The sequence below is a fragment of the Solanum verrucosum genome, unplaced genomic scaffold (assembly GCF_900185275.1).
Source record: "Solanum verrucosum unplaced genomic scaffold, falcon-dt-bn FXZP01000170.1, whole genome shotgun sequence".
Lineage (NCBI taxonomy): Eukaryota > Viridiplantae > Streptophyta > Magnoliopsida > Solanales > Solanaceae > Solanum > Solanum verrucosum.
In genome coordinates this window covers 1,348,940-1,406,479 of record NW_026020395.1, presented here as the reverse complement: position 1 = coordinate 1,406,479, position 57,540 = coordinate 1,348,940, and the positions used below count along the sequence as shown (strand labels likewise).

General features: G+C 34.2%; 5 protein-coding genes and 1 long non-coding RNA gene across 8 annotated transcripts; 2 read left to right on the top strand and 4 right to left on the bottom strand.

The window, feature by feature from the left end:
- Positions 1-2,870: 2,870 nt before the first annotated feature.
- Positions 2,871-7,621, bottom strand: LOC125839366 (60S ribosomal protein L18a-like protein). The gene is made up of 5 exons (XM_049518356.1): positions 7,231-7,621; positions 5,468-5,533; positions 4,071-4,143; positions 3,240-3,357; positions 2,871-3,046 (listed from the first exon to the last, which is right to left on the bottom strand). The coding sequence occupies exons 1-5, from the start codon at positions 7,496-7,498 to the stop codon at positions 2,984-2,986; spliced, it is 588 nt and encodes a 195-aa protein (XP_049374313.1). The 5' UTR covers positions 7,499-7,621; the 3' UTR covers positions 2,871-2,983.
- A 1,155-nt stretch (positions 7,622-8,776) lies between these two features.
- Positions 8,777-14,083, bottom strand: LOC125839319 (persulfide dioxygenase ETHE1 homolog, mitochondrial-like). Its single transcript, XM_049518312.1, has 9 exons — positions 13,712-14,083; positions 12,049-12,177; positions 11,814-11,921; positions 10,735-10,869; positions 9,809-9,850; positions 9,633-9,692; positions 9,497-9,550; positions 9,161-9,185; positions 8,777-9,080 (listed from the first exon to the last, which is right to left on the bottom strand). The coding sequence occupies exons 1-9, from the start codon at positions 13,940-13,942 to the stop codon at positions 8,989-8,991; spliced, it is 876 nt and encodes a 291-aa protein (XP_049374269.1). The 5' UTR covers positions 13,943-14,083; the 3' UTR covers positions 8,777-8,988.
- Positions 14,084-18,361: 4,278 nt separating this feature from the next.
- LOC125839302 (C2 domain-containing protein At1g53590-like) lies at positions 18,362-25,850 on the top strand. The gene is made up of 12 exons (XM_049518291.1): positions 18,362-18,905; positions 19,142-19,216; positions 19,702-19,845; positions 20,106-20,201; positions 20,303-20,434; positions 21,138-21,290; positions 21,377-21,418; positions 22,131-22,179; positions 23,765-23,857; positions 23,936-24,122; positions 24,293-24,416; positions 24,654-25,850. The coding sequence occupies exons 1-12, from the start codon at positions 18,777-18,779 to the stop codon at positions 25,638-25,640; spliced, it is 2,211 nt and encodes a 736-aa protein (XP_049374248.1). The 5' UTR covers positions 18,362-18,776; the 3' UTR covers positions 25,641-25,850.
- Positions 25,045-40,562, bottom strand: LOC125839338 (uncharacterized). The gene is made up of 2 exons (XR_007443671.1): positions 40,486-40,562; positions 25,045-25,194 (listed from the first exon to the last, which is right to left on the bottom strand). It is a non-coding gene; the product is annotated as an uncharacterized LOC125839338 (long non-coding RNA).
- Positions 37,786-39,851, top strand: LOC125839305 (acetolactate synthase 2, chloroplastic-like). Its single transcript, XM_049518295.1, has one exon. The coding sequence runs from the start codon at positions 37,825-37,827 to the stop codon at positions 39,796-39,798; it is 1,974 nt and encodes a 657-aa protein (XP_049374252.1). The 5' UTR covers positions 37,786-37,824; the 3' UTR covers positions 39,799-39,851.
- Positions 40,563-40,996: 434 nt separating the features above from the next.
- On the bottom strand, positions 40,997-53,645 carry LOC125839297 (putative callose synthase 8). Of its 3 annotated transcripts, XM_049518285.1 has the most exons (41): positions 53,280-53,645; positions 52,731-52,831; positions 52,387-52,508; positions 52,183-52,275; positions 51,996-52,092; positions 51,710-51,829; positions 51,422-51,514; positions 51,236-51,327; positions 50,992-51,118; positions 50,395-50,532; positions 50,240-50,316; positions 49,983-50,136; positions 49,064-49,189; positions 48,840-48,957; positions 48,399-48,727; positions 48,226-48,278; positions 48,075-48,135; positions 47,861-47,942; positions 47,723-47,772; positions 47,543-47,629; positions 47,336-47,476; positions 47,150-47,253; positions 46,985-47,069; positions 46,745-46,905; positions 46,427-46,550; positions 46,236-46,330; positions 46,017-46,155; positions 45,720-45,871; positions 45,483-45,592; positions 45,258-45,377; positions 45,087-45,155; positions 44,830-44,998; positions 44,617-44,728; positions 44,289-44,408; positions 44,090-44,205; positions 43,813-43,896; positions 43,187-43,299; positions 42,873-43,102; positions 41,933-42,781; positions 41,543-41,728; positions 40,997-41,433 (listed from the first exon to the last, which is right to left on the bottom strand). In XM_049518285.1, exons 1-41 carry the CDS (start codon positions 53,512-53,514, stop codon positions 41,206-41,208), a joined length of 5,862 nt encoding a protein of 1,953 aa, XP_049374242.1. In that variant the 5' UTR covers positions 53,515-53,645; the 3' UTR covers positions 40,997-41,205. The 3 variants fall into 3 exon arrangements, with proteins under 3 accessions (XP_049374242.1, XP_049374240.1, XP_049374241.1); XM_049518283.1 differs by lacking the exons at positions 51,996-52,092; positions 52,183-52,275; positions 52,387-52,508; positions 52,731-52,831; positions 53,280-53,645 and having other exon boundaries at positions 51,236-51,272; XM_049518284.1 differs by lacking the exons at positions 51,422-51,514; positions 51,710-51,829; positions 51,996-52,092; ... (2 more) ...; positions 52,731-52,831; positions 53,280-53,645 and adding an exon at positions 51,385-51,400 and having other exon boundaries at positions 51,236-51,272.
- Between the last annotated feature and the right edge of the window lie 3,895 nt (positions 53,646-57,540).

Below are 57,540 nucleotides of genomic sequence, written 5' to 3'. Positions count from 1 at the left end.
AGTTTAGATCTGCTGGTTGTTGAGAGGCATTACAAATGATTTTACAATTATTTTAATAAGTTGACTTGTTATGAATTAAATCTCGTTGCACACACTGTATTATGCTTGTTATTCTCTGTTGTTATACTGTCAGATCATTTAAAAAATAATTATACATATAATTTATAACGCTACTTAAAATAAGTCAAAATACATGACTAATTAAATCTTAGAAAATTATCCAATGAGGAGAAGAGACTATTGAAGAACAGAAAGGCCGATTTTACAATAAGAATGGGATCCCCTACTCATGAGTCATGTCATTTTTATTAGGTTGACTTTCTTTTATATGGGTTCACCATGTGGTCTCTTGTGACATTTATATGGCCCTTCGAGGGATGAACGGTCTTTTTAATATGATATGTGTAGTCTTTATTTTTTGAGATAGTTTTTAGGATTGAGTTAAGCATAAGTGATATATCTTTATATGGTGTCAGAGCTCTTATTCGTGATATTGAAACCCACCCCACCCCCCACCCACCCCCCCGGTATTACGTTGCTCGCGCACCATATGTCAAGCCTTGAGCATGAGGGGCTTGTGAAGAGTCGCACACATCGACCCTTGAAGAGATCTGACAGGTGATCTCTTTAATATAGTCTTGACATTTCTCACTTCTTGAACTAGATTTTGAGATTGAGTTAGACTCATGTGTCCATATCTTTACATGGTATCAAAGTCGGACTCATTTCAATTCTCATTTTTTATGTTAAGCCCATATTAAATTGTTCGCGCATCAAATGTCCAGTCCTGTGCGCGTAAAAAGTTTGTGAAGAATCTCACATCGGGTGATCTTTTTAATATAACATTGACAACCCTTACCTATTAAACTAATTTTTGAGATTGAATTACACTTAAACGTGACAAATTTTTACAATTTTACTTTTACCCCTTGATCTTGAAAAAGATAACTTCAAAATGTATAAAAAAACAAAGCTCTTGAGATAATTTCTTTCATTTTTAATTTTTCAATCACAAGTTCAATATATCAATGTGTACATTCATCAAGAAGAACTAATAATACAAAAACAAATTCATGTGTTGGACATTCGAGAGAATAAAATTTTATTTTTACATATATATTTCGATTAAATTTAAATAAACTACTTTTCATTTTCAGTTATTCATAAAAAAATAAATCGACAACAACTTATAACCACACCAACCAAAAATAAAAAAGAGAGCAAGTTAGATATCTCTTTAATGTTGTTATTTCTTCATTTTAAAGAATATATGAGTACATAACATATATTATTTCTATCTCTCTATATAGAAGTTTGTCACCTATTGATTAAACATGGAATTATTATACTCATTAATTTCTTTTAATTTTGACCATAAAATAGGGACAATGGAAATTAAAGCAAAGTAAAAAGGGATCCCTTTTTCATTTGTAAACATATAGGATATATATTATTCTTTACCTAAATTTTAACGTTTAGCATCCTATTCCTAAAAAATATATTATTACCATCGCAATTATTATTTCACAGCTATACAATTTTATTTGGAATATGCTTTCACTTAATTATCATCATGTCATACCTATAACCTATAGGTTGGGGACCATTAATTCGTATATAATTTTACTACACCTAATGTAATAAAAATTTATATATATCTAGAGTCTAGAAATTGTGGTTTTATAATAATTTGTTGAAAGAAGGTTTGAAATAACACAATTGTTATAGACTATAGTAGGGGGTTATTAGTTGGACCATAACAATGTGGAATAGCACTCCCTCATCAATGACATTTTTCTTTGTTCGAGAGTCGAGTTGATTAGTCTTTAAAATTAAATTAGATTATAATATTAAATAACTATACGGAAAGTACTACAAGTTGTAATTCTTCTCAAGTCAATATGATGATTAAAATGTATTTTTAAAATATTGATAAGAGTTTACATAGTTTGAATCTCGAAAAGTAAAAACTACCGAGGAGGATGGGTACATGATTTAAATTTATAATATAAGGTGAGGTGATCGATAATTTGATTTCTTTATTTATATATTAGTTTATGGTTTTAGAACACCACTTGATGTTTTTTTGGGTTCTAGATATATGTGCTTTTTAAGGATGCCTCCTCGTATTGAAACAATAGAAAGATTCAATGGTTATGTCTACTGTCTAGGTATCTTCTAACACATTCAATGAAGGTAATTATATAAATTACAACATTGTTTTCATGACATTTGTGCAGTGATTGAGCCAGAAATTTGATAGAGAATGTTTTAAAATTAAATTAATAATAACTAATATGTAATATCTGTACACTACATAATTTTTCGAGAAAAGATATATAATCCCTTATTGCGATTTGCGTGTGACATTCATGATATATCATATATGCACTCAAGGGTCATTTGCACTTTAATTCTCATGCTAGTTTTTATTTATTTGCCCTTCGTAATAAATAACTTTTTCGTGAAGTATAAGTTATATTTTCATATTATACTATTCTATAAGTTATGCCCCAAACAAGATGGAAAAAACCTCAGCTATTTGCTGTCATGAGTAGAATGGTAATTTAAAATCTAACAATTTGTACTAACTAGTTGGTTTTCCTTCATGTTGGAGAATGGATAGTATTTAATAACAAAGGTAACATAGACGCAAAATGGTAAATTATTTCTTGATTTTCTAAATTAGACAAGTAAAGTTGTACAACTACGTACTTTTAGGAGTATTAGACAAGTAAAGATGGACGTTGAGAGTTAATAGAAACTTTTGTGCCATGTTTAAAGGAGTCACTCTCATAAGTCATAATCAAATCTTAAGACAAACAAGAATTTATAGTTTTGAATGATTTCATCATAATACAAGAATCACATATATATCTAATTAAAACATGTAACTTTTGTTTTACAGAAATGTTCTGAATAAAATGTGCATTAATCAAGCCAACTAGCTAGAACACGAATACTCCACAGATGTTGATCACCATTATGCTGTTAATAATATCCATGTCAAGCCAAATACGATATTACCAATTACAGCAAGAACAGCCTGCAACATGCAACAGTGTTTGATGGAGCCATTAAGCTACGAAGAACATATATTTATCGCGCTATACTAGTTGAGTGCCATTTCATTAACAAAACTCTTAAATGAATCTCGAATCAAATGTGAAAACACACTTGATTTTTCGTTCTCATGCAGTTGAGAACATCACCAGAAAAGAATGAAAGAGATCACTTACAGCAATGGTGCATGCAACGTATCCTGATTTCTCTCGATGATCAATTGATCTGTTGCAAAGCGGGATAAATGCAGCTACATACCAAGGGAAGCCAGCAAGAAAGAAACCAATAATGAACCTTCAAAAAATAAAACCCCAAATCACTTCATTGTATCGAAACATCCTTTATATTCATAAGATCAAACTGCAGGATTAAATGTGCCATATGTACTACTACTGTATTAGTGGCGGAGACAGTATTTTCAATATATACATAAAAAAGTAATAATTTTCTTCCGCCTTCAGCCTCTTTGTCTTAATTTGTTTTGCTGATGAATGATGGGATTCAAGTTCGATGTTGATAAGTGAGGCTATAAAGAAAATAGACGAAAAGGAGACACCGAATGCAGAGGAGTTTGTTCAACCCTCATAGTAGCCTTTCACCACTAGATAGTTTCGAGCCACGTACAATTAGCGTGGAAGTTCAAACTGCACCTAATGCTCCCCTGAAACATGTTATTCAAGAGGGGAATATGAAAGATCAAGAAGAAAAATTGTCCAGCATTACATCTCTCAAAGAGCAAACAGAACGTTTCTTTCATTTCTTCGGCTTTTGGTTATTAACGTCATTGACTCCTCTAAAGTGGCAATACATATCTACCTACCCTGGAAACAGATAAAAAACACAACATGATAAAAATCACAGAATGAGTGGAAAAGAGATCATGTCATAGACTAAAAACTAGTGTTACCAAAAATGAATTTTGTTGAGTTTAAGCCTAAATATGTGGAAAATGGACTTGGGACACGATGGCATTAGTCTACGAGTGTAAAGGAAAATAGGGAACTTACAAGAACCAGCCAAGACCAATACCAAAAGGAAGGCGGGGCTCTGTCACAGGTCTCCTCTCATCAACCACATAACCTAAAATACAAAGAAATGAGCCAATAAATTTAAAATTGCGAACAGTTCTACAAAACGAATAGCAGTTTATGACCCAAATTTCAGAGCTCAGTGAACATCCAAACAGATCAAATACAATCCCAGAAACAAAACCTCTTTACATGTTGCACTGTAACAGTTCATCAGTAACATTTTTACCAACAGAAGATAATAAAATTAACAGTAACATAGGGAGGCAATTGTACTTAGTTATTCAGAGGCATATATAATGTAGAAACAGCTTCAACCCAACCAGCACTTTCTATGTAAGTGAAAAAATTACTTAAGTTTTAACAAATACTAAAATCTCAACCCATAAATGATAAGGTGCATTGCATATAATGGTGAGAACGTAAATTTTGAACCGATCAAGTTTAGATCCTTGATCCACCATTGTATTTACTAAATATGGAAGACAGAAAACAAATGTAAGCAAAGAATCCACAAACGTGAAGCAGTACACAAAGAGTGTCCCTAATCTTATCCAGTAGAATTCTGAAATTTGCAAGTCATAACAAATCAATAATCTTGCAACTAAATCTAAGAAAGACAGCTTACTGATTTATATAGTTAACGACATAGTTCAACTGAATGTCACAAAAGACAAGCGTTTCGACACAATTCAATGGGATGTTGCAAAAGACACAACTTTTCAATAATTCAACTGAATGTTGTAAAAGAGACAAGCTTTGCAACATAATTAAAAAGAATGTTGCAAAAGGCACAAACTTTTTGACACAATTCTACTGAATGTTACAAAAGACACAAACTTTTCAAAACAATTCAACTGAATGTTGCAAAAGGCACAAACTTTTTGACATAATTCAACTGAATGTTGAAAAAGACACAAACTGTGTAACACAATTCAACTGAATGTTGTAAAAGACACAAACTTTTCAACATAATATAACTGGATGTTGCAAAAGACTATAAACTTTTCATCACAATTCTACTGAATGTTGCAAAAGACACAAACTTTTCAACATAATTCAAACTGAATGATACAAAAGACACAAACTTTTCGACATAACTCAACTGAATGATGCAAAAGGCACAAACTTTTCAACATAATTCAGCTGAATATTGCAAACACAAATTTTTTATCATAACTCAACTTAATATTGCAAAAAACACAAACTTCTCACCATAACTCAACTTAATATTGCAAAAGACACAAACTTTTCAACACAATTCAACTAAATATTGCAAAAAGACACAAACTTTTCACCCAAAATCAAATTATTGAATCATTTCAAGAAAATTAATCAATCCAGAATGAATTCTGAGATGAGAACAAAAGGGGTACCTGGAACGGACTGATAGCCACGAGCATAGTATTCAGAAGGTTCAAGTACTGTTCCAGGTGGAGGAACTGGCAGAGGAAAATCGATTACTGGTTGAGGAGGTGGTTGAAAAGATACAAACTTTTCAACACAATATAACTAAATGTTGCAAAAGACACTAAACTTTTCAACACAATTCTACTGAATGTTGCAAAAAGACACAAACTTTTCAACATAATTCAACTGAATGATACAAAAGACACAAAATTATCGACATAACTCAACTGAATGATGGAAAAGGCACAAACTTTTCAACATAATTCAACTGTATTTTGCAAAAGACACAAACTTTCACCATAACTCAACTTAATATTGCAGAAAAACACAAACTTTTCACCATAACTCAACTTAATGTTGCAAAAGACACAAAAAATGAGTTGATCGACCGGTTACCCCCCGTAATTGACCCCTAAGCTCGGGGGAATCGGAAACTATTGTATCTTTTCTAAAATGGCACTCTCCCTTGATTTCCACAATAATGTTTGCTTATGAAACCTTTTTTCACTTGGTTCTGGTCTCTTTTCGATTGCATTACAAAGGGGAACAAAAAGAAAAGCCCTAGGATGAGTCATCGAATTTCTTAGCCTAGAGAAAGCTATCAAAAAGCAAGCCAATGAGCTAATGATGACTAGCATTTTCTGGATGTCCCAGAAATAAGGCCTCCAACTCTATGTTATAGCCTTCATACCCTCAATCTGTCGGTCCTCATTCTCCCACTTGGCAAGCTGCTACTTTGAACAACAAAGTCAAGGATGATTCCAGAAACCGTCTAGGTTCTTCCTAGGAAGATCCCTTCTTTATTTTCTGTCCTATTGAGAGGATGATCCCTGGTGTAAAGGAGTTGGGTAAATGTGTCAATGTACATTAGTGAAGATTCTATGTGAGATACTTGAAGTCAGCACCAGGACTGGGAGTTATGATGTCTTCAACTGCTAGCAATGCTTTGACAGTTTACTGTGATGCAGACTGGGGATCTTGTATTAACAGTAGAAGGTCAATTACTGGATATATGATACAACATGGAGAGTCTCCTATTTCGTGGAAATCCAAGAAACAGCCCACAGTGTCTCGAAGTTCAGCAGAAGCTGAGTATAGAGCTATGGCTTCGACTGTGGCTGAAGTGGTTAGGCTGGTTTAATTATCACTACTCACATACCTTCAGCAGATCAACCTGCTGATATTCTGACTAAGGCTCTTGGCAGCAGTCCTCATTACCATTTGATGTCCAAGCTAGGGATGAAAAATATTTTCATAGCTCCTAGCTTGATGGGGGGTGTAAAGGAGTTGGGTAAATGTGTCAATGTACATTAGTGAAGATTCTATTCATAGTTGTTATAATTAAGTATTATTGTTAGTCAGTTACACGTCACATCACAGAGTTAGTTACAACTAATTACAATTAGCTTCATAGTTAGTTAGGATCAGTTACAGTTAGTCATTGAAAATACTTGTATATATACATACGTGTATTACATACTGAGTTTCTAATCAATGAAGTAATCATTCTCTTCTCTCTGTAAACTCTCTTCTCTCTGCACATTCATTCTTCATGTTAGATTCACAGGCCATCGCCTGTGGTGTTAGATCAGAAAGGTGATCACATCTAGCTCCGATTTTCAACTAAATATTGCAAAAAGCCGCAAACTTTTTAAATTGAATCATTTCAAGAAAATTAATCAATCCAGCTATACATAATGAATTCTGAGATGAGAACAAAAGGGGTTACCTGGAACAGATTGATAGCCACGAGCATAGTATTCAGAAGGTTCAAGTACTGATCCAGGTGGAGGAACTGGCAGAGGAAAACCGATTACTGGTTGAGGAGGTGGTTGAAAAGTGCCATATTCAGGTACTACTGGTGGTGCTGTTGGTAGCCATGGTGGGGGTGGTTGGGTCTCCTCATGGTGGTGATGGTGGTGGCCATAATGGTGGTGGTGGTGGCCATAGTGGTGGCCATGGTGGTGATAATGACTGTCCTTGCCTTCTTCACTCATAATTGAAATTTGGAGTTTTCAACTAAAAATAGTTGAAATTTTTGTTACACAAGAAGCAAAAGCAAATGACTTCTATATCTTTAATTTCAATCACAAGATCCCATGGATATTTTGAAACATTTCACTCAACATTAAATCAAAAAATCAGATAAACAAATTAAAACGAAACTAATATAATATTTGCCTCCTCACTTTCATGTTTGACTAGTTTGCTAAATCATTTGAATCTCCAACAATTATTTCAATAATCAAATTTTTTTTGTCATTTTGACTAATTATCCAAGTGGTGTCTTAGCCCCTAAGATATTTTACATGCATAGACGGTTTAACAATTACTTTTACTTAGGTTGCAAGTAAATATTTTACTAATAAATATTACTAATTGATATTCATGTAAATAAAAAAAAATACAACAAGATTTATTAATAGTTTAAAAAATAATTCACATAATTAATGAATTCATCTTAATATTTTTTATATTGAGTTTAAATATGTGTAAAAAATCACTATAATTTTTGAAAATATAAAATCTAAACTCAAAATTACAATGAATTTAGTGTTAAGAATACTTAAGTTTACAAATTTAAATTTTGAATTTATCTTTGGTAATAACAGAAGTCTATGTTTTGAACTATTTTGAAGTGTTTAGTTGGATGTAAGTCACATAATAATCATACAAGAAGAAGGATAAAGTATGAAGATAGTGTTTTGATCATAGTTTTCAGTTGTAAAGTCTATAATACTAATTATAGAATCATAAATAACTGAAATGAAATAGGAGTTTGATATTTTCTAATTTCTATTTCTCATCTTTTATTGGTTCTCTACTCATTTTATAATATTATAATTTTGATTTAAAAATTTGTCCTTATTTATTTCTCACCTAATTATTGATACTTCATTGTCAAGACTCATATTCTCTATCTACAATTATTTCAGTTTTGGCATAGAACATGGGAACACTGGGACCTGTTGTTTTTTGTCCTCCAAAGTCTCCTTGACAGTGCAGTCAATGATAAGCAACAAGGGTTGCAGTAGTACTTCTTCGTCTTAATTAGAGGTCTCAATTTTGAATCCCCAAGTTCCTATGAATACGGAATCGACATGATGAAGCACTTTGCTTCCCCAAATGTGGAACTTCCCGGCGCAAATCCGTTAAGGTCGTAATTTTTCTTCTTTTTTATATGAACAAATTCTCCTTGCATTGTTCTACACAGTATAACACTCAGGCATAAACTTGGATCTGAATTGCTACTATAATTCAGAAAATGCAGCAACTGATAAATTTCACTTTCATTATTCCCATCTCAGAAATCAAGTTACATACATATATTCAAGATTCTTATCAATTAAAACTACATAGCTTCTTGAAACTATATTGTGGAATATCTTATTCAACTTCTCCAGCTAAACATTATTTCGTTAACTTTCACTTCAAACGTGTATACCTTGCTTCCCATTTACATTCGTGGTGACCATGAAAGAAGAATTTAGCATGCTTCTGATTTTGTCTCTTGTAATCCACAAACCATGTTAGCTGGAACTGCGACGTCCATCATTTTTGGATATGACAAATTCAAATCTGTTATAGAAGATGCTATCATCAGCAAGCAATGAGAAAATTACAAAAGAAAAGAAAAACAACGAGGTAGAATGGCTTACTCTGCATGATGTTTTTGAATGTTTCCTGTAAAGAATGTTTCAGAAAAAACATGAGTACTCAAACTAGTTTCAAAGGAGAGCTGAAATGATTGTAGAAAGAGGTCTTCATATGACAGCAAGATTTCTAAATTTGAACAACAAATAAGAAAAACAAAATAACTCTATACTCAAATGTGCTTTCGTCTATTACTATTCGGCAAACACAAGGAACTTTTTCGTTTCAGAGTTCAACTAAAGTAGGCTGTTGATTCAGCAAGTGTTTCCACTTTTTAACTACATAGACTAAATTTAGCCTAGTCTTGAAACTTAGGTAAAAACTTCTTGCCAGAAAAGTACCTTATCTTTTGATAGGCGTGGATTGTATAGCATCTCCTCTCCCACTGTGCTGACCTGAAAATAAAATATATACACTTGTAAACAAGCAACTGAAATATGCAAATTAATAGTGAACAACTAATGGATGTATCCTTACGGTGAACCCTTTGTAGTCGTGAGCAGGATATAACAATGTGTCTTTAGGCAATGTGAAAATCTGTTCTCACAAAAAGATGATGAATCAGAAAGAATAGAAGAAAATTCGGCATCATAGTATGCTGTTTTTTTTTTCTCTTTCGCGTTAAAAATACGTAACAGTTTTTATGTCCTTGCCTGTGAATGAACTGAATCATACAATTTGTCTGAACTTCCACCCTGTCACAAGTAAGAAAAGTATTGATATTATACAGAAAATTTTCATATCCCAGTATCCACCTCTAAGCCCAAACAAATAAAGTCATTCCTTGATAAACAAGATGATAAGTAAAATAAGAAAAGCCGATGCATCAAGACTTACTACTGTTCACAAAACCTATGACCCAATCCCTGGAAGACTTAATACTGTTTTGTCAGATAAATTTAACTTTCAAAATGTACAAGGAGAATTATTTTTAAAGAAGGATAAAAGATAAAGAGAGTGTGGACCATAGTCCATTGGAAAGAGAAAATTTGTCAACTGAAATAATCTGTTCTCAATTCAGTATCATGTATGGATGGCATCCAAGATAAGGATGCTACAAGCATGGATTGTAGCTTTCTTTGTCCCACCATCTCAGGTAGGGATATTATCAAGACCAAATATGATGTTATCAACAATGACATTTGACATTATCCTATTATTTTTATTTATTTTTGATGACAACGGAAACCCGCAGCCGCTACCCTTTGGGTGCGCACAGGGTAAAACGCTTCTATGCAATAGCTCGCAAACCACATAGGAGAGGTAACACGCACTAGGCAAGCCCGGTGCGACAAGCTCGACCCATGGAAGTCCCAAGCCCAAACCAATGGGCCACCCCGAAGGCAAGGGGTTTCGAACTTGACATTATCCTATTATTTTCTAGTTTAATCCCCTTAGTTAGCTAAAGAATAGTCTTATCTATCTAACCACATTGTTTAGCTAATGTTAGCTAGAAAAGCAATCTTAAGAGTTTAGCAGATAAATAAATGAGTTGTATGCATTATCAAACTTTTCCCTTTAGTCAAAGGTCCACTAAAAGTCAGCAAATTGCATGACACATTGCATAGAGAGGATGTACCTGAAAGTCTGTCCTTCCACATCCACGTATCAAAAGGGCATCACCAGTAAAGGCCATCCTTGGTTGAGGTTGATTGGGTCCATCTCCTGTGACATAGCTAACACACCCTAGTGTATGACCAGGAGTTGCACGAACCTGCAATGGAAGCACTATTACATTACAAAACGGCTCAAAGATATAGTTAACTTCCAGCAACTGTTCCTGCACCACAGCCTAGTTTAGTTGATTTTTCAGGCTCATATTTATCTTATACAATTCTATTTGGTGCAATATGACTAGCACGGAAACGGGGAAAAGACAATGTTGAAAGTGTTAGAGAGGTAGAAAATGACAGTTATAGAATGGTTCTAAGCTGAGATGAACTAGAAAAAAGTGCAGTTCAAAGAAAGTTTTAAGGAAATGTATTAATCATTTAATTGTGTCATTGACGTCTTTACTGAGATGACATGTCACTAAGTCAAACATTTCAGTGACTGAAGACCAAACACGATTCAACTAATAAGATCATAAACATTTCTCTCAAAGAAATTTGTACGACGAGTTGAAAATTGAAATTGAGCATCTTAATTATTTCAAAGATGAAATTAAATGAAAGATTAAATTAGCCATAATGCTCGAATTCCATGTTACCCGAATGATGTTAAACATAGATCTTTTCACAAAACCAAGAATTTAAGCAAAGGTAAAATGATCCTGAATTTGCAAGTTGTTCAAGAACCGTTAGGCACAGCCCCATAAATGTTTTTGTAGTACACACAAATGTTCAGACATTTAGAACATGGTGATTTCCTAACATTGAACTAACTTTTCCTTGCAAAGGAAATACTATAGAACCGTAATCATTGACATAATTTTCAAGAACCGTTACGCTCAACCCCATAAATGTTTTTGTAGTACATATAAATGTTCAGACATTTAGAACATGGTTCAAACATTTAGAACAAGGTGATTTTCCTAACGTTGAACTAACTTTTCCTTGCAAAAGGAAATACTATAGAACCGTAATCATTGACATAATTTTCTATCTCTAAAGCTATTTGGAAAAATCTAAAGTTAAAACACTTCAGTCGTCTGTATACCTCCAGAAAAATATCACCAAAGTAGATCTTATCACCAGGTTCAACAAAAAGATCAGCTTTTGCATTGCTTGCTTTGGATATGATTGATTTCACACCAGGGAACTTTGTCTGCGAGATCGAAAATTATAATGAACCTTTATAAAATCAGCTGGGGAAATGGAAAAGCAGTATCAAGCAAACAATCATTTACAGATAAACTAATTAGTTTTCCAAATTTAAGAAGATTAAGCCCAACCTTGATCAAGCCAGAGCCAGTGACATGATCAGCATGTACATGTGTGTTTATAGCATATATAATCTTCAAACCCAGTTCCTTAACAAGTGCAAGATCACGATCCGCTGTTTTGTCCACTGGGTCAATCAGCTGCAGTTGGATTACTTTCATGCGTCAACTTTAAATCACAATGTCTAACATAAAGCAATTAGCAGATAATGAGAAGTATTTAAAAATAATTGAACTAAATCATTATTAGTTCCTTCAATCTACAAGACATATGCAATGTTAATTAAAACTTCAACTTTCAGATATTGATGAATAATATAATTATAGAAACGATGCAGCATAATGAATTATGTGCTACAGCTTACCTGATGTTCACCCTAAAACATTGAAAAAGACTATAAATAAGCTGCACTAACTTCACTGTCTCCTTGTTTGACTTTTCAATCCATTGTTGTCTGGGATTTAAATTCCACTCCACATGCTCCTAGTTGATCAAGAAAAAAACTATCCAAAAGTATAGTTGCTACGACTGATGTACCAGAGTTGAGGTATAATAATGCACGTTTAGTTGGTCATTCCTTTCCTTTACTGGTGTTTCATGGGCTTTGGCTAGTAAGTGCATTGGTATTGAATTAACAGAAAGTATCTTCAAAGACTTATCGATTTGAAAAGGATGGGAATGTAAATTGTTTAGTCTGCTAGCATTGCCCACTTTAATCAATTGAGAAGTTCAAAGCTTTCTTCACAGAAATTCTTTTTTCTTTTTGGCGGGAATACTGCTCGTCTTCTTTCTCTGTGTCCTTCATGCCGAAAAGCTAAACATCAAATTTATTCTACTAAAACACCTTTAAATGATAAACTTGTGAGATTACAAATGTTGATCTAGTTATCCATAGGAAACAACAACATGCCCAGTGTTAATTGTTATCTCACAAGTAGGGTCTGGGGAGGGTAGGTTGTACGTAGAACTTACCCTACCTTTGTGCGGTAGAGAGGTAGTTATCCATAGGAAACATGATATAAGTTAAAGGCTGAAACAAAAAAGTTGGAGATTTTACCTTAGCATAAGTTCTTTAAATAAGTCCTCTCCTTTCCATTTCCACCTCTATGTATTTCTTTTTCCTTTTTTCTTATAATTAAGAGACTTCATCACCAATAAGAGTTATGTACATCAAACAAACAAAAACTATAGCTGGACAGATGACCCCAACAACAGTTAGCAACTCAATGACCTAACATCATAATAAACTTAAACTTAACTATAGACTACAGGTAAAACTTCAGTTTCTCCACCCCCTGTGTACTTGTATAAGAACATTATCACCTATTTTCCATTTACAATACCCCAGTGTCCTTTCACTTCAGAGAAGGACCAAAAAGCTACAAACTTTTTCATACTATTAGTAATTCACTGATGTATTTACTTTACATACTTTGACTTTTGATACGCTTTACATAATCCGAGCTTTATCAAAAACAACCCCTCTCTTTACCTTCTTGAAGTAGGGTAATACCGCGTACACACCATCCTCCACAGACCCAAGTTTGGGATTACACTACCAACAAGGGTTGTGGTGGAACTCCTTCATTCTTAACCAAGAGGTCTCGGGTACCCCAAATTGTACACACCAAAATCAAATCAAAGTAAAAGAACAAACTATGCAAATAAATTTACCAGAGCGGGCTTTTGGGGGTGCGAAGCATCAGCAAGAAGGTAAGTATAGGTAGATGATTCCTTCTCAAAGAGCTGACGGAAAACAAGTTTAGGGCTATTTTGAGCAGAAGACGACGTCGTAGAATACGAACCCATTTGAGCACAGCTGATAGAAGTGTGGGGTTTGAACGACTGAATAAAAGGGGCTTCGAACGGTGATGTGAACAATTGAATACATCGGAATCTCAGCATTCTCTTGTTTTGCTTCCGATTATCTCTATATTTGTTTCCGTATTTTACAAGTATAGAGTGACGTCAATGGAATGCAACTTTCCAATTGGCGATGGTTTTCGCAGTGTACTGGCCTCCATTGTCAGCAAGCTTAAAGCTTAATCATTGCTGAGCTCCGACTAAATTCGAATTGCGTTCTGTAGGACCCATTTGGGGTGATGGCGCTCCCAACAAGATTTTTTCCATATTCAAGCTAGAACCCGAGACTTCTAGTTAAGGATGAAACACGCACCAGTGCACCACAACTCATGTTGATAGCTTAATCATTGTTAATGAATCTGAAAATCAATTACTTTGGGATATACGCCTAATTGGGCTAATTTGGATTCGCACTCAAAAAGCTAAAAATTAATAATACTAATACTAATAAGTGAAAATTTCATATATGACATATATTACTCTAATATTTTCAAGTTATAGCACTAGAATTAAACTTTCAAGTTGTAACAGTTTCTTAAAAAAAAAAGCTTTTTAAAAATAATTGTAAAAAATTGTTTTGAAAAAAAAAAACATAAAAAAATCGTTTCTGAAAAAAAAAAGGTAAAAAAAGGGAAATTAGTGTGTTAGTTAAATTTGAATTGATTGAAGATAATTACTAATTAGCATAAATTAAGGAAATTCAAACTAATTAAAAATATTTAGTTTCCTTATTTCACTCTAATTTGTTAAAATTAATTAAAAATTCTGATTTCATCCATTTTCTTCCACGTTTCTCTCTCTTAGATTTTTTTCCAGAAATCTTGTCACTCTCATCTAATTCATATTCGTTTTTATTCAATAATCTTTATTTTATGGACGGCTTCTTATTAGTATTAATAAAACATGGTGGTAGATGGGATCCTTCAGGTTAGTGTTCTTTGCGATTTTTTATTTGTATTGTAATACAAACCAAACGTTCAAAAAAATTATGAACAATGATTCTGGAAAAAAAAATATTCAAATTTTGTTTGTGAATAATAGTTTTAATTATGGAGTTTTTGGTATGAATATTCACTTTTGAAATTACATAAAATTTGCTTGAAATTGGTATAGATTTTGTTTGAACATTCATTTTTTTGTATGTTTCTGGTTAAAAAATTACATAAAATTTATTTGAATTTGGTATATTGGTTATACCATGTTGGTACGATTTTAGAATTATATTTGAATAAATTTCGTATATTGTTTGTCTAATAAATGACAATTAATAGTTAAAAGTGGTATTATAGTGTCATGATTCTGCTGTGAAAAAGTGATGACTTATGTAATGAAATAGGTATAATTTTGGCATGAAATAGGCATGACAAATGTGCATAATAATTATATGAAATTTGTATACTGATTTCAGATTTTTTTGTTGTGAATAATAACTTGTAGGGAGACCACAAGTTGTAAATGGTTTGCTGATGTGAAATTCAAGAGGTCTAAGATTATGTGCAGTACATGTTGTCGGGAGGAACACAATAGGAAGACATGTTCAAATTACCCTTCTGAAAAAAAGACATAATTTTTTTTTTTTTGATTTAGTTGTTTTATTGTGGCAAACTCATGTTTTGATTTATTTTGTCTTTTAAGTTAATGAATTATAATTTCAAAATATTTATTATGTGTGCTAGTTAATCATTTGTGTATTCAGTGTTTTTCAAATGTATACTCAAAAAATAGGTAATGTTGGTATGCAATTGATATTGACCGGAAAAATTAAGTTAAATCTTAGTATGAAATTGGTATACATTTGGTATCCAACTGACGTCCCAGTGGTAAAATTGAAAAAAAAAACATGTAATTGAGATTTCAACTGAAATAGCCAACGTAAAACTAGCTAATATTGTATCCAATTTGTATAAATTTAGTATTGAATTGATATCCCATTGGAAAATTGAAAAATCAACTTGTGGTTGAGATTTCAATCAAATTAGACAACCTAAACAAGTTAATATTGTATTCAATTGATATCCAACAGATATCCCACTTGAAAATGAAAAAAAAAACCAAAATGTAACTGATATTTCAACCAAATTAGACAATCTAAAACAAGTTAATATTTTATCCAATTTATATACACTTGGTATCCAACTTGAAATTTTAGAACAAAGACAAAAAATAAAAATGTATAAAATTAGTATCCAACGGGTATAAATCCGAGAAGAATAAATCCGGGAAGAATGAATTTTGAGAATAATAATGTAATAAATTCTTAATTCTAAAAAAATCAGATTAAAAAAAAAAACAATATCAAAATTTAAAATAAAAAAAATATCAAGAAAAGCAAAAAAAAAAATAGATTAAAGAGAGAGAAAATTACATGTTAAAATATACGGTGATAATTTTTTTAAAAAAAAAATAATTAAAGGCCCCAATAGTCATTATAAATAAAAGTTATTTGAATAAGTTAAAAAAATCCCTTAAAAGGTGTAATAGATAATTACAAATTGATTCCCTCTCATTAATATTATTTCTCTCACCTATTAATTATATAAAAGGAACTGCAATCAATACAATTAAATAATTAATAATATAAAAATATAAAAAGATTAATCATTTAATAAAGTAAAATTTAATTGATTTTTAAATAAAGTTAAATTTAATTGATATGTTATAACCCGTAATTAAACTGTTATAAGTAAAAAAAATTTAAGAATTGCTTTAAAACTCGTAATATTGTCTCTTAAATGTGTATATGGTGTGATTTTTCCTACTAATAATCATATTCAGGGCTCTAACTTGTGCACCGGGTGAAAGTGTTTCACTATTTGTCCACTTTGAATTTATGAAATTATAATATAAATTTCATTTTAATATTTATACTAGTATTATTTGAGTTATCATATCATAATTCATATTTATGATTTGTTTTATTCCTAAAAAAATGGTGTTTTATTTCAGGGCCGACTTTTTTACTAACATGTTCTAATCCAAGAAATTGCAAGACATAAAATATCATATAGTATGGTTTTGAACTTTTATCTGGCTTAATTTATATTTTTTTTACATAATCTCAACTTTCAAAAAAATATTGAACAAATTCTTTATAAATTGTCTTTCGGATATCAATCCTAATTATATATGCGAACTTTCAATAAGTAACGTATCGTATAAATTATAATAATGCAATGTGTTGTTTATTGAACAGAACTTTCAATTGCATTAACTAACTTGATTTTTTATATAAGATACTGATTGTTTAATTATGATATAATTTAATTATTATTTAATAATAATTAACTAGTATATACTTTTCAAATGAGCAACACAAGAAATTTGACGTATGAGGTTGAAATTTGTAGCCAATTAGAGACTCACTGGGAAATCATATCAAGACAAAAAAGCTTAGCAAAGGGTTTGTTTAATTAATTAATTAATTAATTTTAAGAAAAAACGATAACGAAAGCTCAAGAGAGACGTAGGTGGAATGGAGACTCAAATCTCCAATCAACTATTTAATTTAATTTACTAAGTACTACATTAGGAATACATAAATATTGTTATCTATCTGAGTTGTGTATCCTTAATCAGAGATCAGCCTTGGGTATGAAGAAAATTTTGTTGTGAGCGACATCTCCGATTAGGTCCTATAATGTGTAATCCAAATTTAATCGAAGCTCCAATATGAACTCTAGAGTCCAGACACAAGTGGGAAAGACAATAAAATTGTTAAAGACAAAAGATTAGGTGGGATGTAATTCTTCAGCAGTTTCCTGCTATTATAAGAAATTACTATTAATTAATAATAAGATAATGAAGTTGTTTAAATAATCAATTATTAATATCAAATTATCTCACATGATTAGTTTCTACGCCGACAATAGTTTGTCCCACCAGATATTTAATCAAATGATATCAATTTCCTTGGCCTCAATCATCATTTGACTGATTCATTTTCCAATACATTTTTACTTGGATGGATTTTTTACTTCAGAAATCTTAATTTATTATAATTTTATATATATCTTAATGACCTGATGTTAGACAAAAATATTATTATATATTTATAATATGCATTATAGAAAATTAATTATGTAAGTTAAAAAAAAAAACATTGACTTCCTTTTTCAAATATGGGAGAAGGAACAAAGTGACTTTTGAGCAGAACATGCCACATAATTACAGGAATTCCATCATGTGCAGACGTGCTTTTTGTCACAAAAAAGATTACACTATTCAGTTAATTGAATATACGTTTACCTGAATAATGGCCAGACATGCAACATATTCTACCATAACTAAAAGTATATTCTTAGTTGACTAATAAAGTTATATCTTCAAAATTAATTTTACCGTAAATATAGATATTAAATATTATTAAATTAAAAGACATGTTTATATATTATGCGGGTATGTGTACGTATATTAGAAGGAACCCACAATAGGGAAATTTGTGGCAGTCAAAAAGCATGAAAAAACCAGAAGACACCAAAACACAGAGACTTTCCCAACTTGCAACTCTGATCAACTTCTCCCTTCTAACGCTCCAAAAATGAAAGTCTTTCGCCGATTTGCTTGACTACTTCGTCATCCTGAAACTTAATTACCCAATTTGAAATCTTAAACCCCATTTGAAAATCCCCAAGTCGTTTTTACGTCAGTTTCAGTACTATAGAAAGTGTACACTTCCGCGTAAAATACACTGAATGTCTTCAATACTATTGCAATTAATGGGATTCAAGTTAAATGGAGTTTTAAGTACTTAATCAGAATTTTGGGTTAAGCGTTTAGACTAGTAGCAGTGGGTCTTTGTCATTTTTTTTTATCAAGAACTGTGTATATAGAGAGAGGAAGAAGGAGTTTTGGATTTTGGGTTTGGGGGTGGATTAAAATGTCGAGTATAACGGATGCTACAATAATTCATCATGTGGGTATTGTGTTGCTTGCACTATGGTTGCTTAATTCCTTCGATTGTTGCCACCCTTTTGCGTACTTCCTATCGCTTATCTATCTCTATATGGTAAGTTGCTAAAGATTGTGTTTTTACTTCAATTTTGCACTTTTTTATGTGTTGTTTCTTTGCTGAGCTGAGGGATAAGGTTTATGTATATTCTAGACCGTCAGACGCCACTTGTGAGATTATGCGGGTGTTTTTTTTTTTTTCGTTGACTATCAAGTTTTGATGGTCTTATGCTGGTTTTTTGCTTTAATATTAAATATTTGATTTGGATTGATTATGTTCTTTAAATTTTGAAGGTTCATGAGCAGTATGTGACAAAATTAAGGAGAAAGCTACAGTTTGAGGAAAAAAGACAGTCTTGTCAGCGGCGAGTAAGCATTTTGCAGGACTTTTATTGGAACTTAGTAGTTTCATTCCCTCCTTTTTGTCTGTTGAAGTTAATATGATAGATTTGGAAACTTTGTTAGATTTGACAGGCAAAAAGAAAAGATACTGAATTGATTCTCAAAAAATGTTTTTTTTATTTGGTGATTCTCAAAAAATGTTTTTTTTTATTTGGTGATTCTCAAAGAGAAATGATACTGAGACTGCAAGAAAGCAGAAGAATATTCTAAATTTAGGAACTTTAAGATTTACCAACAGTTTTTCTGATTCTTGCAGTCACTTACAAGCTTTAAATATTGTCTATTTTTCCCTCTGTGTTCCTGTCAGACCAAAATTTTGACTTGAGTCATCATTCACTGAGATTAAGAGATAGAATAAGCAGCAATTTCCCTGCTGACTCTTTGAGTGATTTGGACTTGAGTTACTGCCTTCTTTTTTTTTTTGGTTTAAAGTGTTTTTTTTATTTTACCAGGTACTTTTAGACTCTGAATCAGTGAGATGGTTAAACTATGCGATTGAAAAGATTTGGCCTCTCTGCATGGAGGAGATTGTTTCACAGAAAATTTTGCTCGCTATCATTCCATGGTTTCTTCAGAAGTACAAACCCTGGACTGCCGTAAGTGGTTCAAAGCATGTGTACCTTCTGCTACTTAATTGCTTTCTTTCTGGATTCTATGCATCACCTTTCATTTAATGCCTCTATTTTCTATATTTTCCCTTTATTTAGTGTTCTCGAATTCTAGCAGTTCTGCTTTCATCAACATTATAGTTGTCATCCTTATGCCATAACCAGCAAATTTTTAACTTTACTCTGAAGAATTAATTTGTTTGCTGAGTTGAGTTATCAAGAGCAATTTCCCCCCCTAATGCATACAGAAAGAAGCTGTAGTTCAGCACCTCTATATGGGAAGAAGCCCACCTATGTTCACAGAAATGAGAGTTCTTCGTGAATCTACTGGAGATGATCACTTGGTATGTAGTCTTGACTCAAGAATGTTTATATATGTCAGCAGTTTGGCTTCTGCCCGCTGTGCTCTATTTGGTGAGGGTTAAATTTAAATCTATCCGTGCAGGTCCTGGAGTTGGGAATGAATTTTCGTGCTGCCGATGACATGAGTGCAATTCTTGCTGTGAAACTGAGAAAAAGGTTGGGCTTTGGGATGTGGGCGAAGTTGCATCTGTTGGGCATGCATGTTGAGGGAAAGGTGATGCACTAATGGCAATTAATATTGTGAAAATCTTCTTCTGTTGTAAAAATCTGATACTGAAAAGGGAAATGAGGTGGGGCGAGGGGGATTAGTAGTATCAGTTTAACGTTCAGTACTTATAGTTGCAGATTTTGTGAATGTCTTAACTATTAGCATCAACTCGCTCCTCTTTTAGTGAAATATTTATTGATATTATAGCTGTAGCCCTATGAGCGATCTCCCATGCTGTACTCCTCTTCTTTCAAAATTCATAACTCAGTGGCAAGTTTGTGTAGAATTAGGCATTACGCATTCAATACCACAAATATCCCATATTGTGCTCCACAGTTGGTGGGTGCATGAGTGTGCTACATGACACAAATTACCAAGTGGTTTACATTTTCTCCTGATTTCTTGCACATGAAGCACCAAATGAAATGAGCTACCCTTCTATTCCTAAATTTTCAGGTATAAGAATGTCTTCCCGTGCTGCTAGCCAAGCAAACTAGCACACTTATTTTTAGGTGTTCTAGGCGCACACATGGCATACGAAGGACTGAGGAAACTTATGACTATCATAGAGAATTCTATGTTCAGTGTTGATAGTATAGCCATTGAATATAGTTATTCTCCTCTCAATTCTATTGTTCCCTTGTATTGTTTGATGACCAGATTTTAATTCCTAAAATAATATGTTTAGAGGTATCGCTGTTCCATGTAGGTCTTGGTTGGGGTAAAGTTCTTAAGGAAGTGGCCATTTCTCGGTCGTTTGCGGGTTTGCTTTGTGGAGCCTCCTTATTTTCAGATGACTGTGAAGCCAATTTTCACACGTGGACTTGATGTAACAGAACTTCCTGGAATTGCAGGATGGATGGTTAGTTCAATGAGTATCTCTGTCTTGTCTAACATTGAATTGACATATGTACAATCTTCCTAAGATTTGCTTGTCATCTTTATCAGGATAAACTTCTTGCTGTTGCCTTTGAGCAGACACTTGTCGAGGTGCGGTTCGTTCAGATTTGAGTCCGTCTTCTGTTTAATGTTATACCCCTAATATACTTGTGGTAGAAGCATATTTTAGACTTTGATGTGCTTAAGAATGGCAACCTAAGTGGCTCGGACTCTTACTTTTGGTGCCGCACCCATGTCAACACAATGTGGATGCGGGTGGGATCCGTACCATATTTGATGAACCGATTTTGGGTACTTTGACCAAAATTGATGGAGAAATTCGGGACAAATACAATGATTTCTGAAATCTAAACAAAAACTAAGATATCATTGAATGAAATGGAGTACCATGTATATAGAAATTTCTATGTCATCTTTTCCTTATATCACCTTCTAGAAATTGCCTCTTGATCAATATTTTCACGTCGAAATATCTTTTGTATTTTCCACATAATGTCTCATATTTAGACATATAATTCTCTTTTTAGATTTTGAATTATTTTTAGCCAAATTCTGCACCCGTCTCCATACTTGGATCCGTACCCCCAAATCTTAAAATTTTGATCATGAAGGATCTGTTATCTAGATCCGCACCCGAGTCCGAGCAACTTAGATGGCAACGGAAGTTCCAAATAGAAGTTACGCTTCAATGGTTTGAATAGTTTACAATCGGGTATTGTGGACTGGTTTCCATGTGCCCAAAAGAAAATGAAAAAAAGGCCATGAAGAGCTTTTAGACTAAGTTATTCTTAATATCTTGCAGCCCAACATGCTGGTGGTGGATGTTGAGAAGTTTGTGTCACCGCAACCAGGTAATGGTCACCCTAGCTTCCTCCCTTGTCGTTTGGTTTCCAATATAATTGAGTCCAACTCATTGACAGGAAAGTTGACATGAATATTAAACATAAGAGATTATCAATATTCGAGAAACTAAAAGATTTCTCATTTTTTGAATACTTAATACTTTACTGTAATTAGTGAATGTTTCAATTAGTTGAGATGGAAATTTCACTTTCTGAAAAATCATTATAAATATTGTTGAATTTTTTTAATTTTTTTTTGTTGATGAATTTGATAATTACTAAGTTTTATTCACCAAAAAAATGAAAATGGACTTTGGGCAAGAGACAACCTGGCGAACTGGAACATCTTAGTAGTTAGAGGAAAAGAAAGCAAAAGTTATTCCCGTAGTAGCAAGCAAAACGGGAGCGGCCTAAAAGCGGCCCATTTTTTGGCTATACATACAATTTCACAAATGTACTGTCCAAGACTAATTATTTTAGATGTCTCTTCACAATAACTGTGATGGAGAAAATACCAATTCAAATTGAATGGATTGAGAAAAGGCTAACAATAAGAGTCTAGTGCATGGCAGACAACCTTTTCCATCCAAAAGGTGACACCAGTAAATGTTACAGTATTATGCCTTTCTGTGTTGCTTTTGTTCTCTTACCTTTGTTAAGAGGGTCGCTAAACCTTTTCCCTCCCTGAATTTGTAACCTACTTAACCCATTCAGATATCGAATTAAAGTCAATCAAGAAAAAGAAGTTTTTGAAGGCCACTTCCTGTTTGAGTAAGCTGTGAACAGAGGGATGACTATAGCGGCTTTCAAACATTTTTATTCTACCAATATATGATTCTGTGCTAGTGTTGTTGGAAGAAGTCCTGATTCCATGAATGGTAGTGAAGTTAATTTGACTGTATGGAAAGCCTGGAACGTTTCATATGTTTTAACTTTTAAGATCATTATCCACAATGTTGTAAGGTGGTATTAGGCAGTGAGCAAACCGTGCCAGTTAGTCATCTTTGAGAACTTGAACTAGCTGATACACAACGTATTGTTGAGAAATTTTTCTAATATAATCCTTACTGCATAGGTAGGGGATTGAATTGTATTTCAGGAGATGAGCTATAAAAGAAGTGTAAGCTGGCGGTCAGTGTTTATTAAAATGTTTAGTGTGTTGTAGTGGGTGTCTCGACCTAATTAATAATTCAAACTACATAAAAGGGTGAACTTTTTGCTACCATTCAACCCCCCCCCCCTTTCCCCCAAGGATAAAGACAAAGGGAAGTAAAAGCATTAGCACCTCAATGTGCTTGAATGTAGTCTATTTGATGTCTAATACATACAGACAGGATGGGATACCATTAAGTATTTTTCTATTACTGGTGGAGGTGGTTCACAGATTTGAATATTCCATGCTGATAGTTTTCGATGCAACACTTATCATCTTTCATTTGTACAGTACTAATTAAACGCATTTGTGTGTGCAGCGTAACTTGTCTAGATGGAAATATGATATTAGAGTTGTTGAGCTTCTGTTTTTAAAGTGATTGAATTCAATTAGTTATGTTCTGTCACTGCTACATAAGTCTCTTCTTTTTCATTTTGTCAGAAAACTGGTTTTCAGTTGATGCCAAGGAGCCCATTGCTTTTGTGATTTTAGAAGTTCTTGAAGCAGCTGACATGAAGCCATCAGATTTAAATGGTACCTAGAAAATAATCTTACTGTACTTCTGTCAAATCATTAGATATGTATGCCTAAAAGCTGGGTGGTCTTTTTCAGGATTGGCTGATCCATATGTTAAGGGGAACATTGGCCTTTACAGATTCAGGACTAAGACTAAGAAGAAGACATTGACTCCAAAGTGGCGTGAGGAGTTCAAGATTCCAGTCTGTACATGGGAGTCTCCTAACGACATGCTCAATATCGAAGTTCGTGACAAAGACCATTTATATGATGATGCATTGGGGTTCGTCCTGTTCTCTTGGCAATTTAAATACTAAGACTCTTCCCTATAGGTGTATGAGTTATCTATAATTTCCCCTTTTTTTCTTTCGACATCAGTATGTTCTCCAATGGAATATTATTCGAAGCCGACATAAGCAGCTTATTTACTTTTTATTTGTATTTTGTGAACAGAAAATGTTCCATCAATATCTGTGATTTTAGGGATGGCCAGAGGCATGATATGTGGCTGTCTCTTCAGAACATCAAAATGGGGAGATTGCATCTTGCCATAAGTGTTATTGACTGTGCCAAAAAGGTATATGTTTCGCCTGTGCAATTTGTCATGAACACTAAATTGGAATGTTAAGATTTAAGAAGCAAAAGATTTCTCACGTATTATCTTCTTTGCACCTGAAAAATGGTTTACATTACTCATTATTCTATTATGGATGAATTCATTAAACCGAAATAATGGTGCTGAGGAATAGGTACAGTTTATTCTTATAAATAATGACGGAAAATAAGGAAGTACTAAGTTTTCAGCAATTTTCAGGGCGCGGAGCAGTCATATGATAGCGGAAGTGTGGTCAATGAACAGGAAAGCAAATCTGCTGAGGTGGATAAAACTGAAGAAAGCTCCTTCACCACTGAATCAGCTGACAAATCTTCAAAAACTGCAGATAAGTATGAACCTATTAATATTGAAGGGCAGCGGGAGACTGGTATATGGGTACACCAACCAGGGAGTGAAGTAGCACAAGTATGGGAACCAAGAAAGGGAAAGAGCAGGGTTATTGGCGGAGAAGTTCATAGTGAGAATGCTGATTCTAAGGGAAGTCTTAAGTCAACATCAGGCGGCTCCTCTCACTATAATGAAAACAGGCTTGATGAAAGTGTTAATGGAAGTAAGCCGTATTCCCCAGGTCGTTTTCACAGGGGTTTACATAAGATCAGCTCGCTCTTCCGGAGAAGTTCAAGTAAAGAGGATAAGTCGGGCAATCTTGGAGAGCCTATTTCATCTCCACGTGTGAATCTTAGGGCAGTTAATGCTAAGGATATCGCAGTGAAGATTATAGTGGATGACACCATTTTGCCTTCATCATTAACAACAACACCTACAGAAGATGGGAAAGAGAACCGTGCAGGAAATGGGAAAAACCCCACAAAGTGGAGAGTGAGAAACAGGACAAAGAAAATCCTTAAAAACGCTGGCAAATCTGTTGGTGGTGGCATAAAGAAAGTGATGTCCGGGAAGTCATCAGGGAAATCTAAAGAGGAAGTAGAATCATCAGAGACAGAAAGACTGGGCTCTGTAGAATCTGATACTTCTTATGCAGAGTCTCAACGTTCATCAGTTGATTCACCTCCAGTTGTAGCACCTTCAGTTGACAACAGTTCCACAGCCAGCTCCGGTATTGAGAATTCCGACACCACAATAAGAACCAGTGAACTGGTAGATAGTGAAAGCATCAAAGCTCCAGATGAGGTAGCAGGGGACTCAAACGAAAATCATGTTTTCGGTCAGTCTTCAAGTTTTTAAAAAGTCTGAGGTAGACGAATGAGGTAAAGTCTGAATATGTTACAACAGGATGCTTTTCTCAGTTTCCCCCATTGTACAGTCTCTGAATGTATATGTTGTTATGTCCTGCCTGTAATAGCTTCGTGTTGGCTAGATTTAATGTACCTTAAGTTGAAAGTAGATGATTGTTGTTGAAGATGTTGAAAATTTGAGAGTTGTTTATGTTCTTAATGTGTTCTTACATAAAAGAAGCAAAAAGTGTATATTTGATCCAAAAACTCCAGTTGAAAAGTGTAAACCTTTTTTTGGGTGTAAAAGTTGATTTTGCAAGACTGAAGTTTAAAAAAATGGCATGGATGAGCATTTTCTCTAACAACAATGACATAGATAAACCAAACTTTTAATGGAGGATATAAATAAGCCTTTTTAGAAATTTGATGGCATAATTGAGCATTTTCCCTTTTTTTAAATGACTCGAGATTTTGTCCATTATTTCAAATTTAATTAAAAAAATTCTTTCCATTTGGATTGAGTCAAAAAAAAATTTCGTGGCGCACAGTATTTTTTTCTCAATCAAGTTGAATAAAATGCACACATATAGTGTCAGTTGTGTGAGGCCTTTTTGGGCTGCCATTTGTATATTGTGGAGCCCATATTTACTGTTTCATTTCCATACTTTTTCTCTTTCAATTTTAATCTTTTCTTTTACTTTTTTCTTTCTTACTTGCATTTTCTTTTTTTTTGCTTGTCAACTCTTAGTGTAATTTTATTTTAATAGAAAGAAACTTTAGAACTCACCCACGGATATATATATATATATATATATATATATATATCATTTATTTGATGAAAAATTAAAGTAATATATCAGATGATATTATTTTAAAAAAAAATAAATTCGAAGAGATTGAAGATAGTGAAACTAAAATAAATAAATTGAACTCTCGCAAAAAAGTAAAAATTCATATAATCAACCAATTGAGCTACTAAAATTCAATCGGTATTATTTATTACATTTAAATCCATAACTAAAATTCAATCGGTATTATTTATTACATTTAAATCCATAACTAAAATTCAATCGGTATTATTTATTACATTTAAATCTATAACTAAAATTCAATCGGTATTATTTATTACATTTAAATTCATAATTTAATTTTAATTATTTAAATTTTAGTCATTAATTTATTTTTTGAGATTTTCAATTTTAACCACCCAATTCTTAATTATCAAATATGTTTTATTTTTATTATTCTATAACCACTTAATATATTTGAATGCTTTATTACTCTATTATACTAGATCTGAAATGCCCGTGCTATGCACGGGCCCAACAGGTAAGATTTTGAAAAAATAATTACAACTTTTCTCTATCATAGTTTGATTATAATGAACAAATATTGTTGCTATACAAATAAAAGAACATGATACAATATTGCTGAACTATTTTTATAAATACATAAAAGTCCCAGAAGTACAAATACTACGATAAATACATCATTAGAATTTCTCTCATGCTCAATTCACGATGCTCCCTAATAGACAAACACTTGCAAGAGAGCTAGCAGCAAATCTAAAATTGTTATAAGCTTTATTATAGAACTTTATTGTTGCAAACCAGAGACATTATTGAAGTCATACTCAACAGTCATAAGATGACATTCATTTTCAGAATGACTCAGAGATTTCAGTGGTAGTTCAATTTGGTATTTGCTTAGCCCAAACTTCAAAGGGATGTACTCATAGAGGAGTTTACATATTCATAAAATTATGATTTCAATTTTTCATTTGTACTACAATTAACACCTCAACTTGAGGCCTATTCGTATAAGCATAATAATATTTTTAGAAATAACAGAAATATATAGAAAAATTTGAAGTAACTAAAAGTCCAAGAATCTCTTCAAAATAGAAAAATAGAAGTACCTCCATTCCCAAAGCAAGAGCTTCTGAATGACTTGTTTTCTCATTTGCTTTTTTAGCTCTTTCTTCCAACTATTTTCTCTCTGGCTTATAGTCAGAACTATGAATCTGTATCAATGTACTGCAAGATATTTCTTTACCTTAAGTCTTCTCATATCAACAGTTATTATCCTAGTAGTACAAATATATACTCAAAACACATTATATCATTCAAAGTAAACATTAAAAGCTTAACAGAGGTAAAACACTCACTTCGAAGCCTCATTCGTCTTCTTTCTTCTATTTGTAGGTATCATAGAAAAGCTGACATTTTATTATTTTCTCAACACTGTAATGCCTACAAAAAATGTCATGTTTGAAGTAATCAAACACAAAAAAAGTCTCATGCTCCATGAGCTTGTTATTACATGTCATGAAATTAAACTTCCACCCTCCCTTCCATTCGGCAGGGAGAGAATACATTAGTTTATCTTTAAATGAAGGATGTTCGAGTATATTCTAGTGTCTAGCAAATCAACAATCACACCCTCACCATAGTTTAACGTATTTCAGAAGCCTAAATTTTGATGTAATTCAAAAAAACGTGTACAATGAGTTGTCTGTACTCACAATAACCTTTGAGGTCTTATGAAAATAAAGCCTAACTTTTTTTCCAATGTCTTTACTTCATTTGGTGATATTCTAGTGGCATTTCCATAGGAATATATTATGCATGAGGACATATTAGATTAAAGTGTAGGAAGATATTGAATAATGAAAACTCTTCTAGCTTCTAGCTTGCGGCGTGTGGCACTGTTTCCAACAAAAAGTGAGTACTGATGCTAATCATCTATTTTTTTTACGTGACTCTCATGAAAAATATAGATTTCTGAATTTCTCAATTGAGAAAGATGAGCACGGGCTAATATAATTTGTTAAATGAGAATTTACCATGAATAGGATTGCAATTAGGAAAATCAACGACACTATCCATCTGGTATAAATAAGAACTTACCATGAATTGCTTTTATGTTTGTTTAGTCAGTTGATACAGCTATGTAAATCCTTTATTATTTACACTAATGCTTACCTAATATTTACCATACACACACATTCATCACAATAAAAGGTGATCCCTAGTTCAAGTTTATGAGAAGAAAAATGTATATATGTTAGGGAAGAAAGTGGACTTAACATGCTTGTGTACGCATTGAATATTCAAACTGGACCACATCTCCACCTTCCGTATCTGAACTTCATTAATACATAATACCATTTAAACCTCGGATTATATTCAGTTCATATTTACCTCTGCTAAATCTTTCACATATGATAAAGAATGAATAGATATCATATTTTTATCAAATAGTAGAAAGCACTGAGACAATAGTCATTAACATTCAAAAGACGTGACATTATCGATTCAAGCCTTCAAAATTTTCATTACGAAATTAGCATAAAAGCGCAAGATATAGAAAGCAAAGCAACAATCAAAAGAGGCAAAAATAAGCTACTTACCAAGCACCCCAGAGCCACCATGATCACTATAGAACATGTAAATATGATCATTTGGATCACTATTCCCATCTTTCTGGTACCTAGTAAGAGCAGTTTGGTTACCAAAGAGAACAGCTAAAAAGTTATCCACATTAACATCATCTCTAGTGTAATCCTGCCTCAAGAGACAGGAATATAGTTTAGTTATATACTAAACGATGACGGAAAACATCTGCCTTAGGAACTCCTTTGTAAACATCCTCACCAGCAGGATTATTAATGATCACTTGTAAGCAATGCCATCATATATGAAAGACAATACTATTTTCATCCTTGAGACCACCTTTTATTAACAGCTGACATGAATCACATACATCATCCTGATATAAAAGCATAGGTCGATAAGGCTTATCAGTACGCATAAGAAAAAAGAAAAAATAATTAAAAAAACTCTATAATAGTTAATATATCAAAAAGAATGAAAATGTTGTCTTAGCTAAACTTTTTACAAACTGATTTGTTTCTAACTGGTTGGTTGTCTTAATTGATTAGTTTCACAAGCATGGAAAGCTACCAACAAGCTTATATTTGGTAAAATCGTAGTGCAAAATAAATCACCGACATTATTGAATTCATCTATAGTTAGAAAAAAAGAAAAATCACACACAATAATGAACCAGATGCAGCTACCAAATACATATCTTCAAATTCCAACATTACTAAAACGGACTCATGAACAAAACAACTACAACTCTCCTAAAACTATTTAATATTACTTTCCAGTAATTAGTAGAACTCTTAAAATAGGGAGAACTTCTATTTGATAAGGCAAAAGACAGCAACATGGCTTTTTAATTTGAAGGAACATATCTTTAAAAAGAACAAAAAATAAATCATATAAGCTAACTTGTTAGTGAAAAGTTTTGATGATAATCAACTTAACTATTTCAGGACAAATCAAAAAGGAAAGAATCAAATAAGAAGAAGATTCTCACAGCAAGATTGAAGATCATCAATTAGAAGATCATTAATCAAGGAGGCTGAAATCTGAAATGCACAAATCATGGAAGATTGCAAATCAAGGAAGATCACAAACCAGCTGTCAATAAATAAGAAAAGTGTAAGATCTTGATTAGATCTCCAATGGCCATATTAAATCAAGGAAGCTGCAAGAATGAATCAATCAAGAAAGGAAGGAATCTCCAAATGACTACATACAATTCAAGGAAGCTGCAAGAATGAATCAAACAAGAAAGGAAGGGATCTCCAACGGCTATATACAATCAAGAAAGCTACTGAAGTAGAGACATAAGGAATGGATCACAAACGGCTGTCTGCAAGCTATTAAGGCTAAATCAATGAATATGCCTTAATTTTTATTCTTGGAAAATAAGGATATCTTGCCTTTTTTCCAAGGATTAAATCTCTTGGGTTGCCATCTCTTCATAGGACCAGATTCAAGTCTCGACCCTATATAAAGACATCACACTGCAAGTGGAAAGATTGTACAACGAGTCTGAATCATCTCACCGCTCCCTACTCTACTTTTGATAAGCATTAGTTCTACTGTGTAAACAAAAAAAAAAAAAAGAGATAAAAATTGTTGGTAAGGGATTGTATCAAAATAGAAGAGTGAAAAGAAAGAGAGTTTAAACTGTAAAGTTACACTCAACTTTGTACTCTCATCAAAAGTTACCAAGGCTAGAATAGAATACCCTTGTAACCCAAGGGGACTGGACGTAAGATTCACATTGGATCTCAACCAGTATAAAAATTATTGTGTCAAGTTTACTTTACACATTTTTGATTCCATTCATACTTGTCTGCAATTTGTAGTCGATCGAGGCTCCTCTCAAGTCAACTACTCACAAGAAGAAAATCGAAAAAAATAGCAATTCACCCCCCTCTTGCGCTTTCACTAACATCAATAATTTAATATGTGAAACAATGAAATAGTACAGTGAAAATATCAATAATGGAATTACATGAACATTGAGATGCCTTTGAAAGAAAAAAAAAACCACTGTATCTTTAGAACAAAGGAAATTATTCACACCCTCAACATGAGTATCCAATTTATAATTTGCAGGTGACTATTCGTGTATGCCCACAACATTTATCAACACAATTCCCAAACTATAATCAAATCGGAATAAACACCTACCACAAAATGCTAAATCGTACGTCAATTATCCCAGGGGTGGTATATTGTAAGCCAAGTGCTTTAGAAAAATATATGAGAACTATGTAACAACTATAGTGCTTTACAATAGAATGAAATATTGTACCCAAGCAATGAATTGATAGAAATTAAAAGTCCACATATCGTACTATCTTTTTCTAATTGATAATTTTTTTTCCTTTTTAATAAATAAAAAACATAATTAAACAAGGTTTAATTTTATATAGTCTCTCCTAAATTCTTATGCTAGAATATTCAACAATCTGGCTCCATGATGGTAAACAGTTGTAATTTTCACTAACACAAGAAAGGAAAGACGTAGTCTATACTATCTCTCAATATTTACAAGTCCTCTAGATTTCATTTGTTGTTGGAGAAGTCAAAGGCACAAAAAAAAAACCAATAAACAACAATAACAATAACATATCCAATGAAATTCCACACAAAAATAACCAATAAATTATAAATAAAAGAGCGACGAAGAAATTTTTTGCAGACATCAAAGAAAAATGTGCCAATTTTCAATTCACAAGAGAACAAATTTGGAGTAAATAACGTGAAACTACTTACTTTTAGCTGAAAGAATTAGTAAAATGGAAAGAAATTGAACCAATAAAAATTAAAACTTACATACCATCTCTACATGAGTACCACAAAAAGAAACGAGAGTATTAAATTTGTGTGTAAATTTATAATCAATACCTTCAAACTAACAATTTGAATAATTTAGAGTAATACACAAAAATAATTCAACCATCCAAAGAAAACTATAATAGGGCAGGCTAAACAAACATCTTCAAGAAAAAACATAATTTTCCTATTGGAACATGAGCGACTGCAATTGAACCTATAACATTGGAGTGAATGAAAGCAATAGGCACTACTCTTACCTGTGACTATGCATGTAACTAATATATGTTGGAACATTTGGTTCAAGAGAAGCATTACCACAAAATTTAGAGATAAATGGCAATGTGAGAAAAGAGATACCAACTTCTTAATACAAATATTCACCTTCTATTGTAGTAGTCACTTCATCTTCACATTGGTTACATTTCAGTCTTCAGTTTATATTTTGCCAAATTCTTTATTCGTTTTTCCATCTGCTTTAGTATAGATAAAAGTTTCACTGAGCCTGCATACCTTTTTTTACGTATGCAAGTTTCTAGACATATGTTGTCGTATCTGTGTTATATTTTCTTAGCCGAGCAAACACGTATGATTCTAGAAATTGGATATAGTGGAAAGTTATCAAAATGGCCTTGGTCTTCCTAAAATAAGTGATACCTTTTGGATTTTGAGATTAAAATAAGTTATTTTTTATCGTACTTTTTCATATACTTTCTAAATATATTGAAGTATCAATTATTGTGACTTATAATACTTTTACGTAGTTTTCAAATATGAAATTTTTATTCCAAAAATTTTATGTCCGAAAATTTACGATCAAAATTAAATTATTTTATTTTCAAAATTTAAACGGTGCCACATAAATTGAGACTCTTGCAAATGTTTACAAATAATATATTCATTAAATAAAGATGAAGAATATTGAAAGAAGCTATAGATGGCAAAAAACAGTTTTCACTCAATTCTTTCAATTATCTTCCTGCATTGTTTCTTTGGAAAGTTTACAAGTAAGAGGGATGGTTCTAGAGTAATGCAGAGAGTGTATTTATTAGTGTAAATTTACATTTTTATATTGGTTGTTCTAATCAACATATTTTCTACATAGTAAAAGACAAAATATCTAAAGTGAAAAGAAAGGAGTGCTTCTAATTTGCTTAAAAAACAGTTGTATTACATTTTACCCTTAAAAATGAGTATAATTACGATATTGCCGGTGGTCGTCCTCCTATCACGTTTCTATATAATAGAAATAAGCCAACAAAGGTTGGACGAACACTGCAATAAGAAGTTGTACCCAAAGTTATCTGAGTGGTACTATATATATGTGTACTTATTTCACTGACAATTGAGCACTTTTATCTTTTGTGGGCCTATTTGTTTAACACGTGTTTATGCTTCTCTTTCCCTGCAAACGGTCTATTCCAAGGCAATTCAAAGTTCTGCAATCACTCTCCTTTTTATGAGCTTTCTTTTTCATCTTCTCCTTAATGAATGTAAGTTTTCCATTCTTTTTTTTGTTTGAGTTTTGGGTCCTATTTTGTTGATTTTATATTCAATTGTTTTGATAATATTGCTTCCAATTTTTGCTACTTTGTTGGTATGTGGTTGTAGGTATGTTGCATGGACAAATTCTATGTTGAATCCTCTTTTCTTCATCATCTTTTACAGAATTTTTCAGTGGTAAGTCCAATTCTAAAAGGGTACAATCAGAAAAAAAAATTTGTCACACATCTGAGCAAAGAACTCAAGATTCAACTGGGTATGATGTAAATTATTGTGTTTTCTTTTTCTGTCATCTATGTCATTCTGAGAAATACAAAATGGTGACTTGCATTTCCGAATTTACAAAATGGCGAGTTTAATTTTTTTTTGGTTTTACAATAAGCTCTATATTAAGTGACATATAGAGTAACTATGTGATGCATTGTCCTGAGAAATTCAACAACGAAGTGTGTACATAAAAATGTCTTTTGCATACTGTAATATTCATGTGTCTTTCAATTGAAGATGGATTAGTTTGAAATTTCAAATGTCGGTGATTTTAGTGTGACAAACATACCACGATTCTTATACCTTCTAATATATTAGACTAGATCTTATGAAGACAAAGAAAACCATAAGGTTTCCATTTGTTAACTACAATATGAAAAGGTTCTTCCAAATCAATTGCATATATCATTTACTGCCACAACATTTTTGTTATAAAGATTTAGTAAAGCTTCAACACTATCTTAATGCTCATCATTTCACTGGCAACTACTGATTTAACTGTTATGTTTCATCTGCTTCTCAATCTCTCTTATAAATAGGTTCATCTTATTTGTAGTCTGATAGCGACAAAAATACATAACACAAACCGACTTAACATGAGAGCTTAGCTTAACTAGAAAGAGAAATTATGTTGAACTAATTGATGATTCCTCAGTCGTTTAGCTTGATTCTCTAATCTAAACGTTGAGTAGATATGATGATTTGAATAACAGTTTTCCAACTGTCGACTTATGTAGATATTTCTTATTTTCTTCTTTGTCCTGCTAATTCCTGTTTTCCAATTATAGGGAGTATCCTGTTTTTTGTTTGGAATTTTTTTTGCTACTGAAAAGGAAGCCTCTTTTAGGTTCTAAGAATAATCGTAATGACTTATATTCCTCCCATTCTCTGTTGTCTTTTTTTATGACATTTTGAAAGAAAGTCGTGTCAGAGTTTCGCAGCTTGCTATATGATGGGTCCAAAGGCGATTTGCATGTTTTTTTCTTCTTTTTTTGGGATAAAGTAAGATATTGTATTTTAGAGTCATCAAGAAGATACAAATAACGTACTCAAAAACATGGTTAACTCCCAAGAACAAAAAATCTTATTTAATCAAGGAGTTAGCCACAAGTAAAGAATGGTCTCTTAGCCACAGTGAGCAAGCTAATGAAATCTAAGAGGGGTAATATATCATTTATAGGGGATAATTTCCCCAACGAAAGATGTTAAGATGGCAAAAGGATTTCAGACGAGTTGAGATTCTGAAATTATTTCTTCCTAAACACACCAAAAAGATACATGATGGAATCATGTGTTAGGTCTTCTTGATGGGGCTATCAACTTCTCTAAGACTTCAATTTCCCATTGTTTCTTTGACACTCGGGGGGAGGAGGGGGGGGGAGAATCCACTTGATGCCAACAATCGAACTGAACATATTCCAACCATTGGACAGTGCAGAACAAACGATTCACTAAATCAAGTCTATTGAGGCACATGAAACATTTGTTTGCTAGCTGAAGGTTCCTTCTGTTTAGATTGTCGAGGGTTAGGATAGCATTTATCATATAATTTAAATTATTACTTGGTTCAATTATGTCTTACCCAAAATATTGTTGAAGTAAATGCTTTGGCAATGCATTAGTTGATGCCAAGGAAGGGATATAAGTTTGTTCTTAACTAAAAGACTGTTAAAATGTGACTAGAGATAATGAAAGACTTTTATTTTATTCTCAACTTCTTAAGAGTGACAGATAAAGTTGTTGATAAACTAAAAAATATCTGAAATGTATTTGAGTTTAAAGCTTTACTTAGATATTCTCCTATTTGTTTTCTGCCTATATCTGCATTATCACATATTTTTATGGTTAACAAAAAGAAGACAAATCCATATTTGATGGCATAAAGAATAAGAAAAAAGTTAACCTCAATTTCTCTAAGGATATTGTGGTTTAAACGTAGAGTTATCATTTTCTGTCTATGTAGTAACGAAGAATTTAAGGGCTAAAATTCATGCAGGAAGCATTATGTTGAACCACAAGAGCGGTGAAGCAGCTTCTACTATCATATCGTCATTGGCTAAGAGATGTATTCGAGCTATATGATACATGGTTTACCAACGAGGCAATGATTAGTGATTTCACAAAGGCGCAAGCACTTGTAGTGTGTTGTCATTGTATATCACATAGATGGTGTGTTCCTCAAACATAAAAGGTATCTTTGGCATAAGAGAAGACATTTTTTGGGTTGATTATACAATTCAATTGTCTATTTTTTCCCTATATTTTACGTTGGACGACATTACAATTTAGTTTCTTTACATGCACTATATTACGAAAAAATAGCATATTAGCAGTAATGAGGAATTAAGGTGTCAAATTGATGCAGAGGGCATTACTTTGAACCCAACTGAGGTTAATTCTGTTTTTTAGTTGTGTACTTTTTCTCTTTTCTAAAATTTGTTACATTATACTTGAGAAAAAAATAGTGTACTAACAATAATGAGGAATTTAAGGTTTAAAATTGGTGTAGAGAACATTATTCTGAAGCGGCCAAGCAGCAAATTAAATAACTTCTCCTAGCATGTCGTCATTAACTAAGAAGTATATTTGAGTTGTATGATACATGATTTGTGTCATACATGATTTATGAACGATAATTGATTTCACAAAAGTTTAATAGGACTTGGAGTGTAGGGGGTGGGGGTGGGGGTGGGGGTAGGGGAGAGGGTGGGGTAAAAATATTGAATTTAAAAACAAACTTTAAATTATTTTTTTTTGGGGGGTGGTTGGGGGGGGGGGGGGGGCTGGTTTGAGAGTAGGGACCAAATAAATTGATTTTTTCAACAATTTTTTTTTTAATTGGAAGTTGGAAGAGAGTTTTGAAAAATGTTTTCCTTAAGTTTTGAAGGGAAGTCATTTTCCTTAAATTTGAAGAAAATGAGTTGATTTGGAAAACATTTTCCAAAACATTTAACCCAACCAAACATGAGAAAATTGGAAAACATTTTCCGGAAAATGTTTTCCTTCATACCAAACACACCCTTTGTGTATGAACATATTCTTTGTTGTGATATGTGGATGTTGAACTGAATGTGTTGGGAAGTTTTCTATTTCAAGATACATCAAGTATTGTCATGCTGCATAACTATCTTTTGGTGTGGCTTTGAATCTACTGAAATACTTTTTGCTTTCTCAGATCAAATCTGAAATAAATTATCCTCAGATAATTTTGCTTATTTTTTTGTTTATTTCTGGATCAACAACTTGAAGATAATTAGAATGAGATAACTTTCTAATATAATTTTTATCTTAAAAAAAAGACACTCATGTGGCAGTGTGTGCTTGGGTTATGCTCACGGCTTGAAGCCAGATGAAGTGTAACGATGGCATATAAATTTGCGTTTTCTTGCAATAGGATGTGGTATTTTTTTTAACTTAGCTCTCTAAGTCTTTTACACTCTTTCTACGGAAGATTGTTCTCTGTTTAATCCAGCCAGAATTATCATAATAAGAAACAACTCTTAATAATACCTACTATGCTACATTATATAATTCATTCAGACCTGTAAACTTTTACCAATTTTTGTTATTGTCACCATTATTATTATTTTTTTAACTAAAGATTACTTGTGAGAGTCTGTTGGGCCCGTGCTAGCACGGGCCATGCCCCTCTAGTATTAATAATAATGTATTAATGATATCAAGCACTCAATTATCTTATCTTTTTCATATTTGTTATATTCTCTACTTTCGTGGCATGTATCCAATAATTATTGCTAATATTAATTTTTTGTGTTTCTTGTTCAAGATTTTCTTTTTAAATTTTCTTTATGTTAAGCGTTTTAAAATATGAAACAAAATTTTTATAAATTCATTTTCTCTTGTGTGTTACAAGAATTAATAGAAAAAAGAGTCAACCAAATGAATTTGTGAAAACATAAAATAATAGTAGTATGAATATATTTTTTTGCACTAAGAGGTAGGACTTTAAAAAAAACTATAAAAACATTGATTAAAAAAGGGTGCAAAGATAAAATAGAAAAAGGGTTTTACAAAGGGAAAAAAATGCAGATAAAGAAAGACTATTTTAGAGAAAATGGAAGTGAAAGAGAGAGTGTGTGGCAAACACTTGTCAAAAGGAAACTATTGTTGGCTGTGCCTCAACCACAATAAAAAATTTCGAATTAAATAGCCACTTCCTCATTTTCATGCCCCTCCTTTCAGTTTAGCTCCTCAACAACAATGGCGGCTGCATCTCCATCTCCTTGTTTTTCCAAAAACCTACCTCTATCTTCATCAAAATCTTCCATCCTTCTTCCCAAATCTACCTTTACTTTCCACAATCACCCCAAAAAAACCTCACCCCTTCACCTTACCCACACCCAACATCATAGCCGTTTTACTGTCTCAAATGTCATCCTATCAACCACGACCCATAACGACGTTTCTGAACCCGAAATCTTCGTTTCACGTTTCGCCCCTGACGAACCCAGAAAGGGTTGTGATGTTCTTGTGGAGGCACTTGAAAGGGAAGGGGTTAAGGATGTATTTGCATACCCAGGAGGTGCTTCCATGGAGATTCATCAGGCTTTGACACGTTCCAATATTATTCGTAATGTGCTGCCACGTCATGAACAGGGTGGTGTGTTTGCTGCAGAGGGTTACGCACGGGCTACTGGGTTCCCTGGTGTTTGCATTGCTACATCTGGTCCGGGAGCTACGAATCTTGTTAGCGGTCTTGCGGATGCTTTGTTGGATAGTATTCCGATTGTTGCTATTACGGGTCAAGTGCCGAGGAGGATGATTGGTACTGATGCGTTTCAGGAAACTCCTATTGTTGAGGTAACGAGATCCATTACGAAGCATAATTATCTTGTTATGGATGTAGAGGATATTCCTAGGGTTGTTCGTGAAGCGTTTTTTCTAGCGAAATCGGGACGGCCTGGACCGGTTCTGATTGATGTTCCTAAGGATATTCAGCAACAATTGGTGATACCTAATTGGGATCAGCCAATGAGGTTGCCTGGTTACATGTCTAGGTTGCCTAAATTGCCTAATGAGATGCTTTTGGAACAAATTGTTAGGCTGATTTCGGAGTCGAAGAAGCCTGTTTTGTATGTGGGTGGTGGGTGTACACAATCGAGTGAGGAGCTGAGACGATTTGTGGAGCTTACGGGTATTCCTGTGGCGAGTACTTTGATGGGTCTTGGAGCTTTTCCATGTGGGGATGAGCTTTCTCTTCAAATGTTGGGTATGCATGGGACTGTGTACGCTAATTATGCGGTGGATAGTAGTGATTTGTTGCTTGCATTTGGGGTGAGGTTTGATGATCGAGTTACTGGTAAATTGGAAGCTTTTGCTAGCCGAGCGAAAATTGTCCATATTGATATTGATTCGGCTGAGATTGGAAAGAACAAGCAACCTCATGTTTCCATTTGTGCAGATATCAAGTTGGCATTACAAGGTTTGAATTCCATATTGGAGGGTAAAGAAGGTAAGCTGAAGTTGGACTTTTCTGCTTGGAGGCAGGAGTTAACGGAGCAGAAGGTGAAGTACCCATTGAATTATAAGACTTTTGGTGAAGCCATCCCTCCACAATATGCTATTCAGGTTCTTGATGAGTTAACTAACGGAAATGCCATTATTAGTACTGGTGTGGGACAACACCAAATGTGGGCTGCCCAATACTATAAGTACAAAAAGCCACGTCAATGGTTGACATCTGGTGGATTAGGAGCAATGGGATTTGGTTTGCCTGCTGCTATAGGTGCGGCTGTTGGAAGACCGGGTGAGATTGTGGTTGACATTGATGGTGATGGGAGTTTTATCATGAATGTGCAGGAGTTAGCAACAATTAAGGTGGAGAATCTCCCAGTTAAGATTATGTTACTGAATAATCAACACTTGGGAATGGTGGTTCAGTGGGAGGATCGATTCTATAAGGCTAACAGAGCACACACTTACTTGGGTAATCCTGCTAATGAGGAAGAGATCTTCCCTAATATGCTGAAATTTGCAGAGGCTTGTGGCGTACCTGCTGCAAGAGTGTCACACAGGGATGATCTTAGAGCTGCCATTCAAAAGATGTTAGACACTCCTGGGCCATACTTGTTGGATGTGATTGTACCTCATCAGGAGCATGTTCTACCTATGATTCCCAGTGGTGGCGCTTTCAAAGATGTGATTACGGAGGGTGATGGGAGACGTTCCTATTGACTTTGAGAAGCTACATAACTAGTTCGAGGCATTGTATTATCTAAAATAAACTTCTATTAAGCCAAAAGTGTTCTGTCTATCCTCTACTTAATATATATGCTTACTTAAAGTTTTTCATCATCTTACTTTGGTTGAATGTGAAGGATTTCAGTTTTTTTTCTCTATTGGCAGCACTAATTCAGTATTTGGAGCTCTATTTAGTATGCCTAAGATTAATTACAAGTGAAGTAGTTAATTCGATAAATCAGCTTTGTTATATTCTCGGTTACTTGGTGAACATGAATTCCATTTGGGAGAAGGTTATGTCCAGCTTAAGGGCTCAATTTTTTCAGAGAGTACTGATTCAAAAGGTGAATGCCAGAATCAGATTAGCACAAGTTTGCAGAGTTATATTGATCACACCATTGACTTTTACCATGTATGCTCTGCGGTACAGTTCTGTGGGTGACCTTAGTATCTTCTTTTTCTTTGTAAATGCTGGTTTAAGCCTGAATTACATAGGGGATTCCCCAGGTCGTTTGCACAGGGGTTTACATAAGATCAGCTCGCTTTGCAGGAGAAGTTCAAGTAAAAGGATAAGTCGGGCAATCTTGAAGAGCCTGATTCATCTCCGCATGCATGTGAGTCTTAGGGTAGTTAATGCCAAGGATATCAGAGGGAAGATTATAGTGGATGAGATCATTTTACCTTCATCATTAGCAACAACACCAACAGAAGATGGGAAAGAGAACCGTGCAGGAAATGGGAAAAACCCCACAAAGGGGAGAGTGAGAAACAAGACAAAGAAAATCCTTGAACAAGCTGGCAAATCTGTTGGTGGTGGCATAAAGAAAGTGATGTCCGGGAAGTCAACAGGGAAATCTAAAGAGGAACTAGAATCATCAGAGACAGAAAGACTGAGCTCTGTGGAATCTGATTCTTCTGATGCAGAGTCTCAACCTTCATCAGTTGATTCACCTCCAGTTGTAGCACCTTCAGTTGGCAACAGTTCCACTGCCAGCTCTGGTATAGAGAATTCTGACACCACAATAAGGACCAGTGAACTGGTAGATAGTGAAAGCATTAAAACTCTAGATGAGGTAGCAGCAGGGGACTCGAACGAACATTATGCATTGGGTCAGTCTTCAAGTTTTGTTGTGGTTTCAAGTTAAAACTTATTTTTCAGGTTTGACCAACACTCTAGTGAAAGATGATAACCTTGAGATTTTAAGAATGTGTATTATTCATTAATGTCTATGCACAATAGCCTACTATAGAACTATACCTGTACATAAAAGAATTATCTATCCTATTGCTTTCCCTATGGAGTATATCCACGTGACAACATGTTTTTACCAGTATCTTGCTATTCTACAGTTACAGAACAATATGTGTACATGCAAGTTATGTAGTGTAAAGTAGAGATCACTAATGTTTCTTCTTTCCTGCAAGAATTGGCTGAATTTGCAGCCTCCTACTGAAAGCCTCATTGAACAGAAACCGAGTTTGGAAAGCCGAAATTATTGGAAGCCAAGCCAATGAAGCTAAAGGCGCAAAAAGAACAACACCCATTCCATAGTCATAAGCTCGAGCAAACACTCGAGTGAAGTGCCACAATCCAGTACCTTCAATCTTTGGTCTCACTACTTGGCCAACCTGTGAGGAAAACAGCACCATTTACGCAATTAAAAACGAGACAAAAAACAGGACAGAGAAGAGGAGAAAGTATGTGTAGGAAATAGGCAAGAACATATACTGGGCTTACCAATATCAAGCCCCAACCAGTTGGTAGAAAAGCTAGACAGCAGATAATCAAATCTTTCACTGACAGATGACATATGATTGACAGGGTAATAATAGTTGCCACAACTCCTAGGAAAAGACAAGCTTTAAACAGTCGGAAAGTTAAGTGATGGTTTGCGCTTAAAAACCGCCTTCCAATATTCAGCATCTGGAAAATTCAGTAAGAAAAACAACGTCATACTCAGTGTAGTTCCACAAAATAGGGTTTGGAGAGGGTATAGTCTCAAATAGACCTTAGACTCAAGGAAAAACAAATCAAAGCAATCCAGAAAACGAAGTGATAGATGTGAAGTATATCAGCATTGTAAAAGAGACACAGAAAATTAAAGGCAATGTGCAGGAAGAAGCTTACCTTCATCAAGAGGAAAATAAAAGCAATGACAACCCATGAGAGCACATAGACAACAATATTTTTACTTTGATTGGATATGTCAAGGTGATACACCAGTCCATATTGGTAAAGGAAAAATCTCAGTGAAAGGAGTATCTCAATTAACCGCGAAAATAGCCCAGCATGACGAAGATGAGCTTGTTCATCATTCCACCAAGATTGCCAACTTTTATCTTGTTGTATCCCTATACCACCTTGTTGATTAATCCACTTGTTCCAATCTTTCCAGTCATCGACTATCTTTCCCCAATCAAATCCAGAAGGATTAAACAGAAATGGTGCAAACAACCAAGTAAATGACATGAACCATATTGCATATGTAGTTAAAACATATGCCAAATTACTCTCATATGATCGCCTAAACAAATCATAAACAATCAACAGAAGCAGAAGTTCAAATCCTTTGATGAAGTGACTCCGAGAGTAAAGTCTATAGTTTTCAGTGAAGCTGGCATGAAAAACCACAACTTTACGACCAGTAGGTCTATACTTGGCACCTCCATGAAGAATTGTTCTGCCATAGTAATGAGATTTTGTTCCATAGGAAAAAGTAAAGAAAACAGCAGCCAGTTGCAGTTGCATCAGAACAAAATCTTTAAGAGCATTAAGATAACCGCGCTCAAGTCCCAACTCAATGATCATTGGTAACCCTGTTAAAAGTCCAAGCTGGATAAATGATTGAGAAGCTAGAGCTGTTTCCAGTGACTTTATGTTTTGCAGTTTTGCCTCAACGAGTAGTGCTCTTTGTAGACCACTTAATACCATGTAGAGCTGACCGTATAGAAACACATAAATCGTAATCACTGATATCTGCATAGTTTTGACAGCAGAAATTAAAAGAGACATATAAATCAGCATATCAGAACATAAGCACATTAGTTATAGGATTTAATGTAGTTACCAGGCTGTTGAAGTAGAAGCCAACTGTTGTAAAATAACATGAGAGCATTCGAAAGAAGTCAAATCTATGGCCAAGGCGATACATATCACGACTGATTGTTTGTTCACTGTTTCCATTTGCAACTTTAGCTTCAAACTTTGAAATCTGGTTAAGGCCTACATCACGACCTTTTCCAACTTGCATGTACTCAAGATATGTAACATGTCCACGTCTCAGAGTCGTGTTAAATCCTACATTATATCAGATACTGTCATGTGTTTTCTAGTCTATACAACTTTATGATGTCAAGTTAACATTTTGCATTAACAGAAAACCTGCAAAAACATCTTCGCTCAAGTTGATTGTTTTGGATGCTTTGCTAATGCCACCTCTTGTCAAATGAAATACTCGATCAAACACATCCGGGTGCCCATAATGGAACCTGACCCTGAAATTTTCGATGGAAAAGGAAAGCTGTTGTAAGCAATCTGAATACAACATTATATACTTTTTTTGTTTCCTTTATGCAAAGAGCTTCTAAACAAGAAAAATACCATGTGACTTTTGGAAAGAAATTCAGTTAATGGTCAAAAACACACCTAAATCATCATTTTTTCGCGAGTTTCATACATCAACTATCCATTGTTCTCTTTACCTACCTAAACTATCACTCTCTTTGTATTAAAACACACCTCGATGCTGAGTTGGCCAAATATTTGTTCCTAATCGACAACAGGTGTGTGTAGGCTAACTCAGCATCAACACGCGTTTTAATACAAAGGGAGTGATACTGTGATAGTTGAGGAATGAAACTTTCGAAAAGGTGATAGTTTAGGTATGCTTTTACCATTAACTCAAAGGTATATAGAACTTATCTTTTATCTCCCAAAGATAATTTCCTTATTATTCATTTGATCACTATTACATAAAAGTAAGCATGTAAATATAGGGCTTAAATTACCTGAGTGGATTAGCCAGAAGCCTCTGGCCGATGGTGACAAAGCTGGTTTCTTGATAGGACATAAACCAAGCTAAAGAAGAAACACTGCAATCAGGATGAAAGTTTTTTTAGCATTTTACTCAAAAAATTCTCTTCTTTAGTCTTTTTTTCTTTTAATATCTATTTTTCTCTTTCTAGAGTAAACTCGTTCTGCATAACACACAAAAATATTGTTGTTGATAATGTACGTACTAGATAGTTTCATAATCAGGTAATCACACAATTCTTAGATGCTGACCTTCCTGTAAATATGTGTTCTCTCATGCCAAGTATTGTGGGAGGACGCCGACCACTGTGTTTCAGGAACTCTTGCAAAATATTTCGTATTTTCAAAGCTTCTTCTAAATAATTATCCTGTAAAAAACAAGCTATTAGAACATATATATATATATATATATGTGATTATTCTTTTTCAAAATCCTAAGGCTGATGAATACCTGGTTCATGTCAATTGTTTGGAGAGCTTCACCGCGTGTGAAAATTATGGAATGATTTTGATTTTCAGGTTTTCCTTCTCCAATATTTGGTGGACCTGGAAGCTTTACGCGGTATACTTCCTACAACAGTTGAAAAAGATTTGTAAGAGTAAGCATAGACCAAGAATTAGAAGACATTGTTGTTCATTTTGATACATAACACAAAACAAATAGATAGATCTTCCTTACTGCATTTTCTTGAGAAGTCATGTGCATATTGACAGTGAAGTATCCAAGAATATGAAGCAAAAGACAGTTTTCAACTGCTTGGAGGATTCTTTTTTAATACCTGATCAAAACCGTTAACAGCTTTAACAAGAATAGATGAATAAACTTTTCGTGGCCCGTCTGCTGTAATTTCTTCTTTCTCCTCAACATAAGCAACACGTAAAGAAGGGTACCTTTAAGCAAAACATCGATAAATTAGCATAGTTAAATTTCCGAAAACAGTCTGTTCAAGTACAAAAGTACCCTGAATGAAAGTTTCACTTGGAAAAAGTACCTTTTCATCAAATTGAGTATGTCTTGAGCCTGAGGGTCACCAGTAGTCTTCTGTAATCCATATATTTGACAAGACACAACATGTATAAATTTCATGTCTGCCATGGCTTCAAGTTGAGCTGATAATGTATCATTTTTCCTCTCAATTGCATCATAACCTTGGAGGATATCTGGTGCAAGACAGAAACATGCAGATGATGTTCACTTGAGTCGAATATCGGTGTAGGGAGAGAATCAAAATATCTGAATATGACAAACCTTCATCCTCAGCCATGTCAAGAAAAGCTTGCAACTTCAGTGCTTTCCTGTAGTACATCATTCCTCGGACTGTTTTGGTTAACGAAAGAAAACAAAGAACATTTCTAGTAACGACAAAATTCAAAATTTCAGCTTATATCGAAATAACTTTTAGAGGAAAGATAAATCTACCAGTTCTGCTTAGAGTTTGCCCTCGGAAAGAAGCCCAATTTCTCTCCTCTTCTTCAATTTCATCACTAGATTCATCTATTCCTTCCTTTTCCATGCGCTCCAAAAAGTTTTCCCATTCATCTGAGGACATATAATTAATACGAATATTTAGTTAATCAAAACTTATGAGATGGAAGAAGCTCTCTTTCACTCTCTTAAGTCATAGAGAAGTTTCGTCGTGGCAACCTGGAAATATCTTTTTCATATAGAATAGGATAGAGACTCCAGCTTGTTTTCTTGAATTGAGCTCCTTCTTTGAAAATTTGACTTCCTCCATGAAATGTGGAGTTAGAACACTGTATAGTAAACATGTCCCTGTAAGTCAGTTTACTTGTTGAAACCTGAGTATGTACTTAATTCCACATAAGAGTAGGAATTTTATGCGAAGTGACAAAAATATCAAGTAATGTGATGAAATCTGACCTGAATGATAACATGTTCCGCACCTTTGGAGCACTTGGCATGTTCATAGACAGAGAAGTAGCAAAAAAGCAAATCCTCCTACGGGCCTCCAAGTTAGTCGGTATATCCAGTGCTTTATCTTTTACAGTAAGCAGTAAACGAAACCGCTTGATCTACAATTGAAACTAAATCAGTCTCCATACATGCAATAGGTTTGTGTAGCTACACATGTTTTTAAGTATGCCTATCATGGCTGAAAAATGACCCTTCATGATATAAGTAATCGCAAAACCACAAGTAGTGAAGTATTTGGAACACCTTCTCCAATAAGGAATCACTATCTGGCAATGGAAAATGTATTGAATCCTTAGATGCAAACAGTGGTGCTTCAATCGAGACGAAATATTCAACAACCTCTTCCCCACTATGCAGGTGAACATTAAGTGACTCCAACGTTCTGCAACCACGAAGGATGGTTGGTTAGAAACAACATAAATGTAAGTATTATTATGACTTGAAATTCTTTAGGCATCTAACCTTGACCCATTTAACATCATATCGGTTGTTACAAGCTCAAAGATATCTTGAATTGCCAATACAACTTTGTTATGAAGGCTTTCGTTTCCCTCGACCTTGATAAACCAATGTGTCAATACGGAAAGCATGAGTAAATGAAGAAATTGGTTATAGGAAGAGAGTAAAAGGTTGATGCTTGTGTGCAAATTTACCAGAAGTTGAAGTAAAGTAATACACTTAGCGCATAGAACCGGCAGTTGGCTCATCTTCAAGTCCTTGAGAAGTGTTGATTTTTGAATGCTTTCATCAATTTCATCTAATATACCAGAAATAACCCTGAAAGGTAGACAACCATGTTATGAATGGGAGTCTAAAATTGAAAAAAAATGAAAATGCAGAAAGCACTTTCACTAGTATTGATTTTAGTACTCTCACCGTTTCAATTCGTTTGTCTGGTTTTGACTTGACACGGAGTTTAAGAAAGTAAGGCAGAATTAAATTGCATTTGAAATAATAGTCTAAAAAATTACCTTCTCTCAAGGTCACCAACAACAAGAATTTCGAGTATGTATTTCAGCGATTCATAACACTCTATCACAACCATATACATGTATGTATCCTTCTTGATTGTTCTTAAAAGCGTTTCATCCTTTCCCTCAAAGTCTCGTGCAATAGATAATGCATTTGCAAGCTACCAGCAGATCAACGATAAGTCAAACAGAAACAATGCTAATATCAAACTAGACAAAGCTTCAAGATTAACATGGTACCTTGTCTGCTAAAAGAAAAATGGGCCAATAAACTCGACCAGAGAGTAATTCTGGTGATACAGGTATTTTCATCAAATCCATCTCCCTGTTGTCAGTTATTACACAAAAGTCTTAGCTTTTTATAAAGAACAGCATGTCCAAATAAGCTAGACAGAAATAATTAACCTGTCACTTATCACGTCCTCCTCACGGAAGCTACTGATGATCTGGTTCCACACAAGAGCAAACTTCACAACATTGCTCTTTTCCCTTTCTGATAAGTGAAAGTTCTGCCAAACGGAACACCAGAGGGATGAGACAGAATTATAAAGAAATTAGTAAGTAAACTTTAAAAATTTCAATGGTAAAAACCTTTTGGAATTGGAACGTCAAAGGGATGAGCCAATTCATTAAGGTGTTTCGAGAATCTTTTGCTTCGGGTGGGACAAGACGATCACTGAAAGCTTCAGGTAATGAGTAAAATCTACTTCTCAGCATTCCCAATGTCCGAATCTGTGGTAAATAAAAGAGTTGAGAGTATCCATATAATGGCTTAAAATTTAACTAAAAACAACTCACCTCACCAAGATGCTGGAGGATTCCATACACTCCGCCAAAGACTGCACAGTAGACAGAATACCAGATTTGTGCATCCATGAAATATACCTGAAACAACAAGATTCAGCACGGAAGATTGTTATGTTTAAAAGAAAAATACGAAGCTTCAGAAACAGAAGATGAAATCATAATATAACTTACAAGTACAATTGGAGCCCATATAGCAGCTAGTGCTCCAGCATTGCTCTTGACTAAATTGGAAAAAAATCTTTCAGAGGATTTACATATATATCTACACTCTTCAGCTACTTACGAAGATAAAAAGGTTTAGACAATTACCTTTAGGGAAAAGCTCGTGCCAGTCGTAATTTTTTACTCCGATTGCCATGATCTGTCTTGTAGGTGATATAAGTGGTTTTATCTGGATATTTCATGATAAGTCAACTAGTAGCTTGTGGGCACAGATGGATGTGTCAAATATTTAATGGACGTGTCAATGATCAAATTAGCAATACTAACTTGTAAACCAATAAGAAGCCTTAGAACTACTCACCTCAAATGTGTAGCTAAATATAAGTTTGCTTATTAACAAGAACAGCCAGAAAATGGTATATCTAAAACCAGAAATAAGGCTTAATGAGAAACTCATCAAGAGATTACTTCAAATAAAAAAATAGGCTCAGAGTAGGGATAGTAAGAAATACTTCAGAAGGGAGAGTTGGCTTTCTTGCATTCCTCGCCCAACATATAGCTTAGGCTGCATTACGAAAACCAAGAAAAGTGAAAATTTGACCAATGTATAACAGAACAAGTTTCTTTTGGACTGTCTTTCTCCAACACAGTTGTGCATGCTAGGATCAGGACACTGAAAGTTTACCTGAGTCCACCAGGATAAGAACATGCATATCCGGTAATTGGAGGTCTCGATATATTTTCCAACCACAGGCACAAAAAATAGAACCATGTCAACTGCATTGGTCATCAAGTAGAATGCAACTGCAACCATATAGGAAGAATAGCACCATTCTCCAAGCCAACTCCCACTTTGTGTTGAATAACAAGTATATTTTTTACGAGAACTAGCATAATATACGGGAAGAATGATGGTCCACATCATAGCAACAACCACCCTCAGCACATGTTTCAGAGTTTGATTAGGGTCTATTGTACATCGAGCTTTCCATGTAAAGATGATATCAAGAATAACTGCAAGAATGAGAATCTCATCATACGTTTTGTCTTAAGTTATGATACGTAAGTAGATAATAAAAGATGAAAAAGGTGGACAACAAAATAACAAGAGACTTAGTAGGCATACCATTTACAAGTTTAAGAACTGCTGAAGTGATGAAGATACTCATAACATCCTCGAGTACTGTTGCATCAAAGACTTGTAGAGGAGACTCCAAATCGTGAGAAGCCATTATTATCATTGCCTAAAAGAAAACAGTCAAGAAATTAAGAAAAAGAAAATGGAGCTTAGAAACCTAGTAAGAATGTATACTTAAGCTGTTGTTAATATCTTATCTTACACAAACAGACCTGAAGTGATAGGATAAAAAAGCTCCACATCCTGTCAAAGCATCTGAAAATCTGCCAAAATGAGCGGATTTCTACAAAATTTGTCTTCCCCAGCCACTTTGGTTCACGCACTTCATCCACTAGGATCTGAAGATCACAGAATGAAACTGTAATTTTAGAATTTTACTAGAAGGGCAGCCCAGTGTATGAAGCATCCTGTGTTAGCAAGGTTTGGGGAAGGGCCACACCCCAAGGGGTGTGATGTAGACAGACTAACCTAATGCAAGCATTAGTGGCTACTCCCACGGTTTGCACCCGTGACCTATAGGTCCATGAAGACAACTTTACCGTTGTTCCGAGGCTCCCTTCAATTTTGGAATTTACTATCTTAAACATAAGGAAAAAAGAACTGATATTGAATATGCTTAGTCCTGGTGTTGCAAATTGTAAAGACGGACATGCATGTACGAGAGAAATTACTTATGTTGCCACATCAAAAGCCACCTTAGAGCATGTATTAACTCACATTTCCTTTTTGATCATTTCAATTGTAATTACAATACAATTAATAACCATTTCAGTTGATAAAATCATAAAATACACGAGTCGTTTGAACCAATACAGAGAACCTTTCAAGCTAATATGTGAACATGCTACACATAAGAAACAGGAATGCAATACGTTGATAGACAGAAGGCTACATCATTGAAAGAGAAAAGCCATGTATCCCTTCCAAAAGACCTTATGTAGAAGCGTGCGATAAAAAGGTTTTGAGCCCATTTTTTCTTTATTTTACAGAAAAGGAAAAGCAGTTAACGAAACAAATACGAGATACAGTGAGATAAAAAGCAAATTTGCATTATCAATGAAACGCCAGGATGCTTTCTTGTGTCTATGTACACTATTTACTTTAATTTGAAATGTCAACAGGGTAACTTACCCCCATTTCTTCATCTTCATTTGCATCCTTGTTTTCTTGAAGGTCGGAAGCAGAAGCCTTTTCTTTTTTATCTTTGACATTATTTGGAGTTTCTGTACAAAAGAAATCATGATCCAGACGCATGGGCCAACCTATTTGAAAACAATCTGGAGACCTGAAACAGAGAAGCAACCAGCGGATCACAACAAATTCCTGACATATTTAAGGAGTCTCTCAACTGAAATATAAGATTGGCATTGAGAGAAAGTTATCTCTACCAAAAGAATTCATTCAGATCATCATAGTTCCTCCATGTCGAATGATCAGCTGTTCCTTTTCCGTTTTTCATAGCTTCCTTGAGTGTTTCAGGGACAAGGTTAGAAACTGAAATTATGGAGATCAGAGGTAAATGCATGTCCAAACTATGAAGTACCTTATTTATGACATCATACACCGGAAACACTACATTGTTGAGAAAAGATTCTGAATCTCCTTGGTAAGCTGGCATGACCTTTTCTCCGGTTGTCATGCTTATAGCACCAGTTAGCATGCTATGCAGCTCATATGCCATCTGCAAGAGAGAATATGTTTTTTCATCATATTTACATTGTATCATAAAATAGAGGTGTTAGAGTGGGTTAGAGTCCCACATCGGTTGAGGAATGGACTTGTGGTTTGATTATGTAGACTTTGGGAAATCCTCCCCTCATGAGCTAACTTTTGGGGTTGACTTAAGACTCAAGTGTCATATCTTTACATGGTATATAAGAACCAGGTTCATCCCTATTTGGGCTCCCAGTCGAGTGGGGTAGAATCCTACATCGGTTGGGGGAATGGACTGATGGTTTGCTTATATGGACTTGGGCAATCCCCCCCTCATAAGCTAGCTTTTCGGATTGAGTTAGGCCCAAGTGTCATATATTTTCAATAGGCAAAGAAAGAGAATATTTATTGGATCTCAATCTCCAAAACTTATACAAGTATTTGAACACAGTCACCTTTATAGAAATGGTATAAAATGTCAGCTTACATGGTGAAACATGTAACACAAGCATTCTGGCATAAACCTTAAATTTGCAGCCTCTCCCCATATCAGAAGATAAAGAGCTATATACAGAAGTTTGTACTGCTGAGCCTCCTGTTTCAGATATGGCACCCTGAAGAGCCATGAGATAACGAAAAATATGTTAGAGAGTGATAAGAAGTAAGAAGAGAAATAACTTCAGAAAGCAGAAGGAATTCAAAGTCTATCGTCATGTCACAGATTATCTTACCTAATATTGCTCTTTCGTCCCAAAAATTTGCACCAATCTGTATAATTTTTAAAAAACTTCTTCATCAGCTCATCAACAGCAACATCCCCTAGCTAATACCCGGAAAGTAAGCGTAACAAAGTCGATTAAAATGAAAATTGAAATGACACCTTAACTAGAAAGAGCCAGGCAACACTAGGACAGCACCTTGGGTACTAATACTTGCTTCTGAGTCTGCCGAACATGTGTGTTAGCAAGTAATAAAATTAAATGCTCTCTCTGGTTGGCCACATTCCCTTTCTGGCAAGAGAAAAGTGATATTAACTATTGATGTGATAGATAGGAGGATAAAATGCTTGACTTAGAGTTGTGAAGTCCATAAGAAATGATGAGATTTCCAGCTTTTATAATGTTGACACAAACAAAAATGGATAAAGAAAGAAACGGTAGTGGAACGGAGAATATTTGAACTGAGAATGCTAGAAAGGTTAGTACTTGAAATCCAAAGCAAAACTGAAGCCACTTGAACAAATCCAGGTTGGTTTCTTGTTTTCGACAATCTTCCAGGAAAGGCAAACCACGAACATCCCGAACTGCAGCAACCGCAATTTTAACCTGTGGAACATTAAGCTCATTACATATGAGCTGCCACATGGAAGGAAAGAAAACAAAATTGGCCAATAAATAGGCTTTTTTCACCTAACATGGGCAAAAAGATGGAAGTAACTGCCACAGTCAAAACTATTTAGCCAGCCAAACTCATAGAATTATCTATACATACCTCAGGGAGTTGCATGATCGCGTGATGAATTCCTCCTTGATCAAGTGGAAGAATGTTATATGACACAAAGAGTTCAGATTTGGCATCGCTACTCTCACTCCCAGCCTAATAAGAAGATACATGGAACGTTCTATTAGCAAGTAAACCAAAGATTGAGCTAATCAAAGTAATAAGAGAAGGAAATCGCGTAAACAAAACCTCAACACCTGCTGCTCTGGAAACTGTATCCAATGCTTCAAACAATACTGAAGCAACGACACGTGCTTTAGTCAGCCTTTCTCTGTGCAAGTAAGAGAACAGAACATGAATATTACTGAAATAAGTACTGATGATTTTAAGGACATCAGCACTCTTGTACCAAAGATAATTCTTAACCGAGTCGAATTATTACCTATTTTCAAGATTACTCTCCCCACCATGTTTGATTATGAAGTCTTTATACTCACGATAAGCACGTCTAAGTTCACGTAAATCAGTCCTTTCCTTCCTTTTCCTGAGGGTAACTTCTTCATCCTATAATTCATAAATCAGACGTGGCAATTCAATAGCATGAATCTAGACAGTACCACGAAACTATTACAAATACTATTAACTCAGTTTAAACTGTGTAATGGTATGTCTCGGGATGAAATTGTTAGTCGACCACGAAGAATTGAAGCAAAATTTGATATTGACATTTACAATCAGATTGAGTAACTGAGTAATTATCCTTTTTTCTGCAGAATAAGAGTGTACCTGTTCAAGTCGTTGAAGAAGGGCAGTTTTAAACTGTCGTACTCCTCGGCCATTCGAATTCCTATCCAAGTTATGTGCTACTTCGAATGCATGAAACCGACCTGATTAAGAAAACTGGATTAACCACTTATCACCAAAAAGAAAATAAGTACTATAACATTAAGAAGAAGAATGAGAAACCCAAATTATGATTAATAGTGCTCAATTCTCAAGAAACGTCTAATAAGCAGATTAACTTAGTAAACTATACCTTATATTTACTATTTTTCTTAATGTGTGTGAAATGAGATAAAGCACACTAATTATTTTGGGTCGGAGGGAGTACTATCTAAGAGAAATGTATTGGGAAAGTTGAATTGGAAAATCTCTAGCTTGTGGATCCTTCAACTGTTTTTGCATGCACACAGACATGTAATAATAAAACTACCTCTTCGAATTCAACGAATTATACTCATAATCTTTTTTACAGACAAGAATGGCACTCTGCCACTTTCACTATAACAGCTAAAACAAATCATCACACAAGAAATTTTTGAGATAAAGTCTTACAAAGATAAGCCACTCGAGGCTCCTCTGACTCGATAAGATTAGCTACTCGAAGAAATCTTTGAATCTCCGAAATCAAAGTCACTGGCAACTTCTCACTATCAAAGGGCTCAGGCACATGATCACGCCCGTAAGTGATTGATCTAGTATAGGGTCTTTCATTGCTTGTGGTATAAGCTCTTCTGCTGGTACTAGCAGTACTTTCTTGAATTGGTTCTGCAAGAACAATTTCTGCCATTTTTTGGGAATGAAGAGGAACAAGTATGCATGAGATTGAGAATATAAAAATAGGATCTTGACTGTATATACATGTTTTTTTTGGTTTGGTGTCAAAGTGTGAATTTGCTTTTTGGTTGCTTTTGGGATGTAATCTTTTTCACTTTTGCTTTTGATATTTGTGTTTTCTAAATGGGAGAGGGAGCTTTATCACTGTGGAAAACAATAAAGGAAGTTGAATGAACTTCTAAGCAGGTATTTTTAATGTTAAAATAATACTATAAAGAAATGGGACCAACAAAAGCCATTGTTCACTTGGTTAAGGCATGACATTACATTAAGAAACCATTCAGAATAAGGCGGAATACATGGATGAGCCCTTAAACTTGTCAGTAAATTTTATTTAGATACTCGAACTAGGGTCTATCCTGATTGAGTACTTGAACATCAGGATAAAGTGTTTGTATTAAACAGTTCCATCTCAAAATTTTGAAATGTGTATAATGTGCAAAATAATCATGTGTTCAGATGCTCAATGAAATTATGTAGCAATTTGAGTGTTTGTCGATATATTCAGCCTTAAAATAAACTCACCTTTGTTTAGTTCTACTTTTTCCCTGTTAAAATTTCTCTGTATCAAGTTAACTTTAAGGCAAATTTAGTACAGAGTTGAAAATACAAAGAGAGTGGACTTGTATAGAATGCTGGGGTTCTGATTTAACTGATACTGCAAGAATATGAAACAAAAAGGAAACATCTGCAGTGTTGTCCTATACCATTGCTCAAGGCTGCATGCGGAGTGATTGTAATACCATATTAACAGCCCAGCCCGTTAATGATGATGTCCGCTTTAAGTCTAGGTCCGCACAACTTTAAAATGCATGTCAGGGTCAGCTTGTTTCCCTTTATACCTAGCATCCCTCTCTATTTTATAGATGTAGGATTAGCCTAGAGTGATATACCTTTATGAGGTAATCTAGCAGTCAATGAAGTAAACGACTACCAAAATATTAGGTAGTTCTTCTCATCTATCGAAATGTTTGGTAGACAAAGTTATACTACAACTTATCTAGTATAATCTTCATAAGTAAGATCTGTAGTGATATGTACAGTAAGCATAATCAAAGTTATCTCGTATCTATGTTAATATGATAATAGATACCCAGTAAAATAGGTGAGATGCATGTAAGCTGATCTATACACGACTGTGATAATCCTTTCTAATGGTTTTCTTGATTTCTTTTTAATGAAAAAGAGTGATTAGCTACTTTACAAAATGAAGTCTTATTATGTCTTAGCAAAGCTACTTTAATTGCAAAGTAGAAGAAGCCATATATCAGATTTATGGGTTACAACTTGTCAGCCAGGCAAGATTCAACAAAGTAAAACAAATAGGAAAGCTATGTGCTTAAGCAATATACACTTAAGACTTGAAGCAATTAAGCAAAAGTTAATAAAAGGGTTTACTTTATTTGAGTGGAAAAAGCTTCACCTACCTTTTTCTTTAATACTCACAACCAAACAATTGACACAAAAAATGCTCTTACAATGTTGTTGAGTCATGGGGACCCTGCGGGGTATTCAGCTTTATTAACCTTTAAAAAAGACCATGAGACTATATACACAATTACAATAAAAAGAGAAATAATTCAGATTTCTTACTGATAGGCCAATCAATAAGTACTTGAGACATTGGAAAAGTAACCTATTATATTACTGCATTTAGCTATTTCTTCCCTGTTAAGGATTAAAAGAGGGTCCGTGAGATTTTTATATCATCAAATTATTTTTCCTGATGTAGCAGGCAATTACTTGTATTTTCAACAGTACAAAATTTCATTTTTTAAAAAGGTTTACAACGTAGAAATCCTTCGATAGACCTGATAATGTTTACAAAAAAATGGAAGGTGTATAGATTAAACTCTTATTACATTGCTAATAGATAGTTTTTTGGTCGGAAAAGACTACTATTACATAGCTAATAGAGAATTAGCTATATAATGATTTGCTCAGTAGTTTTTACACAAATGACACCAGTCTTAGTTGAGCAAGGAGACGCCATGAAAACTACAATAGCGAACTTCAGGATTCCAGCTGGCATGTATATCTACCATTGACATTCTTAGTGTAGCACTTGTCATATTTCCCAAACACAGAGTTCTTGACCACTTGTCAATAGGTTTAAGAAGAGCAAGGGTAACTTTACCGAGCTAGAGCCTTCACTGTATTTGCAGTCATTTATAGCTTGAGTAAGCCTATAGTGCTCCACAATTCCTGCAGAAAGCATAGCCATCACCGTTGTGACTAGTCCAATTCACATCCTTTGAAGTTGAGTTAGCTCGGTGTGGTCACACTTGCTCCTCTTAAACCTAAGTGGATCAAGAACTCGGTGTTTGAGAAACATGGCAGGTGCTACACTAAGGATGTCAAAGGTAGACATACATGCTGCTGGGATCCTGAAGTTCACTTTTGTAGTTTTCATGGCATCACCTTGCTCAACAAAGAGTGACGTCATTTGTGTGAAAACTACCGAGTAAATCATTACATAGCTAAATCAGCAGCAGTCTCAAAACACATTTGATCATTTCAACTTGTGAATAGGGAAAAGCTGCCATTGGCTGTGATCACTCTGCTTCTGGTTGCCAAGTTCCTTAAAGATCACCACAGCTGCTCCAACTTGGAACCTGCAACATGAAAAAATTTATTTTTAGTGCATAATTATAGAATGCTGAATAGACTGTCTATGGAATAAGCTCTATGTGACCGTGACTTGTTACAGTGAATGGTTTATGAATGACAGTCACAAATATGAGATTTTGTTGGCATAGTGGATTAAACTTCTATTGCATTTCTACACTTGAAACCATTGGTGTGTAGCATTTTTCTACCACCAATTGTGGAGTTCTCCACTCTGCACTCCTTTGTAGCTGCAACTAGAACTTGAATAAGTAAAGTTGTGATGCTAGTGCTAATAATGCAAATCTCTGTCAATTAAGTTTTTCGAGGACTATTACAATCAACACTAATGATTAAGAAAAATAACACACTGCGAGATAATAGCAGCAATATCAAATCTTTTGGATTTGCAATGGGGTTTTAGCATCTATACAAGTACCATGGAAGTGCACTGAGGGTTTGGTCTAGCGGTCAATGAAGTACCGCAAACCATGGGAGTTGGGAGACTTGGGTTCAATAGAGAAAATGCCAGATGACTCCTGTCTTGATGACAGAGTTACTCCAGTGCCTATGTTGGTGGAAGATAACAAGTACCCCGTAAAATAGTCGAGGTACGTGCAAGTTGGGTCAGACATCACTGTTATAAAAAAAGGAAACAAATCCAAAATTTCCTTCGACTTGTGCCCTTATTCATAGATGGAACATTAATCTAAAATCAAATTCTAACTACTATAGTACCCTCGTGATGCCCTGTAATATTAAAGAGAAAAAAAATCATACTCAATAAATTGTTATCATATTCTCTTCTTAAGCACATTAAAGTTTTAATATTTGATCAATAGTAAAAGTTTAACCATTTGATCTACCACCTTTGATAAGAGGCCACCAGAGAAAGAAAAAATTATTTCCTCCATCTATAATTGCCATAAGAACAGTTTTATGTGCAATAAAATTTAGAGACGGTTGATGAATCCATTAAATTTTTGGGAAAATGCATAAGTACCCCCGAACCTATGCCCGAAATCTCAGAGACACACTTATACTATACTAAGGTCCTATTACCCCCTGAACTTATTTTATAAATAATTTTCTACCCCTTTTCAGCCTACGTGGCACTATCCTTGAAAAAATTATCAACACGCATTGGGCCCACAAGATAGTGCCACGTAGGCCGAAAAGGGGTAGAAAATTATTTATAAAATAAGTTTGGGGGGGTAATAGGACCTTAGTATAGTATAAGTGTGTCTCTGAGATTTCGGGCATAGGTTGGGGGTACTTAAGCATTTTCCCTTAAATTTTTCAAGAATTGGTTTCATAAGCTACTCACAGAGTCCAGGCTAAGGTTACCAAGTAGCAAATTATTGTCTTGGTT

Excerpts from the sequence above, each read along its gene's own strand:
- LOC125839366 (XM_049518356.1), bottom strand. The coding sequence starts at position 7,498 with ATGAGTGAAGAAGGCAAGGACAGTCATTATCACCACCATGGCCACCAC. Across the intron at positions 4,144-5,467 it reads TGGCTATCAGTCCGTTCCAG|GTTATGTGGTTGATGAGAGG; the intron begins GTACCCCTTTTG and ends TTTGTATTTTAG. Across the intron at positions 3,358-4,070 it reads ATTGGTCTTGGCTGGTTCTT|GTTCATTATTGGTTTCTTTC; the intron begins GTAAGTTCCCTA and ends TATTTTTTGAAG.
- LOC125839319 (XM_049518312.1), bottom strand. The coding sequence starts at position 13,942 with ATGCTGAGATTCCGATGTATTCAATTGTTCACATCACCGTTCGAAGCC. Across the intron at positions 12,178-13,711 it reads ACCCCCAAAAGCCCGCTCTG|CTGATTGACCCAGTGGACAA; the intron begins GTAAATTTATTT and ends ATCCAACTGCAG. Across the intron at positions 9,186-9,496 it reads CACGCCTATCAAAAGATAAG|GAAACATTCAAAAACATCAT; the intron begins GTACTTTTCTGG and ends CATTCTTTACAG.
- LOC125839302 (XM_049518291.1), top strand. The coding sequence starts at position 18,777 with ATGTCGAGTATAACGGATGCTACAATAATTCATCATGTGGGTATTGTG. Across the intron at positions 20,202-20,302 it reads CTACTGGAGATGATCACTTG|GTCCTGGAGTTGGGAATGAA; the intron begins GTATGTAGTCTT and ends CTATCCGTGCAG. Across the intron at positions 21,419-22,130 it reads TTGAGCAGACACTTGTCGAG|CCCAACATGCTGGTGGTGGA; the intron begins GTGCGGTTCGTT and ends AATATCTTGCAG.
- LOC125839305 (XM_049518295.1), top strand. The coding sequence starts at position 37,825 with ATGGCGGCTGCATCTCCATCTCCTTGTTTTTCCAAAAACCTACCTCTA.
- LOC125839297 (XM_049518285.1), bottom strand. The coding sequence starts at position 53,514 with ATGGCAGAAATTGTTCTTGCAGAACCAATTCAAGAAAGTACTGCTAGT. Across the intron at positions 50,317-50,394 it reads TGTATGATGTCATAAATAAG|GAAGCTATGAAAAACGGAAA; the intron begins GTACTTCATAGT and ends GAAACACTCAAG. Across the intron at positions 46,551-46,744 it reads GTTGGTGACCTTGAGAGAAG|GGTTATTTCTGGTATATTAG; the intron begins GTAATTTTTTAG and ends TCTACCTTTCAG.